Below are 72,089 nucleotides of genomic sequence, written 5' to 3'. Positions count from 1 at the left end.
GTATAGGTCTCAAGTTATTATGACATCAACAAGCAGAAGTAGATGCAGCAGTAGTTGTAGTACCTTGGTTTGGTTGTATATATAGGCCTGGAATTAACTGTATATATATTTTCGCTATGTCGTGGAGGCTATGAAGTAATAACTGTGCACCAAAGGTCCTAAAATACACTCATTGATAAATAAATGGTGTTGGTCCTGGATCCTGATGGGTATTTCCAATCTTACACATCTGGAAATATTATTGCGAAGTAACAAGGCTCGATCCCGCTCGCTGTGAAGCATGCCACCATAGGGTCCCTTCATTTGAGGAAAGTAGGATGGTTTGGGTAAATTTGGCTCCTGGTTGAACTGGGCATGTAACATGTTTCTAAAGCTCACCTTGTTGCACTAGTAGATAAAATTATTTGCGTGACTAAAGTTTATACGACACATGTAATTTTGTTGCACAATTAACCATTGCGCAACAAAATAAGTGAATCGTCGTGCAAAACGGTTTGACAAAAAAAATTAATAAAAACCTTATGCGACGAAGAGTATCGTCAAGCAAGAGGCATTTGCACAATGAAATCATATGTTTGTTGCGCAAAGACTAAGAAAAAACATGAGCAAGAGGGAATTTTGGCGCCAACATCTTGTGCAACGAACATTTTCCTGTGAAAACCTTGCACGATGAGTGTTCATTGTGCAAAGTGATCTAAAATGGTCGGTAAGAAATTTAAGGCGAAAGTAATTACTACGAGCTTTGAGTGACGAAGGCTTCGTCGTGCAAATGGGTTCTATAAAATCACAGATTCACTCTCTCTTTTCCTCACGTACGTTTCCCAAAAACCCTCAAGTTACGTCGTTTTCTTCCCCAAACTCCTCATATCCCAATTCTTGTTTTATTTTTTTGTACGATGGCCAATTCCGTTGGTGCTCCAAATAAGGGATGTGAGGGAGAAGAATCTCGAAAAGGTAATACCAAATTTTGTGTGGATTTAGTATAATTTTTTTAAAATTTACTAGATGAATTACTTAGTTTGATTATGAAGTTTTTAATTTTTCCACAAAGAAAAAAAACAAGAGAATGTCTGAACGGGCTAGAAGGGGAAATAATGACGGGTCCAATCGAATTAACTATAATGATTTTCAAGGGATATGATAGGGAGTCACACACGATGCTTATGCACGATGTTGGGGTAGTGTTGTGGAACAAAGTCCTCCGGAGTGGGCATCTTGGTAAAAGGTGATGGAGGACATGAAGAAGTCTATGTGGGATGACTTATCAGTAAGTGCGAATTAGTAAATTAATAATTATTTTTGTTATATAGTATATTATAAGGTTTAATATTTTATTATATTTTCCATAACAGGCTAATTATTTTATTGATGAAACGGACTTGAACTTGATGAAGTTCATCGATGATATATTCAAGTGGCGTTATTGGGAGTGGATGATATTAATTTGAAATTCTAATAAATATTAATTTCTATTTGGTTTAATAAAACTTTTCTTAAATAAAATCACATAATAGTACGCATACCTGTGCATCTCGTAGGATTTAGCATAATTTCATAAATTTCGTCATTTCACTAATTCTTAGAAAAGTTAGTCTAATTTAGGCATACGCAGAAAAATCCCTTATTAAATATATAAATGGAAACCAAATAATTATATAATATTTAAAAGCAAAGACCCACTCACAGATTGTCACATCCAGGCCCGGGCCCCCACCAAATCCCAGGCTCAACTCCGCCGTAACACGATATTATCTGCTTTGGGCCCCAACCATGCCTTCACGGTTTTGTTTTTGGGAACTCACATGAGAACTTCCCAGTGGGTCACCCATCTTGGGAATTCTCTCGCGCGAACTCGCTTAACTTCGGAGTTCCGATGGAACCCGAAGCCAGTGAGCTCCCAAAAAACCTCGTGCTAGGTAGAGATGGGAATATAGATATAAGGCTTACATGATCGACTCCCTTGGGCGATGTGGGATGTTACAATCCACCCTTCTTAGGGGCCAGATGTCCTTATCGGCACACTTCTAGCCAGGGATTGGCTTTGATACCAAATTGTCACATCTCGGCTAGGGCCCCCACCATATCCTAGGCTCGACTTCGTCGTAGCACAATATTGTCCGCTTTGGGCCCCAACCAAGCCCTCATGGTTTCGTTTCTGGGAACTCACATGAGAACTTCCCAGTGGGTTACCCATTATGGGAATGCTCTCTTGCGAACTCGTTTAACTTCGGAGTTTCGATGGAACCCGAAGCCAGTGAGCTCTCAAAAGGCCTCGTGCTAGGTAGAGATGGGAATATACATATAAAGCTTACAGGATCCACTCCCCTAGGCGATGTGGGATGTTACACAGATACTTGCGAGATCGCAACTGCTCGAACTAGGAAAGCCGGAGTCTCTGATGGTAATCGCACCTAAGCATAATATTGGAACCCGTTAGAAAAACTCAACTTAAACGATCAAATTTGGGAAAATGGAGTGCAGATTTGGAATCAGGGCGTCGAAATACGCTAAGAAGGGTCTTGAGCAATTTTTGTAAAAAGTCAACAAAAAGTCAACGATCAAACCTAAAAGTCAACTGAGACGCCAAGCCGGTCAACTATATTAAAATTGCAGAATTTCACTAAATGGATGTAAAAAACGGACTCAGGATGTCGAAACCTAAGTCCGAAAAATTTCAAAAATGTCAACACAAGGAATATTCCAGGTCAATTTTGGAAATGGGCTAGTTATTGGATCAGGTTATTGGGCCTTTTTTTTGCTTTTTCTTTTTCTTTTCACTCTGGTCGAGTCGACCCAATTCCAATCACTAGCTAAAGGGAATGCCGGAAGAATTTCCAACTCCGATTAATCCCAAATCTTTACTAAACCTAGCCATCCAATATACCAAATCAAAATTAGGGATATACCATTGGGTTCATCAGTTGTGGCCGCATGTGGCCAGAAAATGGCTCGATGCCACGGATCTCTTGTCGGAAAACTGGGTTAATTTCCAGGGTTGTTTTCTGCATCCAAATCATCACCAACACACAAATCTAACCTAATAATCAGGCTTAGGATAGTGAGATGGAAAAAATCAAGGGAGTTCTAAGATTCACCTTATCAGAAATTGACGATAAATTTGTGACAACCCGTCCCTAATTATACGATTTTATTAATTTTAAATAAGTGAATTGACGAAAATGCCCTTAGTGGCGAGAATGTTGACCTCTGTTGACCAACATATTGTGAGACGTATGAAACATTCTTTTAGCATGTCCTCGTAGTGGTCATCATTACAAATGCGTAGACGCAAACGGAATCGAATTTGGAGTTATGATAGAGATTTTACGGACTTACGAGCGTGAAAGGTGATTTGGTAATTTCATATTGGGAAGATATTTTGTGTCTTGTTTGGTGAGCCAGTGGGACCCACACCCCATTTCCCACTCTCTTCTGTGTCTCCAACCTTCTCGGGTCACTTCCCATTTGTCACTCACTATCTCTACCATTACACACACACACACACACACACACACACACACACACACACACACACGTACGCACGCGCACACACACACACACACACACTCTCTCTCTCTCTCTCTCTCTCTCTCTCTCTCTCTCTCTTTCTTTCTTAGCTCATTCTCATATCTTTCTTTCTGAAAATGTAGAGACCACACCACACATCCCTAGTCGGAATGGCGAGCACCACCACTATAAACTTAGACTAATCACAAACCATTGCCTACTGCCATGATTTTCCTCTCCTTCACTTCTTTCTTTCTTTGGTGCAGACTCCCTCTTTCACTCTACACCTTTTCTTCCCCCAACAATCTCTCAAACTCTCTCTACGAACTTTGCACAATGCATCGAGCCACCATTACCAGCCACATACGATGATATCTACTTAGACGAGTCCTCAGGCTTCACCCTAGACCATTTGCCTTAGTTCCTCGCGTTCTGCATTGCACAGACGTAGGTATGGTGGCACCATCGCCATCTTTCATGGCTACTTTCCACCATGCATAACCAAGGTAATTTTGGGACCCCTAACCTCAAGCTCTACCTGTTTTGAATTGCTAGTGATGTTCTCCAACCTTAAATATGAGATTTGGGAGTGATATAATACATGAAACCTATGTAGGAACCTCTTCAGATTTTATGGAAAACTCAAATCCGTGACCACTTGACCACCTTCAAGCCATTTTTTCGGTCAACACTGACCTTAACTCGGCCCCACTTTGGTATGATTTTGTTCCCTATACTTCTAACTTCAAAATGGCTTTTGAATCATTGATTTTGGTGGAGAATCGAGCTCGATAGGAGCTGTAGAAGTTAGACCAAAAACCTGCAAAGTGCAGGCCTTTGCGAGGAAGATGAGGACTGTTGTACTCGTAGGCGATTGGGCGTGCGTGAGGGAACCACCGCGAGTGGCGCGTGGCGGCGGCGCGTGTGGCGGCGCGTGAAGGAGCTCGAGGTCCCTCCTTAGGTTTCTTGACATGTCGAATCTGAATCCGTCGTTCATTTTCCGAAATTTGACCGTTTGTTCATTTATTAGCCGTACTTTGTGCGAAAAACGCTTTTATACGTTAGTACATTATATATTTACGTTAATGGTTTCATTTCTAGGTGAAACGCATTGCATGGAAATGACGTAACAAAGAGAATTAGGAAATCATTATAAATCTTACGGGATGCCTTAATTAAATTTACGGCTATGAATAATATTACGTTGACTAGAATTATCGAATCTTTGTGGCATGACTATATTTATGTTGTCTGCTCATCGTTTGTTGCACCAGTGTTAATACTCACCCGGGACAGGGACAGTCTTTCACGTGTATATGCACATCACATCGTATGCTCACTTTGGATCCATTGTAGGTGCCAATCCTATCCTAGATTGCTATAGGCAATTAGGACTCATATGTGTTGTGCATAGCGCCAGTCTTCACGTGATTGTAGTACTAGATTATATATCATTGTTACACCAAGTCCTATTCATGTCAGAATATCTCTGCATGAACTCGTGTGTCAGCATGTGTCAATGAGCACTTGATATGATATGTTTGCTTATGCGAGATTGTGTGATTAGGGGTGTTAGATTGTGTGATTACTGGCGTCGTGTCTTTATTTACGAAATATTGTGCCGTATTGAATTCTTGAGATATTGCAAGCTACGGTAAGTATTTTCCTTACTATTTGTAGTATGTATATTTTGGAAACTATACTTGTTTTACTGCAAGGGGTTATAATGTCTTCAAAAAGGTTTTTATGAAACTTTATTTTTAGGCTCACTTACCCTTGTTTTTTGCCCCTCCAGGTTTTAGTAGCTGATGTTTCATATTGACGAGGATTCTTAGCAAATCTTGGAATTGTAGATTACATTCGATGGTATAATTCTCATCCTACTTTACTGTACTTTACTTATGCTTTAACATCATGTGTGAAATGGGTTCATTCCTGCTCATAAGCGCACTCTTATATTTAGGCACTTTTAGGTTTAAATTTATTCACTTTTTCCACATCACTACACTTTATAGCTTCGTTACCTTCATGGTGTCGGCCAGAATAACTCGATTCGGAGTCCAGGTGAACATTCCGGGTTGGGGTGTGTCAAAATGGTGTCGACGGTGGTTCAATTCCACACATGTTTCTAGGTTTAGTGATATCTTCTAGGTAGTGGCTCGTTGAGAAAATTGGTAGGTTGTGTTGGTGTCGGCGGAGCTCACCGGAGTGGGAGTGTGCCGGTGGTTGGGTATCTCTGCACTTGCAGAGAGACAGAGACAGAGCTGAGGGAGAGATGAGGAGAGTTAGAGAGAGTGTGATAAGGTGGCGACCAAAGAGAGGGGATTTGGGAGAGTAGGGGGACACATGATAGGTGAAGTGGAGAGTTGAGGTGTGGGCCCTATGACCATAAATATTATAAAAATAATAAATATCTCACAAAAATTATTAAAATAATAATATAATAATTATGAAAAATATATAAACTATAAAATAGTAATTTTTACAAAAGTATTTTTCGAATTCGTAGTTTTGTAAAACCTTCATCGTAATTCTGATTTCGATTCTACTTTCGCCTACACATTCGTACCGACGAGTACTTTGAGAAAACGGTAAAATAATAGCTCATACGTGTCACGACGGTCAATGAAAGTCAACAATCTTGTCTCTAGAGGCATTTCCGTCAATTCACTCTTTTAAAATTAATAAAATCGTAAAAATTAGGGACGGGTTGTTACACTTTTTATGTAGATTTTTTATTCTGGATATTTTAAAATTTTTGGACTTGTACATACATTTGCATATTTAATATAAATAAATAAAAATTTTCTTTAATAATTATTGTTTATAATGTAATTAAAAATATTTCAAAAAAATAATTAAATTATGTAATTTAATAAAAATTGAAAACCTAAAGGGAAAAGAAAAATGTTTGCACGACAAAGACCTTCGTCGTATAAGATTAAAAGCAAGAAAGGTTTTCATCGCGCATATTCGTAAACGACAAAAAATTCATTATTAAATAATAATAGATTACTGGAATTTGGTTGAACATAGATTTACTTGACGAAAGGTTTCGTTGCACGTGGTCTAACCTAAAGACTTTATGTTGTCGCGATGCTTAATGGGACGATATGTTTTCAGACTCTTGATACCTATGCGGCGATAGGCTTCATTGCCCTATATTTTATGCAACGAAGCTTTTCTTCGTTGCGCAAGGACCATTGCGCGACGAACTATACTTTGTTCGTTGTTGGAAATTTTGAGTAGAAATATCATTCTACATTGTCCCACATTGGTCACCACCAAAAGACTCCCTCACTTTATATGGATTTGTCCTTATTAGAAAGTGATTGGAGTGATGGACCTTGGAGAGTAAACTTGGGCTTAACCTTGGGTTTGGGCTTTGGGGTGTGATAACTAATTAATAATTAATATATATAATTAATTATCCAAAGATGAGACTTGGGCTCTAATAATTAAATTCAAACAGACTCATCTTTTCAGATGAAGTTTGAGAGCGTATGAAAACGTCTGAGAAAAAGATGGAGCAACACACCCTTTGTGTTGAACAGTTGCCTCCCAAAAACGTGTCTGTTATGAACAGATATATGATCACTATAAATACATGCATTTGCATGTCATTCAACTAATTGAAAATCATCAATCCATACATATAAGCATACTGAGAGTACCGCAAAGAAATTCACCAGAAGTCTAGTTTTTCGGTGCTGGAATCTCGACTTAGATTGTTGAATCCTGGTGAAACAGACGTTTATCGAACTACAAGCACAAAGTAGGGACGAAATTCTGTTTCAAGGACATTGCGGTACGCAAGCCTCGATCTTCTGTTTTTCTGCTTAAATATTATTTCGTTTTGTTTATACTCTATAAAATATTTATTCGCACTTATTATCAGCATATATAAATTTATCACAGATTGTTGATATATCTCCAACAATTGCGCAAACACTTTTTTCATGACCTTTGCACAACGATGACTTTGGGACGAAGCTTTCGTCGTGTTAATATTTAAGCTACGAAATACGCCTTTACGCGATGCACTTTGCTTCTTTGCGAGAAATGTTAAATGTAGTAGTGTACATACAATGATCTATCCACACTATTCATTGTTTCTCCCGCCACAGTATCAACGTTGTGTCAAGTAAGCATTATATAAGCTTTATCATCTGTTTTCATCAAGAAGATTAATGTGAATTTTTTTTTAAATGACCACAGGACACCAATTAATCTCCCATCCATGTAAACAGTACAAGACTGTTGCTGATCACTAGTTCATGTTGTGGTGTAAAAAATCCGATATGGTGTTCCAATTTTGTTTTGTTGGAATAAGTGTTGTTGCGGTTTGTAGACATGTAAATTTGTTGTATGGAAATGATGCATCACAAAGCTCCACGTGGCATATGACTCATCACAAATGGACAAGTCATCAATGACATGTGGCACAAATCAAGCAAAGGAAGAATAAAACTTCCCCAAAACTAGGCAAAAGGGGGAAGAAATTGCTTTAAAATCGGCACGGGGCCCAAATTGCTCCCAAAACCGGAAAGAACGCTAAAGCATCTTCACAAAACATGCAAGAATTGAAGATTGCTCACAAAATAGGCAAGAAATCCCTATAATTTGGCCAAACAAGAGAAGGTGGTTGAAAATAAGACACAAAACATGCCTAAATTCCCCAAGGAAGAATCAAAACACAAATCAAAGCCAAATCCATCTAAAGGCAAGCTTTGAGAAATCTATAGATACAAGGTCCTAAGACAAGCATAAGGTCGACAATTTCTACATTGAAAGACTGAAATTCTCACAAAAGGAGAACCTCTACCAAATCTTTGAAGACTAATATGTTGCCAAAGCTCTATTTGAAGAATGTACAACCAAAGCCAAAGCTTTCTTTCGACAACAGCCGAAGCACTCCCTTGAAGAATCAACAAGTAGTCGTGCTGATTCCTTCAAGACTTTGTTGCAAGTTCAAAACTTGTAAACACGTTCGTTTCAAGATCAAGTCGCAAGACCTTTGAATCAACGAAATCCTACATCAACACTACCTTTGTTGCATCCCTAAACCTGAGGTAAAGATCATCCACGCATTGTTTGAAGCTCAAAAACTTGAAGCAATTGTTCAATCGTTCGTCTGAGATCAAGTCATCGCAACCCTTGAATCAACAACCTATGCATCTACATCAAATTTGAAGACTGAATCAGAGGAAAATTGTAAACAGAGATTGTAACCCTACAAATTCATCAATAGAAATCTACTTTGTACACGTGTTCTCGTTTTATTTGTTATAAAATTTTCTTGTTTACAAATTTGGCATGCCCGGTGGGATCTCTCTGCCTATCATCTTTATCTTCAAATCCACAAGAAACACACATGGCATCAAGAAATGATCAAGGAGTTCCCGCAACCAAAGTGAAGAATAAGAACATCCTTGCCGCAAATGGTGGCACTTTGGGCGTCACAACTTTTAAGCAAGGCAAGAGTTTTCTCTGCTGTGCTTTCCACCCCTACATCAACTCTGCCAAAGGAGCAAGAGCAAACCCGTGATCACCCTGGCCTTGCTAAGATCGCCAAGGGAAAATACCCGATGAGGTACTCTGAGTTATTGACTTCTGATGTCGACTTAAGCAGCAGCTCGTATCCTATAGCCATGCAAGTTATGACTATTGGTGTGACATCCATCAAGGAGTAGCTGGCACAAATGAGTGAAGCAATTGCAAGGCTAACAATGATGGAGGAAGAAAATGACTTACTGATTACTACACTTGTCAATTGTCTGGAAGCGTAACACGATGAGAAAGCTGACCCAAAGGTTGATCCACCAAAGAAAAAAGCCGACAAAAAGGAAAGCTTCTGGTGAAGAAAGTCGAAGAGAATCTGAAGGTGGACCGAGCTACGACACTCATGGGATCTCTCTCTATCCAACAGCTACAAGAGATAATTAAAAGCACGATCAAGGCGCAATATAAAGGAAGCTTGCATGATTCCGTGATATACTCAAAGCCATACTCTAAAAAGATTGATGCATTGAGGATGCCAAGGGGTTATTAGCCACCCAAATTCATGCAATTTGATGGAAAGGGCAATCCTAAACAACATATTGCCCATTTCATTGAAACCTGCAACAATGTTGGGACAGAGGGAGACTACCTCGTCAAGCAGTTTGTGTGCTCGCTAAAAGGTAATGCCCAAGACAGGTACAAAAACACCTTGAGGGAACTAGAGCAGAAGACGTACCATTTTCCTAACTTTGACGTGGTTGCAATGCCAAATGACTTGCTGGAAAAGAAGGTGATTGAGTTACCTGAATGCAAGAGCCCTAAAGAAATGAATCGTGTTAACGATCCTAGATACTGCAAATACCATCGTATTGTAAGTCATCCTGTCGGTAAGTGCTTTGTCTCCAATGAGCTCATCATGAAGCTAGCACAACAAGGGCAGATCGAGCTTGACCTTGAAGACATGGCCGTAACATATACTACTATGATTGCGTTTGGATCATTCGATCACGTGCCTCTCCAAGTCACGCCTGACCATTCCCGTCCATTCTCAAGCTACACGGCACCTTCTGCACAACCATCATTGGGGGCAAGTAGCCAAAATAACAAGGAAGCCAAGACCACAAGCTACATGGCCAAAGGTGGAACAATGGAGAAAGCACCACCGTTGCAACAGTAGGAATCCCAAAAGAAACGTAAGAGCTGCTAAGCCAAGGTACGCTAGGGAACCTATGAAGCAAGAGCCACGCATTCCCGTCTCCTTACATGAGTACTTCTCGAAGGACTTCCTCCAACAGTGCACTACTGTTGCCTGTCACATGGTTGAAGTAAAGATATAAGAGTATTCAAAAGGCAAAGATATCGCCATCGAGGAAGAGAAGACCCTCATGCCCAAAGAAGGCTTGCCAACATACTTTAGCATCGAGGAAGCACTATTATTGTCCAAGGAGACGCGAAAACCATTAGTAGCGGTCTTGGCGAGTCCCGACGGCCATGAAGTGCAAGAAAGCAAGGACGAATGCTTGAAACTTCAGCCACATGAGTATGCCACGTGTTGTGCCACCAATGATGTAATCAACTTCACTGACGAATACTTGTTGTTGGGATCAAAGCCTCACAATCATCCTTTCTTCGTCTCTGGGTACGTAAGAGAGCCCAAAGTCAACTGCATGCTTGTGGATGATGGATCGGCCATAAACATCATGCCAAAGTCAACAATGACCACAATCGGTATCAAGGTGGATGCACTATCTTGAAGCCGCCTTCTAATCCAAGGTTTTAACTAAAAAGGACAAAGAGCGATGGTCATGATCCAAGTAGAGACGACCATTGACGAACTTAAATCAAACATGCTAGTCTACATGATTGATGCAAGAACTTCCTACAGCTTGCTCTTAGGAAGACCTTGGATCTAAAAGAATGGAGTAGTACCATCCACCCTTCATCAATGCTTAAAGTTCTACGGAGAATGAGTAAAGGTGATACAAGGGGACACCAAGCCATTCACCAAAGCCAAATCACACTTCGTGGACGCAAGTTCTACATGGATGAAGACATGGTGCCCGAAGTTTTTCTAAAAGAAATCAAATCCACATACAAGGTTGCACCTAAGAAACAAGAGTGGCAAGTCGGGCCCAAGAAACAAGAAGGGGAAGCCATGCCATCTTCAAGCAAAAACGACAATGAGCCTATTAAGCCAACAACAATAAAAGGGAGTGTGACACCCTCAAAAGGAATAAACACATATGTATTTTGATACATCCCAAATGTCGAGAAGAAAGAATGGGCAATCCCCATTCGAAACTGGAACAAGCAAAGCCAACACATAACTGCACAAGGACAATGTAAAGTTGCTCAAGACAAATGCAGTTTTACCTTTGACACAACTAGGCAATGCTAAAGTTTCAAAACCACCACAAGGTTTTGTAAAACCCCTGCCATAGGGGGTAGAACCAAGCTTTCTTCTAACCAAGAGGACTGAAGAAGGTTTCGACCCAAACGCCTACAAACTCATGTCATAGGTTGGGTATGATTTCACCTTTTCTTCAAATCTTGGAAAGAAGAATGCAAGCATCGTCAACGGTAAAGAACGTGACCTCACCGAGACTCAAAAGAAGTTGAAGGAGCATGGTTACAGAGTTGAAAACAACAAAACTGGACTTGGCTTCACACCAAATACACTTGTAAAGATCTTAAGAAAAGCGAAAAATACTAGCACTTAACACATCAACATAAGCGTTGAACAAGATCAGGAGAAGCCTAGACCCGTCCCTCGAACGTTAGTCTTCGATAAGATGAATCGTTCAAAGCCCAGAATCTCTGCACTTGATTGCATTGGTGGTCAAGACCGAACTTTTGTCTTCAAATAGCTTAACATGTCAATACCTCAACGTTTTGTGTTCAAAAGGTTATCAGAACCTAAAAACCAAAACAACAAGGCTAGTTCTCCTCCACGACGGTCGGCCTTGGAAAGACTTGACAAAACTAATAAGCCTTCTAGGAAGAGGAAGACAACACCCAAGGAAAATAAGCTTGATGGTCTAGTAGAAAAAGATGACGTTTGAAGCTCAATTCCTTCAAGGATGAACTATCAAGTAACCTTGGAAGTTAACACAAAAGGACAACTAAAGGTAAAGAGGCACACCATCATCCACACTGGCCAATCTTCATACTAACAAGCCTAAGGGGACGACACTGAAGATGAGGTCTAAGACGTCTTCCACATCACAATCCAAGAAGATAAAAAAGACGAAGTCCTCGAGGGAGATGTCATTGTTGCGCCACCATGACTTGAAGATGGAGGGTAAGCCACGATTGACGATCTCAAGGAGCTCAACTTAGGCACAAAAGGGGAGCCGAGGCCTATCTTCGTAAGTGCGCTGCTAAGTGTGGATGAGATGGAGGAGTACTACCAACTACTATTAGAGTACAAAGACATCTTTGCTTGAACTTCCAAAGAAATAACCTGCCTTGACCCTACCATCTTCGTGCATTGTTTTGCAGTCAAGCCTGAAACGCGACCGATAAAGCAAACTTAAAGATGCTATCAATCCGAGCTCATCTTACAAATTGAGGTCGAGATTAACAAGCTAATCAAAGCAAGCTTCATTCGAGAGATGCAATACCCTAAGTGGATCTCCAACATCGTCATTATCCGTAAAAAATCTGGACAAATATGTTTTTGCATAGACTTTCGAGACCTCAATGATGCTTGCCCGAATGATGACTTTCCCTTGCTAATCATTGAAATCAAGGTGGAGACAACCATGAAGCATTGTCATTCATGGATGGCTCATCTGGATACAACCAAATTCGCATGGCTCCCGAAGACGAGGAACTAACAGCATTCCGCACTCTAAAAGGTATCTACTGCTACAAGGTAATGCCATTTGGTTTGAAGAATGCTGGACGTACATACCAGCGTGCAATGCAGAGAATCTTCAATGACATGCTACACAAATATGTAGAATGTTACGTAGATAATATAGTTGTCAAGATGAAGAAGATATCCAATCATTTGAAGGATTTACGAATAATGTTCGACGAACTAGGACACTACAACCTCAAACTCGTTGAAGTGTGCATTTGGCGTCACTTCTGGGAATTCCTCAGCTTTATTGTCAATCACCGTGGCATTGAAGTGGACCAATCAAAGATCAAAGCCATTCAAAACGTGTTTGAGCTAAAGAACCTACAAAAGTTGAAAAGTCTATAAGGACGGCTTGCCTTCATCAAACGCTTCATCTCCTACCTTGTTGGACGTTGTCAACCCTTCAGTCGACTCATGAAAAAAGACGCTACGTTTATATGGGATGGCGCCTACAACAATGCTTTCGAGAACATAAAACGATACCTGGCAAGCCCACCTGTCTTAAGAGCACCCGTGCTTGGAAAGCCGCTCATCCTATACATTGCTGCACAAGAAGGTTCCATTGGAGCACCATTGGCACAAGAAAATGAAAAGGAAAAAGCACTCTGCTGCCTAAGTAGAACCCTCACTGGTACCGAGCTCAACTACTCACCAATTGAGAAGATGTGCCTTGCCTTAGTCTTTGCCGTCCAAAAGCTTAGACACTACATGCATGCTTACACCATCCATTTGGTTGCTAAAGCTGACCTGGTCAAGTACATTATGTCCAAGCCTATTCTGACAGGGTGACTAGCTAAATAGGTGTTGTTTCTCAACCAACACAAAATCATCTACGTTTCAGCTAAAGCCATCAAAGGATAAGCCATAGCGGACTTCCTTGCCGATCATCCAATCCCATACGATTGGAAAATCTTAAATGACTTGCCTAACGATGAGGTGGTCTACGTTGACATCTTCCTGATGTGGACAATGTTCAGCATGAGCAAACAGAGCGAGGGCATGAGTAGTATTCATGTCACAACAAAGACAAGTACTACCCTATTCCTTTTGATTAAACGAGCTGTGCTCTAACAACGTCATTGAGTACTAAGAACTAATTATTGGACTCCAAATGGCGATCGACATGGAAATCACAACGCTAGAAGTGTATGGTGACTCTAAGCTCATAATCAATCAACTTTTAACTGAATATGAAGTGAGGAAAGATGATCTTATCCCACACTTTCGGCTAGCAACCCAACTACTACAAAAGTTCAAGGTTGACGCTAGAACATATGCCAAGAAAAGAAAATCAAATGGCAAACTCTCTTGCTAATTTAGCCTCAAGTATGGCACTAGGACAATAAGAAGTTGCAGACGTGCTAGTTTGCCAAAGATGGGTGATCCCACTCATCATTGAAATGCTACTAGATGACACAAACGTCATCTCAGTACTTCAAGTCAACAGTGAAGAGTGGAGACAGTCGTTGATCGGCTATTTAGAGCATGTAAAGCTTCCAGACGATCATAGATACCGCTTTGAAATACATTGACAAGCACCTCGCTTCTTCTACTACAAAGGAACACTCTACTGACGCTCTTTTGAATGAGTACTTCTAAGATTCCTAGGTGAGGAAAAAACTAATCAAGCCATGGAAGAAACATACTCAGGCGTATGCAGAGCACATCAATGTTGACCAAAGCTACACTTCTAGCTCAAAGGAATGGGCTACTACTAGCCAAGCATGGTGAAGGATTGCTTGGAATACGCCAAAAGGTGTCAAGCCTACCAATTCCATGCCAACTTCATACATCAACTGCCTAAGCCATTACACCATACGGTTGCTTCATGGCTATTTGATGCATAGGGATTGGACATCGTAGGACTAATCACACCAAAATCATATGCAGGAGAAGCCTACATCCTAGTTGTAACATATTACTTCTCCAAGTGGGCTGAAGTTGTACCTCTAAGGGAAGTCAAGAAGGAAATTGTCGTCCGTTTCATCAATGAGCATATCATCCACCAATATGGTGTGCCTCGCTACATCATCATCGACAATGGAAAACAGTTCTCCAACCGACTCATGGACAAGCTCTATGAGAAATACAAGTTCAAGCAGCACAAGTCTTCCATGTAACATGCTCCGACCAACGGTCTTGCGGAAGCATTCAACAAAAAGCTGTGCAACCTCCTGAGGAAGGTAATCGGCGGAACAAAGAGAGACTGGCACGAAAGAATAAGCGAAACACTTTGGGCATATAGGACGGCACATGGACTCTTACCCAAGCTACTCCTTATTCTTTCGTATATGGCGTGGAATCTGTTCTGCCGCTCGAAAGTCAAATCCCCTCACTAAAGATAACTATACAAGAAGGCTTGACTGAAGAGGAAAAAGCAATGACTTTAAGAGTTGGAAGCAATCGACAAAATGAGGCTCGAAGCTGAAAAACACTTGGAATGCTACCAAGCATGGCTATCCAAGACGTTCAACAAGAAGGTCTGCCCAAGGTTTTTTCAAACTGGAGATCTTGTCTTGGCATTACGAAGGCCCATCATCATAACTCACAAAACAAAAAACAAGTTCACATCAAAGTGGGATAGACTTTACGTAATACAAGAGGTCTACATCGCCTACCTAATCATGGCAGAAGACGGCTTAAAGATCGGCCCCATCAATGGCAGATTTTTGAAGCGCTACTACCCCTAAACCAAACATACAAAGCTCCTCGCCTACACTAGCCTAAACTGCAACTGCACACGACACAATGCTCTTTGTTCGCACAAGTTTAAAAGGCGACATACAATGCTCTTTGTTCACACGAGCTTAAAAGACGACACTCAATGGTTCTGGCCCTCAAGCATAAACTGTGTACGGAAAAACAAAATCAAAATCATCATCAAAATCACCACCAAAACTGCCAAAACCATAAAAAACAATCCATCATCCCTTTCAACTACGTCATGACTTGATCTCTCCCCAACCGAGGGACGTAAGCAACTTGAAACATCAAAACTTCAAGTATAGTCACATCATCAACAAAAAATGCAAACACTTTGAAGAATAGAGAGCAAAATTCAAAATATGTATACTTTATTTCTTCAAAGGAAGAATTCAGCTACAAAGCCTTATTACAAAGTGAAAAAAAAAACAAAGATGGCTTCTCCAATAGTCGACAAGGTGCTATTCCAACTCATAGCTCCGTTGCAGATGCGATAACCAAGAAGCTCAAACGAAGCCGTTGGAATGTCATGAACATGGTACGAGGGATTCAAAATAAGAATCCTTGACGTGCACTTCTTCATATTCAGATGACCAAAATCTCTCATCTCCCAAGATACGTCAAAAGACCATGACTTGATATGCATCGAGTTGTCTTTTGCAGGAAGAACAAGCGCCTTAGGGCCAGTCAATGGCGCATAAAGTTTCAATGTCGTTCCCTTATCTTGTGGATCACCTTCCTTCACAAGAATAATGATGGTGTTGCTCTTAAAGCACTTGAAAAATACCATGGCTACAAAAAAAAAAAAAAAAAAAAAAAAAGACAACATAAGCACAAGGTGGGACGGCAAGAAAAGAAAAAGAAAAAAAAAAGATTGTTTCACTAAAGCAAAAGACATACGAAACAAACCTCATGAGCATTGAATGATGACGATGACAAAGTCACAACGATGAAAAGAAATCTGCCACGAAGCTTAAGCAGGACAACGAAGAGAGCAGCTACAAGACAGTCCTTCAAAGCACGCTACAATAGCAAAGAAAACCAAAATACTACACAATTGCACTATGCAACCTCGTAGCAATTACGCAAGTAGTTTCTTGCACTGCACGACAACGTCACCATTGAGGGAAAACTGTGACTGAAAGGCACTACATAGCGAAACCCCGCTGCAGTCTTTTGCACAACACCACCCGGTAAAAAGTGACGCACTGCAACAAGCACCAAGTAGCAAAAGGCACGGCTCTAACCAGCTACAAGCCATGACACCAAGCAGCAAGCAAACCCACGGCAGCTCCAAGCAGCTACAAGGCACAACAAGCATAGAAGCAGTGCACGACAAGGAAGTTTTGTGACAAAAACACACACCTAATTGTCCTATAAATAAGGGTCAATTGCTTCCTAATGCTGTAGGGAGAATACATACCAAATAGCAAAAGGAAAATCAAAAGAAGAAGTACATTCCAACCAAAAGAAGGAAGCAAATTCCAAGCAAAAAAGGGCAACATAATTTTGGCAACAACGAAGGAAACACGTTGTTTTTCTTGCAACCAAAAAAAAAAAAAGGAAAGGGCTTCAAAATTTCCAAAACATCAAAGGAAAGTACCTCTCCTTGCCAAAATACAAAAGGTAGTCCCTCCAAAGCAAGGACAAGCCTTCAAGTTTCCCAAACCAAAGGGGAAAACACTCCCTTGGCTGAAAAAAAAAAAAAAAAAAAAGAAAGGAAAAAAAAATGCACATCCTACTTACCCAAGGACAATCATTAAATCTTTCCAAAACCTTGAAGGAAATCACCAAAGCTTTCCAACACCTTGAAGGAAATCACCAAAGCTTTCCAATACTTTGAAGAAATCATCGTCATTGCCGAAATTGAAGGAGGTTCCTACCTAAGGAAGGACAAACATTTTTTCCCACAATCACAAGAAAAAAAAAACCAAGCCTCAAAATACACCAAATGTATTTTGTTAAAATTTATGGAAAATCAATACGCATAATAAGTATGTGCCGATTTATCCATTTTCAAAATTTTCATTCTAGATTAAGTACGGCCCTTGAAGAAAATTCCCATTTCATTCAAGATTAAGCCTGTACGGCCTTTGAAGAAAATTTTCATTTCATTCAAGACCAAGCCTCAATGGCCCTTGAAGAAATGTTTCGTCCAAGAAATACGCCTCAACGGCCCTTGAAGAAGCAAACTAATTCAAGATCAAGTCTCAACGACCCTTGAGTTAGAACATTCACATTGCAGGACTTGAAAACACGTTTCCTATATGTGACAAGCACATGCCTACAACGCACCTTGAAGTGGGGGCATTTGTAGACGTGTAAATTCCGTTGCATGTAAATAATGCATCACAAAGTACCACGTGGCACATGACTCATCACAAATGGACAAGTCATCAATGACATGTGGCACAAATCAAGCAAAGGAAGAATAAAACTTCCCCAAAACTCGACAAAAGGGGGAAGAAATCCTTTAAAATTGGCAAGGGGCCCAAATTGCTCTCAAAATCGGAAAGAAAGCTAAAGCATTTTCACAAAACAAGCAAGAATTGAATATTGCTCTCAAAATAGGCAAGAAAGCCCTATAATTCGGCCAAGCAAGGGAAAGTGGCTGAAAATAAGACACAAAACATGCCTAAATTCTCCCACGGACAAATCAAGACGCAAATCAAAGCCAAATCCATCTAAAGGCAAGGTTTGAGAAGTCTATAAACACAAGGTCCCAAGACAAGCATAAGGTCGACAATTTCTACATTCAAATGCCGAAATTCTCACAAAAGGAAAACCTCTGCCAAAGTTTTGAAGACTAATACGCTACCAAAACTCTATTTGAAGAACACACAACCAAAGCCGAAGCACTCCCTTGAAGAATCAACAAACAGTCGTGCCGATTCCTTCAAGACTTTGTTGCAAGCTCAAAACTTGTAACGACATTTGTTTCAAGATCAGGTTGCTAAGACCCTTGAATCAACGAAATCCTACATCAACACTACCTTTGCCACAGCCCGAAACCTAAGGTAAAGATCATCCACACATTGTTTCAAGCTCAAAAACTTGAAGCAATCATTCAATCGTTCGTCTGAGATCAAGTCATCGCGACCCTTGGATCAACAACCTACATATCTACATCAAATTTGAAGACTGAATCAGAGGAAAATTGTAAACAGAGATTGTAACCCTACAAATTTATCAATACAAATCTACTTTGTACACGTGTTTTTGTTTCATTCATTACAAAATTTTCTTGTTTACACGGTTGTAACCAAAGTTCTAAAAGATGCTAGGTGCTAGTCGGGAGGTGGGCTGGGGCCTAACGCCTAGGTGGCTTGGCGGGCGCCTAGGCAGACTAGGCGGATTTAATTAAATCTATTTTCTATCTAAATAAGTCGCAGCCTAGGCGGGTCTAGGTGGGTTAGGCGGGTGCCTAGGCGCCGTTTAGAACAGTGGTTGTAACAAGCGACCAAGTTATTCAAGTTAGTTTGTGCAAGCGATGACGATGATCTTTTTCCTTTTGGGAAGCTGGCTTTGAATGTTGGCGCCAACAACAATTAAACTAAGCTCAACCAAGAGAGTTTGACAACCATCCTTTCCATCTCAATTATCTTTGCTAGTGGTTGAACAGAAAAATGGGGTTGTGATTTTAACTCGTAACTACTTTGACTTTTTTGGTTCAATCTCTCTCTCAAGTCTCAGCTTCCTAGTTTTTATTTTGTCACTCAGAAGTTAGAATGTACTGTTAAATTTGAGTTTTTCTCCAACCATTCGTCCTTCAAAAATGAAAGAATGACCTTTAAGAAAGAACGAGAGTCCTGCAAAGAAAATCTCTAATCAATTGGGTCTTTCATGTTTGGTATTCTAGCTTTTGTTAGAGTAAAACTAGACATGAAACCTTTGGTGCACTACTACGAAATTACCCATTAGTGTCCTTTTAAAAAATGACTAGAAAAGCTAATTTCATAAAAACCCCTACCTTACCTCTTCTAATAATCTAAATTTATTCTCAACATTTTTTCAAATGGCCACATCTTCAACCAAATGATAGGAAATCCAAAGGCTTATTCATTTAGTGACAAGTGGCACTCAAAATATGTTTGGATAACTTTATTTTAATAAGGTAGTTTAATTTAATTAACCAATAAATTAAAGAACAAAATTAAAAATAATAAACATTGAGGGGCTAAAACATAGCTCATTTCGATTGGAGATGATATATAAATAAAGCCTAGCACTGTTCGTTTAAAAATATTTTTTTGCTGGGCTATAATTCTAGACGGGGCTATATTGAGTCTTTTCGGTTGGTGATGACCTGAGATAAAAGGATTAATTGGAAAGGCTAAGGACTCATCTAGGCTTAGGAGTGATAGAACATAAAAGGAATAAGGGCCCTAGCCAACATGCAGTAGACATAATTATCTCCAATCACGCAAACTTGTCTTGCCTTCTTGAAACATGCCACTACGCACCAATAATTACGGTGAAACCATGGGTAATATTAAACCATGGGTAATATAAGAGGACGAAGAAATTTGGGTTTCTGGTTTTTTTTATTTATTTTTTTTTTAAGAACAAATCTGGGCATCTAGGTGGGGCAAGGCGGGGGGGGTGGTTGCGGGGAAGGAGAAGGGATCGGCTGGGGGAGGTGAAGAGAGTGGAGGAGAGGGGTGGGTTGAGGGGGTGGGGGTGGGGGTGGGTTGAGGGGTTGCGGTGAAGGGGAAGGGATGGGTGGAGAAGACGATTTCCAATATTTTTTTTCTTTTTAGAACAAATCTGGGTATCTAGGTGGGGTGGGGGTTGCAGGGAAGGAGAAGAGATCGGCTGGGGGAGGTGAAGAGAGTGGAGGAGAGGGATGGGTTGGGGGTGGGGGGGGGTTGCGAGGAAGGGGAAGGGATGGGTGGGGAAGACAACTTCAAGTTTTTTTTTTTTTTTAATATAACTTTTTTTAGTTAATTATTTTAATATTTTAAATATTTTATTAATTGTTTAGCCACGTGGCACACATGTGGCAGCCACATCACTTAATGGTTAAATTAACAGATTTTTTAACGGTTGTATGAAATTAAAATAAAATGATAAGTAAATGTATGAAAGTGAAATGTTTTAAAGATGTTGTATGGGGTTGTAATAAACCTCAAACTTGAGGGGGTACTATGTAATTTACCCTTTTTTTAAATATGAAAATGGGGATTAGTACTGAGACCCACATCATATCGAACTTTAACGATCCGAACTGTCTATTTTTTAAGTTGCACCTCATAGATCATCATTGCAAAATATTAGCCAAATCGGAAATATTTGAGGCGTCTAATTGAGTTCAAAGAAATTGACGAACATTTTGTTATCTTAGAAATGTTGAAATTTAATCGTGATAATTAAATAGGCAAATGGTTTCAAGTTAAATTGAATTTTTGTAAGAATGAACTATGAATCGAGACTTACAAAATAGATAGTTTGGATCGTTGAAATTCAATGTGGAGTGGGGCCCACAACTAATTCCCACCTTTTAAAAAAATAGGAATCCCTTCCCTTAATCTCTCTCTATCTCTCTCTCTCTCTCTTATTAGTAATCGAGCTCCCTCTCAAGACATTGTGCTACTTCTTTTACAATCAAGTGTCAAATATAAATTATTTTCATTGTAATTAGCTAAATTTAATGTAGAATATTGTTTAAATAAAAAAAAAACTGTGCTTCTCAGATAAAATGTTCCGAGTTCAGATGCAAACGGACTTTAATTTAGGGTTAGGCCATCTCCAACCGATGGTTGGCCAGAGGGCTCGTTTTAGCCCTCTGGCCCTCCAAGATTCTCCAAGATATTAATATTTTAATGAACAGTACAGGGCCATATTTGCCTCTGTCTCCAACCGAGGGCTACAGGGCCAGAGGGCTCGTTTTAGCCCTTTCACAAAAAACCGTCTCCAACCGAGGGCCAAAGGGCCATAGGGTCAAACATAATTTATTATTTAAAAACTACAACTTAAATTCAAATCCAACGGCTAAGTGACGTCAGCTAGCCGTTGGTAGCTGACATCATGCTGACGTCAGCTAGCTGTTGGATCCCAAAATGACATTACAGTTCGTGGGCGTTCACCCCTCTTCAATAACTTGGCGGAAGGTAAAGCACTTCAACTTGACTACTACATCAACAGCCGTCAATACAATATGGGGTATTACTTGGCAGATGGCATCTACCCAAAGTGGGCGACACTTGTCCAAGCAATTCCAAACCCTAGGAATGACGCGGAAAAGTTGTTTACCTTACACCAAGAGGCATATCAGAAAGATGTTGAGAGAGCTTTTGGTATTCTACAAGCACGGTGGAAGATCATCAGCGAACCAGCAAGAGGGTGGAGTCGAGAAAATTTGGACTCCATCATGGTGTCTTGCATCATATTACACAATATGATAGTGGAGGATGAGCGAGATGGGTATATTGATGGAGAGTCCGATGACGACCAAGAAGATCCAAATAGGTCAAAAAAGGGCTCGTGCAAAAATATATGATGAGCTTAATTTGCCTTTCAATCCAAAAACTGGTAGTATCTCTATAGATGAGTATATGAGGCGCTATAGAATGATACGTTCTCGTGCCACAAACAAGTACCTACAACAAGATCTTGTTGCACATCTTTGGGCCCAAAGAAGCACGGAGTTGGCATTTACGTTTTATGTTTTTAAATGTTTTTAAAAATGTTGTTTAAGTTTCATGTTGCATAATTTTTATGTTGGTTAATGTTATTTAATGTTGTTTCATATTGTTTAATGTTGTTTCATGTTACTTAATTTAATTTAATGTTGTATAATGTCTTAGGAAGTTATAGGAAAAAAATAGAATTTAAAAAAAAATATGAAACAAATTTTGTGAAATAGAAGTTATAGAAAAAAAATGGAATTAAAAAAAAATATGAAACAAATTTTGTGAAATAGAAAAAAAAAATCAAACAAATCAAATCAAACAAATTTTAAATGAAACGAATAATAATAATAATGTCAAAAAAAAAAATCAAATCAAATGCAACGGCTAGTAGCTGTTTCATTTGAATTTTTTCTTAATAAATCCTGTCGGTAACAAAACTATAAAAAAAAAATAGCTAGCCCGGGGCTGGCTGGCTGGCCGAAAGCAGCCAGCCCTTTGGCCCTTTGAAATTCCGTGGGGCCCTCCCAGATTCCCGAGCCATCTAGCCTAGCCCTCGGTTGGAGACGGTTTTAGGGCTATTTTCGGCCCTCTGGCCCTCTGGACCTTTCGGTTGGAGATGGCCTTAAAAACCATTTTGATCATTGAATTATAGGTCAAAATCTATTTTGGTTACCATGTTTTCAATTTAACTAATTTGGTCACTGTGTTGTTAAAAAATTACCAATTTTGGGGGCTTCTACTAGTTTTCAATTAAAAATAAAATAAAATATTCACTATTGATTAATAATTGTTGAAAAATAATTTTTTTGAACAAGAACAAGAAAAAGAATGAAGAGATGGGTATGGGAAAGATAGGTCAGACCGTCTCCCTTTTCTTAATCTTTTCTTAATGTTAATTAGTGTATAATATTGCTTGTAACAAATAAATAAAAAATTGTCATGTTGAAATATATCAAATGTCAGTGTTTTGATACATTGAAGTTTTGGTAGTGTGAAGCTAAGAATTTCAAGGAGAATTCAAGGAGAATAATAAAGACTTTTAAATCACATTTAAAGGGAAAGGCTAAAATGACTCTGTAAATCTTTCCAGCCCCCGGAAATTTGGACTGTCATGGTGAAACCACAACTGGTCCCCTTTTATTACATTTTTTGAAAAAATAATATTATCTACACTAAGGGGGAGGAGAGTGGGCTTAGCCTCACAATAAACTAATAATAATGTAATTCAAATTTGACTTTGACAAGAATCAAACCTAAGACCTCTCATTTAAAAGTAAAAAGAAACACCACAAAACCGAAATACTAAATGGTGGCTAATCTCTTTTGATTAAAAGAAATAAAAAATCACATTTAAGTGGTCAAAAGAATTGGCTGCCACTTTTTAAAGTTAATACCAAATTGCAGTATCCTGACATGGTAACTAACATTTCATGCGCCAAATTATTTTTTCTAACCTACTATTTATGACTCTTTCTTGCTGTATAATGGGAAAGTGCTACAGAAAGTCGTTACATCCGGAGCATTTTCTGGGACTTAGAACTAGAGGGCTTTTTTTACTTGAAAGAAGTCGTTTCGCTCCTTTTGTGCTGCATTGACGTCATCTGGAGATGCCACTGCAACCACGACCCCTTTGTCTTTGACTACGTCGATCGCATTTGCAAATTCCTTGAAGTCCTTCAAGCTGTGTGACAAATGGATAACAAGTTAAATCTTGAACTAGGTAATACATTCGCAGGCATGGCCGTAACCGATGTTATGTTCTCATACAAGAATCTAAATATGATATACAATAATACCTGATTAGGTATGATAAAGCTAACAGCTTATTGGCGAACAATGAAAACGATGGAGTAACAACAATGGTTCTCATGCCTTACAACTCGAATAACAAGTTAAATCATCAACCAATGAACAGAATCTTTACCTTGTTGACAGTATCTCTGCTCGTCTTACTTGCCTTTCTTCTTCTGTGATTCCCAATAAATATCGCAACAAACTGCAGGAGAAGAAAAAATGGAAACAGGTGAGGTGAAATATTTCAATCTTTTGGAAACAAAAAGCAAATTCAGAACCAATGTGAGACCGCCAGGCAACAAACTATTATGGCACATTGTGTGCGTAAAATTAGATACGGAGGCATACACATGACTGTTTCTAGCAACAATCATTAAAAGGTAAAAACAATCCTGTTCCCTTCTGGTTCCACAGCGGTCCTCACATATATCTCCACTTTCCGACAAAAATAAAACTGATGATGTCACCATACCTACTATAACCTTTGGCATCAGGAAGCTGGTACGAATCAACATCTCCGATTGTCCCAATGATGGACTTGGAAAGAGTCTCGTCATCCATTTCTAATTGTCAAAGAAAATCCCCAGTCCCATCATATACACCAAGTGTCTTTAACAAGTTGGGGTCCCGATAAGATAAGGAGAATACTCCTATTAAATTTCACAAAGTTAGCTTGTAACATAAGCAATTAAAACTCGGAGAACATTTAACACAGAAGATTTTACCTGAGTGACTATCAAAGTCACAAAATCCTCCATATGCTCCACCACTAACTCTTACACGATCCCACAACCATGTATTACTAATGTATTTGGAGATAACATGTGCACTCCCACTAAGCCGATAACCAGCGTCATAAATGTTACCAGCCTTTCCAACATAATTAACCTGCAGAAGGTAAGAGCTCAGAATAATTAATTCATAGAACACTCAAAAAGGAACCACGACAAAAAAGTATTTTTCTAACCTGAGTAGGGATTACAATGGCTTCATTTGCTGAAGGTAATTGAGCATTCCAAGAAGCAGTCGCAACAGGAGAGCTGTTAGGCAGCAAATCAAGAAATTTGCTCCTCATGAACTTCTCAGAGTTGGTGAGATTCTTCCCTTCAGCAGTGATATTTACTATGGAACCTTGCCTAGAAAGCAAGGACTTGCGGATCTCCTCAAGAGATGAAGAAATTCCATCCCAATCTTGATCAACTTTCTCTTCAAGAGCTTGAAGAAACTCCAAGTAACTTAGTAGAAAGAAGAAATTAATTGTATCAGAAAGTATGTTGGTTGCACTAAGTTTTACTATTCGATGTTGTATTATCCATAAGTACAAGCAAATAGTTCTCACACATGCCAAAAGCTTTCCAAATTATTCATATCAAAGATATGGTAAGATTTAAAAAAAGAACGATCATGCATAACAAGCTCAAATCTGCAGGGTCCTGGAAATGAACCTAAATCTGTAATCATTCTACAAGATGTACATTAACAGCACAAAGAATTGTATTTAATTTCAATGCAACCTTGAAATCATAACTTCTTAAAGTGCACTTTACAAACAGAAAATGTAATATATGCAAGATTGGCAGAAAAGATCACTGGTAAATTTCCAGTCCAACCTGACACCACCCATTTGTTCTGAAATCCACCCCGCAGTGTTTAGCTTTGCATCCATCCTTGCAGCAGCAATTCCATGACCACCACCTCTCAATCGGTTCTGAAAAAGACATAACAGAAATATTACAGCTTTCAATATCAAGGATCAGTTATGTTGAACCTTTTCAAATAGAGTTTATGATATACCTCCATTCTCGCTTTGCTTTGGGAGACAAACTGCTTAAACCGCTGCTGGTCTGTAAACTGGACTTCTTGAAGAACACAATTGAACTGCAATAACATGAAATAGATCCATGAAAACCTTGATTAAGTATCTGCAGTAAAAATTTAAGCACCAGACTACCATACTAATCTAGAGGTAAAATAGCAATTATACAGTCGGTGACTTGGTATGGCAATGGCACTGCAATTACAGACCTCCCGCCATTCAAAAAGAAAAAAAGAAGGGAATGATCATATAGTATGTTCACAATGAAGCCAATCCTCTTAAGGAAAGGATAACTAAATTGCAACTATTATATCTTCGAAATTAAGACAAAACAAACCTGAATTTTTTTTCATTTGATTAAGCGGACAATGGAAATTTTGCACAGGAAACATTTCAAATGAAAATATGTATATTTAGAATGGAAACAAGAGAATTTTACATCCACTAAGATAAAACTTAAGTGCATAAGCATTTCCCATATTTGACAAATAATTGTCAGCTCAAGGTAAACTTCATGAGAAGTTAGGAGCAATAAGTACATGAAGCCAATTAATACAAATTCTTCTTAAGTAATGAACTAGAAATTCTTATTGACCAACTCTCAAATGAAAAAAAAAAGGAACTAAAAATACCAGGTGAAATAGATCATCAGCACGTCCTGCCATAGCTTTTCCACGAACAATTATATGGCTGCAGGGATCTGCCTTGCCACGTACAGATGATGTCATTGGATAAACTGATATTCCTCCAGTTTTCCTTCCGATCAACTGATTCAGTTGCACAAAACTCAAATCTTTTGTACCCATCTCTAGCAACGATTGGCCGTCAAAAGAACATCATGATACAATCAAGAATACACAATCTAACTTTCCTAACTTACCCAGAAAAATAACATTCTTTAACGATGCAACTTGTTAAGCTCAAATGATAATAAGAGCATCGTTCTTATGGTTACACTGTTGATGTAAATAAAGAAGCAGTTCAATGGGGTGTGCAAATTCTCATACCAATGTTGCTGCTGCAACAACCCCTAACCCTATTGGTGCTTTGCCATTAAACAGATCTACATTACTGTCCTTCCTTTCATAAATACAATTCAACGCCAGGATTAGGTGACATGTGTTAGGTTTTTTGGCTCGTCAATTAGGGTCCTTTTCCGTTTAGGATTGTTATAGGGAAATAAGGGGTGCACTGAATCTTCTCCTAAAAGGACTAGGAAAGAATCTTAGTTTCCTTGTTCAATTAGATAAGGAATCCCAGAAGTCTATTTGGAATTGGAAAGGAAATGTAATTTCCTATTCCATTTAGAATAGGAAATATAATTTGAAAAGGGACATGTGAGCCACACCGTATACTTATACATAGGGAGCAGCAAGGCTGGAATAATGAGTGAAAAAGCCAGAGACAGCCAAGAGAGTTTAGAGGTGATTAGTTCTAGGGTTTTGCAAAGTACTGTAACACTATTATTAATCAAAGAAGCCGTGATTTCTCTACCTAGGGAATCACAACTGGACGTAGGCAAAAGTTCTGCTGAACCAATATAAATCTTGTGCGTTTCTAGTTTTCTCTATTTTGCTAAGTTTTAGTCTATTGCTGGATACATTAAAGAGCAAGACCTAGGGCGAGTCAGAAATATAACAACATGAGCATGAGTGTCTGATTCAAAAGTCACAGGGTATTCACACGAATATGTAGTCTTGTGTGTTTATAATATCAATAAATATATATTTCTTCATAGGAATATGCTAGCATGCATGATAACCAGAGTAAGTGAAAGAAAGTACTCAATCTATAATTTTGCATATCTCTATGTAATTGAAGGTGAAACCTTCGTGTGTCTCCTAAAGAGTCTCAGGAAGAACATGCTGTGTGTTCCTAACTATCCAACATGCAAGTTATCGTGCTCTACAAAGTTCAGTGTGGCCCCTAAGACTGATATGAGTCTGAGAGTTGAGTAGATTTTCTTCACTGAAAGACTAATAGAAAAACGAGATTCAATGAAAGAGGGCATGGGAATCAGTCTGGCTTAATGAGTTTAAAGGAAGTCGTCAAGAATGGGGATCAAGCTCAGCCTTCTTCTTTTTTTTAATCAGTTACAGACAATTAAACCTTAAAAAATGGTTCTGACCAAGAGGAAAGAGACGCCAGATTGGTCAGTCATTGTGTGTTTTGCCTTTGATAATACAGATTAGAGAGGCTAAAGTATGAGGCTTCATTTCGCTTCAAGAGAGAAGAGTTTCACAAATTAATTTGCGCAGTTACTTCTGAATAAAATTGTTAAATCTCCAAAATTAAATATTGGCAGGACCAGTTAGCGCATGTTTGGAAGCCCATGGAAAATTAATCAAACTCTACTTTTGAGGTTCTTCAGAAGTAGCCTTTGTTTTAAGAAGAGTTAGCATCATGTTATTTGACGATGAAACCAAAGTAATGTAGGCATAAGAAAAATCAGTGGAAACATCTTACCAAAAAAGAGGTACCAAAGGAAGTAGCTCTTGCTTTAGTGAACTCATATTGAACACAACTTCAATGTACAGGACAGCATTTGTGAAGAGGTCATGCCACAGAACTTTCACGCCATTGATATCCCCAACCTACATTTAACATATATTTTTTTCAATAGGAACTACCCCGAAAGGAAATTCACAGAAACTTAAACACAAGAAACTTAATGTTCTGGTAACCACTGTAGGAATACGAGTAGGTTCCCTTGAAATGTCTTGCAAAGAGAGACTTGGAACACTTGTCAAAGCTTCCGGAAGGTCAGGAGTTTCCTGCCGCAGTTGCAGCTCCTGTGTAGCACGTGCTAGCTCAGCAAGATCTTCTTCTGTCATACAGGATTTAACTTTCTGCAATACTTCTTTCTCAGCCTCTTCATCACGGGAAGCTTTCTCTGGATCAGGCTGACAATCAAGTTACATGTTAGGAACTTAGGAGTAATAAACAGGGAAGAAAGGTCATGGGAGAAAATGTATAATTGATTACCTGCATTTCTACCACAACTCGATGGGGATTGTCCAGAATGAATTTCTTGATTAAGGGAGAGAAAACAGCCTTAGAGCCTTCAGCTTCTATTCTGGCTTTCAGTGCCAGCAAAGGTTTCTCATACTTTAATGGCTCAAACGGATCCAAATCATATATCCATCTACCCTTTAAAAAGAAAAACTTACATTAAACTCTGATCAAGAATAAATGGCCAAAAAAGATGCCTGACACTTTATTGAGAAAAGGATAGGGAAGAAAACTAAACTAAAGAGTGATATATCTTACTATGGATCGGAGCATTAGTGACAAGCCACGAGGAAATGATCCCATGTTGTTTTCCCTCAGGGAAAACTCAATCGTATTCATGGATGCTTCTACAGCTTCCGTATAAAAACCTTCCTCTGCTAACTTTTTAAGTGTACTCATGACAACTTCTTCAACCTTTTGAATATCATCTTCTGAAACACCCTTCAAACCAATACTAAATAGAGGTTGAAGGAGATCATCATCAACTCCACCACCAACGATGGCCTCACCCAACCCACTCTCAAGCAATATTTTCCTCAATGGAGAAGCCGGCGTTCCCAACATAAGATGATCCAGAAACCCAAGCGTAAGCTTAGTCTCCAAATCTAGGGGATTATCAGCAAGCAACCAATCAGCACACCATGTTTTTCTTCCTCAAGTCACCATCTTTACCAGCAGGATATTTCTCAGAAATCCTAATTGGTTCTGAAAATAGTTTCTGCGGTTGAATTCTTGATTCATTTGGAGATGAACTTGCATTGAACATATCTAGGTACTCTGAGAGAGAGAGAGAGAGAGAGAGAGAGAGAGAGAGAGAGAGGTGAGATGCTAGAGATTCAAAATATTTTCGATTATTACACTTATAAATCATTTATAAAAAATTCTATGTCATCAAAATAATAGCGCAATAAAAAGATGAACATCTAAGCGATCGCTGGCTTCTCTACGACAGATATCCATTCCGTTTCTTAAATTACTAACCTAAATTTTAGTACTTTGCAACAATTTGGATAAAAAACCAAAAATGGGGAACATTAGTTGATGTTAAGGTTTGGATTTGGAAACCTTGTTACAGAATGAAAAATCGTAAAATGCACACCACTAGAAGAAGTGATAACATAGTAAAAGAGCCACTAGCATAACTAGCATATGGCTTTATGGTTTCAGTGGCTAGATTAATATCCTCAACAGTTTCTTTCCGGAGCTAGCTTCTCATCAATCTTAATTTGGGAAAACTCACCCAATCTTTTATGGGAAAAGGTCGAAATAGTCATACATTATAATCTAGTCTGCAAGCAAACCAAAGTAATTCAAATGTATAAGTAGATCCGATTTAATACCACTCAAAATGCGCAGGCGTTCAGTTGGATCATCATCTCCATAAAACCATATCCGGGCATTGCTGGGATGGTAATACTTACGGTGGAACTCCTGTAATATGTTTGTCAGAAAGAAAAGCAGTTGCATTAAAATATTAGTTAAGAAACAACTCAAAAATAATCGACAGATGTAACTCGTACACGAGAATCAGATAACTTGCCAGGTAGGTGGTCACACTCAGACGAATAATGCATATGAGACAGAACACCGAGAAAAGAAGGGAGAGGGGGTAACAGTGAGTCATTCTACCAGAAATCAAATTCAAAACTGTTTTGCAATAGAATTCTAATTACTGTCATTCTACATCCAAATGACATTGGAATGCATCCTTTACATGGTTCAAAACTTCTTACAATTGGTCATCTGACTACATCACTACACTGAAGGCAACACGCTGAAATTTTCCAGAACAATATTTTAAAGGTTGCACAGAATGTGCTGCTGTAACAGGAATGCTGTGTGAAATTGTAATGCTACAAAAAAAAAAAAAAAAAAAAAAAAAAAAAAAAATCAAAGTCTACAATAAAGTTTCGATATATACTACGACCACAACACATTAACAGTTACAATTAAGTTTATAATAGTACTCTAAAGAACTATACAGATATTTTTCCTCGGTCAACACAACAAACCTTGAATTCTTCAAATGTCAGTTTAGGAATAACTGTTGGATCACCCCCACTGTCAACAGCATAGGTGTTGTCCGGAAAAAGAGCCTGTAGCAATTGCACATGGAAACAAGAGGTATCAATATCAAAGTATTTTGAAGAAAAAAAAAACGAAGAGGAGATACTTGGTAAACATAATACCAAGTACTCTAGACAAAAGCTAGTGCCATTAAATGTTCAAGTACTATAATCATCCATGATAACATATGACTCTCCTGTCAATAACACAGATAGGTGTGTATACCAAGAATAAATGGCCTTTATGAACTCCAGCATTCATGCTCAATTAGTATCATTATGCTAAGTGCAATGGGAAATAAATTTGGATACAGAAAATAAATAATATAATATTAAGCAGATAACCATATAGAAATGTATATTAATAATGTTTAATGATTTACATATACATCTGATTTTATAAAACATTTAGCTCAAACTGATGTGTTCAAACTAAAGCCCACCATGATTATTTCCACCATCTATTACCACGGTTGCCCACAATTAAACCCTCTACAGTATGTGGTTTGGACAACATACCTAGATCAAACAAATTCAAGTAATTGCGCATATTGTTATAGTACCATTAAACACTCTACAGTATGATTTGTAACATTGGTCTGTCCATATGATTCAGACACGTGGAAAAGAACTGAAACAAAGATGGTTAAGACTATAAATGTGCCAAACTGCTAAAATATAGACAATAAACAGTTGGGAACAAAAAGAAAAGAAAACTTGCCTGTTGAGCAGTCCGCCAGAGTATATTATCAGGCTGGGAATAGACCCCTTTCATCTCATTAAAAACAACTCCTGAAATTAAGAACAGAAATCATTTAAGAAGAAATATAGTAGCTTAATACTAGGAAATAATTTTTTTTTATAACCATGACACATAAATTTTAGAAGGATCATGTGAGCAACCTTTATACGATATATCGTCAGAAGGATCATTGAGCTCGTAATGCCAACCCTCCTGCTGGAAAGTCCTGAAGTCCTCCACACAATTAGGAAAGAAGACAGCATCCAGATATACATCGACAAGGTTATAGAAATCCTGATAAAATGACACGTTTTAGTAACGAATACAGTGTCAATACAACATATATCAATGGATTTCGTTCCAATTTTCTACTCGTTTTACCTTTGTATTTGTGGAAGCTACCGGGTAGCAAGTTCTATCCGGATAAGTAAATGCATTCAGAAACGTATTCAAGCTCCCTTTCAACAACTCAACAAATGGTTCTTTCAAGGGGTACTTTCTTGACCCACACAATACACTGTGTTCAAGGATGTGTGGGATCCCAGTGGAATCGTTCCTGCATCAACAAATAGATAAACAAGATTGAACATTGTGATTGACAACAAAAGAAAAAAGGACATTTGTAATTCACTTAAAACAACTTGATTTACACAATAATTCTTCACTGTTCGGTAGCTAAACCAATCAAACACATAATGCGCAGAAAATAAAGTATCCTAATTTGTAAAAGCTAAGCTCCATTACATAAAGAAGAATTTTTTAGTAGGAGTACTCACGGCGGGGTCCGAAAAACAATGCCGAAAACCTTATTCTCGTCATCATTGGACACCGAAATTACTTGGGCACCCGGCCTTCTTGTGCCTGAAGAGCAGAGCTTTGGATTTACACTCTCCAATGAACTCCTCAGAGACTTTCTCGGACCCGAGCTTTTCCACGACCTCATCCTGCACCCCAGAATACTTTAAACCACAAAAAACCCAAATTAAATCACAAATTACAAATTGGGTAGCTAAGGTTTCAGAAGGAAATGTACCTGAAGGGGACTGAGTGAATGGGATGGCGACTGCGCGCGGGGAGAGGGAGGAGAAACTTCTAGCGACGTTGGGGGCAGAGGAGGGGAGTAATCTGCTGGCGGGGCGGAGCAGAGAGCGTCTGCTGGGGTTGGGAATCGGACAGCGGCAGTGGTTTCTTACAGCAGAAGCTGAAGAAGAAGATGAAGAGCGAGACGAGGGGAGGGAAAAACAGGAGAGGCGGCGGGAAGAGCGGAAGGAAAAGAAGAGGCGATTGCTGGAGGCGAGAGAAGAGCGAAGCAGAGTTGCTCCCTCCATAACTTTTGTGGTTTGGATTGCGAGGGAAATAATGAAATCAGAAAGTTAAGTGGAGTTGGGGATTGGATGGGTGGTTCTTTCCTTCTTTTATTTTGGGATGTGATATCCACCCACCTCATTTTAATTCTCACACATTTTTTTTAATTTTCGGCCGTCAGATCGAATAAATTGAAGAAGATCAACAGACATAAATGATCAAGGATGTGTGAGAACTAAAATGGGGTGTGTGGATAGCACACTTCTTTATTTTCCTTTTTCTTGCTTAGAAAGTTGAAACTATTTTCCATCTTTTTATTTTTTTATTTTTTTTATTTTTTTAATAATACTAAATTTACCACTTATTTGTATCATCATTTATATTATCTTTCTAAAAGAGGTAGGGCTCACCAATTTACCACTTATTTGTACCATCATTTATATTGTCTTTCTAAAAGAAGTAGGGCCCACCAACAAATATGGATCATATTTTTATTAGAAAGATAATACAAATAATCTTTAATATTAGAAAGCCAGAAGTCCAATTTGGTGTCTCAAGGCTTCACCAAAAATAATTGGACTATAAAGCCCCTCAAACAAAAAAAATCATAACTACCTGAAAATAATACAAACAAAATAGCAGGGATAATTTTGTCATCTTTAATATTAGAAAGCCAGAAGTCCAATTTGGTGTCTCAAGGCTTCACCAAAAATAATTGGACTATAAAGCCCCTCAAACAAAAAAAATCATAACTACCTGAAAATAATCTTTAATATTAGAAAGCCAGAAGTCCAATTTGGTGTCTCAAGGCTTCACCAAAAATAATTGGACTATAAAGCCCCTCAAACAAAAAAAATCATAACTACCTGAAAATAATACAAACAAAATAGCAGGGATAATTTTGTCATCTTCAATATTAGAAAGCCAGAAGTCCAATTTGGTGTCTCAAGGCTTCACCAAAAATAATTGAACTATAAAGCCCCTCAAACAAAAAAAATCATAACTACCTGAAAATAATACAAACAAAATAGCAGGTATAATTTTGTCATAAAAATAAAACAAAAAATAAATAAATTAACAAAATAGTAGAAACAATTTTCTTCCCACTACCTTGCTAGAAGAACACGCGTAATGGAAGGAAACCGCAGTCTTACTCAGGTCCAACCGCACCAGCAGAAATACAAAGCAGTTTTCTTCCCACTAATTCACTCAGATCCAACCGCACCAGCAACTTTCATGTAAGCTTCGATCTTCCTCTCACTCTATCTCAGTTACCCATTTGTTGTTCGTCTGCATCTTGACATGATTAACCTATTTGTGACTGAAACCGTTGCCTTCATTGCCATCTTCTCCAGGTGCCAAACTTCCCAATTTAAAAAACTAGGGTTCATTTTTGGGTTTTTTTTTGTCGTTAATTTAGGAATGGTGACTATCTTACGCAATGGATTGTGTGTGTAAAAAGAGATTAGGCTTCTACAAAGCCCCGGAAAATCCCCAACTCCAGTTCTGATTTTTCACTCTTTTCATCTTCTTTGTTTCTTGCAAATTCGTGAAAAGGATTGGGACTACATAGTCGAAGCTCTGAAAATTTCCGTGGATCACAAAAAGGGAGCAGCAGAGTAATTGATCATGGTCTTTTTCCTTCTTCATGTACATGGTTGCACTGCTCGAAAATTTTCTCATTTATTGCTTGGACTTTTGATCAGCATATATTTTTTGTACATATTTTGTAATGGGTAGTTGGTGGAGGGACGTTGGTCTCTCTTTTGTTTATCTGAGTATTACATTGGATTGGATTGTATTGCACTTGGTTTGATGTTGTTTAGGCCGGCAATGCAGGGATAGAAGAAACAAAGAGGTCTAGATACACGGAAGGAAGAAACCACCATTCTTCTTCAAATTTGGATCACAAGAAGTGAGCAGCATAGTAATTGATCATGGTCCTTTATCTTCTTAATTTACATGGTTGTTATTCAATTTTCCCATTTCATTTTTAATATTTTTCAATTCTCACTCTTCCTGGAGCTTACATCTACTTCAAGTCCCAGGTCCCTCTTCACAAGATCCCAGTACGTTTCTTTTCACCTCCGCTTCTCCAGTACCCTTTCGAATTCTCCATTTTATTTTATTTTTTTGTGATTTTGTTCCTGGGTTTGATTTTACCGCTGGATTTTTTGTTCTTTGGGGTTTAGTTTCACCTTTTTATAAAACTCAATTATAAGATAGTTCCTATGTTTGTGCATAGTTTTGTATTTTCAACTGTATTATGACTGGATTTTACTGCTGGATTTTTTGTTCTTTTGGGTTTAGTCTTACCTTTTTATAAAACCCAATTGTAAGATAGTTCCTATGTTTGTGCATAGTTTTGTAATTTCAACTGTATTATGACATGGGTTTGTATCAAGTTTGTGAATTTTGATGTGGGGTTTTTTTCTAATTTGCTCAATTGTGAGTTGAGGTTCTGCATGTGGAGCTTCTTATGTATGTACCCTTTTTGAGCTGTAAAGCTACATGATTAATCAATTTTAGGTGTGTTCATAAGCAGGTTTACTTTTGAAATACTGTGTATGTTTACATTGAAATTCTGTGTATGCAGATTGGCACAAAGCAGTGGTGATACTATGATTTTGGGTTTAGTCTGTACCTCCTCTGATTTGTCTTCCTAGAACAGCAGGGATAGCTGATGACTGCTACAAGCAGATCATGTCATTGTCCATGAAGGTAGTTGGCCGGCCTTCATGTAATCTTCATTGTATGTATCACATAAGTCTTTGCATTACTAATAGCAATTCCCTGTCTACATTCTCCTCATTACTTTAAATTACTGCATGTATTATTAGAGATGATAATCATCTTTATTTTATGTTTCTATACATTGAACCAATCATCGCATATAAATACATCTAAAATGTGTAAGTCGCACGTAGTGCGCCGTGATTAAAAAAATGCCTTTCGCATGCGCTTAAGCGCGTGCAGGAAGGCTAGTGATACAAATAAATTGTAAGAGTAACATTTTTGTTTCATTTTTGTTTACTGGGTGGACAAGTTTGTTTACTTGGTGGACAAGTGAAAAAGAGAGTCAAAAATAAAATGTACAAAGTTCGATGAGTTCTTCCACTCATGTAAAAAGGCAGGTATTGAACTCACATTACGAGAGTTAAATATGAGTTCTTCTACTTACAAGTGAAAAGATAAGTATTAAACTCAATTCATGAGAGTTTAATTTGGTTCTTTCTCCACATATATAAGTGAAAAGGCATAAACATAATGTCAGTGGTTAATTTGATTTTCCTTTTAATAAAAGAAAGAAATTTCATTAGGAAAACTTCATTCATTTCCATAATAAGTGGTATCAAGCTCATCATCTATGGGCGTTGTACTTAAATTCACAATTGAAGATGAATATTTCTAAATTGTAGAACTAAATAACGAATTTCATTTTAGAATAGGAAGAGTTGAGAAGCCGAAAGAGTTCCACTATGGATTCAGCTCCTTTGCTTCTAGGATGCTTGGGTTTTGAGGTGGCTGAACCTATCTCCTTTTTCTTTCACACAAGAGAAATTGTTGCCCCGGTTGATAGTTTTTTTTTTCGTCAACCCATTTCGTCGTGTTCAAACACTATCCTACTCTGTAATGTAGTGTAATAATATTATTTGTAATAAAAAATCATAATTTAAAACCCATTGTATCTCAATTGAATACACATAACCAAATAAAAGAAAATTAATATGATTTTCAATGAATTCGTTTGCTCACAATCTCTTGACAACTTAAGCAGAGCTAGCTACTTACTAGAGGCATACAAAATCAACAGTTGAAGGCACTATATTTTAAGTTATTGAATAGCATGGTCTCTTTCTTTTGCTTCCCGTTTCGGTTCAACTTCCCCTTCCCTTCCTTTAGGTCTACACCAACGTCTGACAGGATCGATAACAATTTTCTCCAATCCAACGACACTATCTATTAGGAACTTGATATGCTGGAGGTTAGTTCGAATTCTATTATGAGTTTCTTTTCATTTTGAACTCAGTAAGTTGATACATATATAATTGCTTCATGATTTAAGATTAGCCGCAACATCTTAAGTCTATAAAGTGTTTGATATAATCACGTAAGGAGTTCAGTTAAAAAAAAATGAAATAAGGAATGAGGCATCTACAAATTACAGTAATCTAAATAGCTACTAACACAACCTAACCTGGAATGTCCACGTAGACACCCGAATCGCGATGATGGCGGACACCTAGAAGGTGGCAAAGTCATAAAGTGTAGTGATGTGAAAAATGTGAATAAATTAAAACCTAAAAGTGACTAATTAGAGTGCGCATGTGAGCGGGATTGAACCCATATCACACAAGTGATGTAAGAGCATAGATAAAATGTAGTAAAAGAAGAGTAAAGACATTTATACTGAAAAGAGAAGTCTCCTACATAACAACGTTTACCAGCACCCCTCGTCGTCACGAAATCTCTGCCACTAAAATCCTGGGGGGGTGGGCGAAAAAAATAAGGGTGAGTGGGCCTAAAAAATAAAGTTTTGTAAACCATTTTCGAAAATGTGTAACCCCTCGTTGTAAAACAAGTATAAAGTTTCCCGAAAATATTATAATACTAGTATGTAATATAGTACCCTGCAACAGAAGTGGTCAAAAAATGTAGGGTACAACAATAAGGTATCTCAACATTAAATCTCAAATCATTATTACAAGAAATCAATGCTCATTAATTTATGTAGGTACACAAGTCCATTGCAAAGATATTCAGACAATGGAACATGCTGGGTGTAGGTTTTACATTCTAGTACTACATCACGTGAGCTAGGTTAGTCGCATCACATACGAGTTCAAAACATCACACAAAAGGACAGACTGACACCTAACTCTAGATCCGAAGCGAATGTAAACGGTGCATGTGAACTACACCTGAAGTTGGTCCTTGACCTAAGACAGTACAAATAACTAAGGGACACCGTGCAAACATGCAATAATAGCAGACAAAACACAAGTATATCGTGCCACAAATTTATGCTCACAAATAATATTAAAAACATAAAGTATACGAAAAGTCTATTTGTAAAGCTAAACATGACATGCCACATCTTAGTAATAAAGGCAATTGTCGGGAAAAATCACACACACACACACACACATATACGTAACAATGATAAGACCCACTCACAGGTACATGCATGTCGTAACCATCCAACTATTCTTCTTGCGGTACACCTTCGGATGTTCCTCTCCTAAATGGAAAATTACTACACTAATCATTAAAGTAATAATAATTAATGCAATAAACCTATTCCCCTTAGTTTGCACAAGAACAGGATTTTTGTTGGAAATATGGGAAGAAATTCAAACGCCTTGTTCGGAGCCGTTACATAACCAAATTTGATCCACAATATATCAAAACGAAGCTTAGGGCTAGAGGAATAAAATTATTCCTATTTCAAGGTCACACGTTGGCCAGAGCTGCAAAAAAAAAGGCCTAGAATTTACTGCCCGACTTGGAACCTTTAGAACAAAGGGGATTTAAGCATGCAAGCTCAAACCTGTGGTATAGGGGTTATGGGGAAAATGTCCTATGCCTTCAACTCAACCAAACCAACACAGATTTGTCCGGGTTTTGAATGGGAATCTTACAAACTCGTCAAAAAATGGTGGATTAGATATTCGTCCCTCAAATGCACTGAAACATACATGCATGCTAGTAAAACGTGCTAAAAACTTAAGAGAGAGTTTAATGGTGGAAATCCTAAGCTTACCATGGTCGGAGGAGTGATTATTCTGTAGGCGATCGGCGTGATACACAACGAGGTTTTTGTTTTTCTCTGGGTTTTCTCACAGTCAAACAGTGGGGAATAAGTCCCATAGGCTTTAGGTGATTTTTGATTGAGTTTGGGGTGTTTTGGAGATGGTATGATGGTTGCTTGGGTAGTGTCGAAAGGAAGAAGAAAGTGCAAGGAGAGGAAGAGCTGCATGTGAGAGTTAAGAGAGGAAATGAAAGTGACCGAGTGAGGGAGTGGGGAGTGCACGGGGCAGAAGGATAGAAACATAGGGAAGAGAAAAAGTTGAAAATATAGAAATAAAAAGAAATGAATGTGGATTAATGTGAGAGAGAAAGTGTGAGGGGAAATAGGAGAGAGTAGAAAAGAAAGGGAGAGAGAGCTAGAGAGACGTGAGAACCGGCCAAAAAGAAAGAAAATGATGATGTGTACAATGAAACAAGTATGGGTTTTCAAAACCAAAATAAATATTATTTTAATTCCTACTTGTACACTAAATGAATCAAATGTCATGTATGGTCTGAACATAGCCTGTTTAAGGCTGATTTAAGCTTAAATAATGGCCTCACGCTTGTTACAAGCTGAAGGAAAGACAACTTGGAGATTAGCAGAGGTTATGGAATCTGACCCAGCCACAACTCTAGCAAGAATGGGCTTTGGAGAATGAAAAGACGTATGTATAAAGTATAAGTACTTATTTCCTATGGATGGTTGAAATCCAGTAAGAAATAGGCGCATATCGGCCTTCTTTTAGTAGCGAATTTTTAGGTCATCCAAAAACTGGAAACTCCCACACCAGTCCAAGGTGCACACCGCATGAGAAAATTGAAATTTATCTCAGGTAAATTTACACTGTTTCGAACATAACTTGTTCGTCATAGCTCCGAATTGAGTTTCGTCTGCGGCCATGTCCCGTAAAAATGAGAGTCGAAAAATGAAGGGAAAATTAAGTCCACGTGGAAGTCCTATGTGGCATCTCAGGGGTATTTTGATAATTTCACTACTACTGAGAATAAAATACCATAAATCTTGGAATGGGACGTGATAGCTACTCTACCTGCATGAAGTAATTATTTAATATTAGTAAAAAGCAAAATGGCAATCTAGTCATATAAGTGTTAGTTTTCCTATTCCCACAGGTATGGAATTTTGGTTTTGATGTCTTGATTACCTTAAAGCATATGTAAATTCTGTGTTACACAACATCTGCCCATAGGAAGGTGTGGATTTACATTTCAAAAGCATGATTTGTTTGTTTTTTCTTTGGTTTGCAATTATCTCTTTTAATTCATCTCGTGTTCCAATGTTGTGTAGTGATAATTTTTCTGATTGGAAAGACAAAGTCCTGTTAGCTTTGGGGTGCATGCATCTCGACCTTGCTCTTCATGGAGATGAACCACCCTTGCCCACGAAATCAAGCACTCAAGAAGGCAAGGCTGCGTATGAACTGTGGGAGCGATCTAATCGCTTAAATCTGATGCTCATCAAATTCAGTGTGAGCAAGAGCATTCGGGGTTTAATCCCAGAATGTGATAAGGTGACAGATTTCATGAAAGCCATTGAAGAACAATTTATGGAGTCTGACACTTGTTAGCACCCTAATGCAGAAACTTTCAGGCATGAAGCACGATAATTCCAAGAGTGTGTGTGAGCACATTATGGAAATAAAGGACATTGCAACTCAACTTAAGTCCTTAGGGATAGAGATTTCTGAGTCATTCTTGGTCAATTTCAATCTCAATTCCCTCCCTCTTGAGTGTGGACCATTCAAGATTTCCTATAACACACATAAGGAAAAGTGGTCTTCCAATGAACTTCTGACCATGTGTGTTCAAGAGGAAGAGAGATTGAAACTTGAGAAATTAGAAACTGCTCTTCTGGTAATTAATGAGCATTAAGGTGCCAAGAAAGGCAAACATTTTCCTAAGGTGAATGGAAAGAAACTGATGAAGCGTTTTTCCGACAAGGATGCATACTTCTTCTGCAATAAGAAAGGACACAAGAACAAGGAATGCGCCAGGTACAAGAAATGGCTGGAAAAGAAAGGTACTCTATTTGCTTATGTGTGTCGTGAATCTTATTTTGTTGAGGCTTCTAGTAATACATGATGGATTGACTCTTGTTCTTCAATTCACATTACCAATGTCATGCATGGGTTCCTAAACCACAAGAAGCCGAGGGCCAATGAGGAACATATCTACTCAGGAAATCAAATGTGCTCTAGTGTTGAAGCAGTGGGGACTTTTAGAATAAAATTAGCATATGGTTTTAATTTAGATTTGGAAAATGTCTTTTATGTTCTGTCTTTTTCTAGAAATTTAATTTCAGTTTCAAAGTTGGTACTTTGTATTTTTAAGGTTTGCTTTGACAATCCAATAATAAGTTTATTTAAGAATGGTTTGAGTATTGGTGATGGCGTTTTATCATATGGTTTATTTAAAATGAATTTAGACCTCTTGCATGAGTGTAATCTTTCAACAATGTCTGACAATGTTGGTACTAAATGATGTATTATTAGTGAAAACTCCCCAAAGCTTTGGCATAAAAGATTAGGTCATATCTCCATGGAGAGAATTAAGACATTAGTAAATGATGGAGTCTTGATGACTTTAGAATTTACTGATTATGGGAATTGTAGAGATTGCATTAGGGGAAAGCAAACCAACAAGTCTTTAAAAGGTGCCAAAAGGAGTTCGGAGTTACTTGAGATCATACATACTGATCTTTGTGGACCTTTTCCCACTCTATGTCTAAATGGTCAAAGATATTTCATCTCATTTGTAGATGATCATTCTTGCTTTATCTATCTTTACCTTTAAATGATAAGGTTGAAGCACTAAATGCTTTTAAAACATATAAAGTGGAGGTAGAGAAACAAAAAGAGAGGAAAATAAAAATCGTAAGGTCTGATAGGGGAGGAGAATTTTATGGAAAGTACACAGAAAAGGGACAAATGCCAAGTCCATTTGCTAAGTTCCTTCAAGAAGAGGGTATTATTAATGCACAATATACAATGCTTCGTACACCACAACAAAATGGTGTAGCCGAAAGAAGGAACCGTACACTAATAGACATGGTAAAGAGCATGATTAACAATTCAAGTCTCCCTTTATCCATGTGGAGTGAAGCCTTAAAAGACCACTGTGTATGTTTTAAATAGGGTTCCATCTAAAGCCATTTATAAAACACCATTTGAAATTTGGAATGGATGGAAACCTAGCTTAAGACACTTACACGTATGTGGTTGTCCAGTTGAAGTGAGAGTTTATAGTCCACAATTAAAGAAATTTGATTCAAGGACAATAAGTGGCTTTTTCATAAGCTAGAAATGCTAAATTTCTTGAAGATCATGAGCATAGTGAGAGTGAATTTCCTTGTAATATAGAAATTGAGGAAATTAGTGAGGCTAATGAGTCTTCTTCGAAAGAAAGAAGAATGGTTGTTTTTCAAGATAATCATTCAATCGATACTCCTAAAACACAACATATTCAAGTGGAACCACTCCATGAAGAACAAGCTCACGAAGAACTTACTCCTCAAAATGAACAAGTTGAAGTTCATGGAGTAGTTATAAGGAAATCTACAAGAATAAAGAAACTTGCCATTTCTAGCGATTATGTTGTATTCCTACAAGAGTCTGACTATGATGTTGGACCACTAAATGATCCCTACTCGTTTTCCCAAGCCATGAATGAACCAAAGTCTAATCTTTGGTATAATGCCATGCAAGATGAAATGGAATCTATGGCTAAAAATCAAGTATGGGAGGTCGTTGAACTACCTAATGGGCATTCAACTATTGGATGCAAATGGGTTTATAAGACCAAAAGAAATGCATCAGGTAGTATTGAGAGATATAAGGAGAGACTTGTAGCTAAGCATTTCACTCAAAAGGAAGGCATTGATTACCATGAGATTCAAAGAAGGATTCATTTAGAATAGTCATGGCTTTAATAGCTCGTCTTGATTTGGAGTTACATCAAATGGATGTGAAAACGGCATTCCTGAATAGAGACCTTGAAGAAGAGGTATACGTGAAACATCCATAAGGTTTCTTTGATGAAAAGAAAAGTCATTTAGTTTGCAAATTAAGAAAATCCATATACGGACTGAAATAGACCTCCAACCAATGGTATTTAAAGTTTGACAATGTAATTACCTCTTATGGTTTTGAGGCTAATATTGTCGATGAATGTGTGTACCTTAAAATCAGTGGGAGAATTTATAATTTTAGTTTTGTATGTAGATGATATTTTACTTGCAAGCAGTGATTTGGGTTTAATGCATCAGACAAAAAAATTTCTTCCACAAAATTTTGATATGAAGGATATGGGTGAAGCCTCCTCTGTCATTAGCATAGAGATTCACAAAGATAGATCTCTATGAACATTAAGCCTAGCTATCTCAAAAGTCCTACGTTGAAAAGGTTTTGGAAAGATTCAAGATGAAAGATTGTTCACCTGGTATTGCACCCATTATCAAAGGAGACAAGTTCAGTCTTAATCAATGTCCACAAAATGACTTAGAGAGAGAATAAATGAGGAATATACCTTATGCTTCATTTGTTGGCAGTCTAATGTACGCACAAATATGTACAAGACCTAATATAAGATTCGTAGTTGGAATGTTGGGTAGATACCAAAGTAATCCAGGCTTGGAGCATTAGAAGGCTGCTAAGAAAGTCATGAGATATTTACGAGGAACCAAGGAATACAGGCTTACATACAAGCACTCTGACTTTTTGGAAGTAATTGGTTATTCAGAATCGGACTTCGCTGGCTGTGTAGACTCAAGAATGTCTACTTCAGGATACATTTATCTCCTTGCTGGAGGAGTTGTGTCTTGGAGGAGCGCCCAGCAAACTTTAGTTGCTTCGTCTACCATGGAAGCAAAATACATCGCTGTTTTTAAAGCTTTTGCTCATGCGAATTGGTTGAGGAATTTTATCATAGATTTAAAGATCATGGATAGTATTGCAAGGCCTTTGAAAATTTACTGTGATAATATGGCTACAGTTTGTTTTGCAAAGAACAATAAAAATGGAAGCCATAATAAGCATATTGACATCAAGTATTTGGTTGTCAGAAGACATGTTAGAAATGGTGAAATTTCTATTGAACATATAAGCACTCAACAAATGATAGCATACCCCATAACTAAAGGTTTGCTGGCAAATTTGTATAAGAGTCATGTGGAGAATCATTTAGTCATCTTTGTAATTAATTGTTGAGCTTTGTATTTAAGTATTTTGAATTCAATAAAGTGTTTTTTATTTTTGTGCACAATAAATTTTTTTCAATTCAATGGAATTGATAAAGAAGGACCAAGAATAACAAGTTAAAGTTGTTCATAAAGGACTCAAACAGAGAGTTTCAGATATTGTAATACATGGAAGAGAATGACTTGGTTTTGAGTCTTGACCGCCATGATTCATGTTTGAGATGTTCTATTTGGGTCATGTTTCTTGTCATTATTTGTCTGGGAAGTTTCAATTAAGCTATCTACCTATTCAAGTCTATATCATTCTTAATGTTAATACGAGGACCAAGTGGGAGAATTGTTGGAAATATGCCCTGAAAGTTAATCTTTGGAAGAAACCTTTCAGGACAAATGAATCGATGTATGGATGACTCTTATACATCAAATGGCAAAGACACGAATTAGGACTATCTCAATAAACGATATATGTCCTAAATAGTGTATCCATGGATAATGGATTGATTGAAGAAGTAATCTAATGATGTTAGACTACAGAGACCTTCTTCACATAACCATTATGTCCAAAAAGGTTCCTAGTCATTGGATTGCCAGAGGGAAATTGACAATGCTTAGGCCGGTACATACTGTGTCCGCTTCAAATGGAAGGATGGAAAGTCTCATCCCATTCGTGTTGTGACATTAAGACAAGTATGTAGGTGCTCATTAAGGGAATGAGTTCACTGAACACAATCGAACGAGAGTACTTGCATGGAGGTCTACTCACATGTCAAGCAAGTAACTCTAATGGTTGGAATAATGTAAGTAGTCCTTTGACCTGAGGCATCCTCGTTGTCTTGTGGCTAAGTACTTAATCTTTGATTATGTCAAAGTCACCCCATTCGCGGATGTCCACGGCATAATTGGGGTTAAGCCACTTAGTCATGAAGGCAAGTGAATGTGCAAAAAGGAATCTCTAATCCTCTATTAGAGAGGAAGAATACTCTAAGATATGATTCGGGAATCTTCGGCCGAAGTATCGAACGTAATAAAGGAAAGCGTTCCTATACGACTCAATAGAATCATATAAGAAGGAATAATCACATTAAGGGTTTGACATAATATATCCATACCCTAATAATGTGATTGAGAGTATTGTTTTAGAGAAGGATCGAATTGCATTGTAATTCCAACTGAATAGGTTCTCCGAACAACTTCTACATTAGCTTGGGTAGCTATGACATATGGTTAGATGTCACTCATAGCTTGTGAGTTATTCTAGATGATTAAATGTAGTCATCAAAGAAGAAAGGTGAATTAAAATGAAGTTTTAATTCACTAAGTGATTGGATTAAATATAATCAAATGAATTGATATCAATCACCTCACTGCCTTACTAATTAGAACCTAAAATGATTGTACACCGATACACTCTTGTAGTGAGTAATTAATGGATGAAGGAAATAATTAATTGGATTAATTAAGTGTTGTGATTAATTTAGAAAGTCTAAAGAAATCATGAAAGCGATAAAAGATCGTTTTGGGCTTAAAGAAACGTTCGGGTTTAATTGGGCCCATTGGGCCTAAACCCATTGGGCTTTTATTCAAGCATAGGATGACTTGAAATAATAAAAGCCCAAAGCCCAAACCAAACACTAAAGGGCCGGCCACTTAAAGGGTTTGGGAGAGATATTTAGTCAAGTTGTTGACTAGGTTTCTTTTTGTCTATATAAGGAACTTTATAGCACAAAGTTCATTAGGGTTTTTGTGTGTTTTTGAACAACAAAGAGGCAAAAGAAAATAGCTCTCTAAAACCACAAAGGCCGGCCACCTAGAGGGTGAATTTACTAACAATCTTTCACCCTTTTGGTTATTCCTCCATCCATCTCACTACACTAGTGGGTGTGGATCTTTAGAGGTCTTCTCCTTTGGAGACTTAAGGAGAACCTTGGAGCACTCTTACTAACAAAATGGAGGAGGCAAGGAGGGAGGCTAGGCTCAAGGACTTCAAGGAACAAAGGGCTTGGAGGTGGTCCATCCTTGGTCTCAAGTCTAGATCAAGAGGTATAAGACTAAACTTTCACTTTGTTCTTTACTAAAATGTTTTGATGCATTATATATAAACCTATGAACCTTGAAGGGGATTTGCATGACTATATCTTTGATTTTATTTGATAAATTGCTTCCGTTGCTCATGTATATAAATTTTGAATTGTATGTGCATGCTAGTCATTTAGAAATCCCACATGTTAAGCTCATAATTTTCCCTTCAAGTGGTATCAGAGCCAAAGGTTTATGTATAATGTGTCCTTTTAGATTTTATGCATATGGGTATTAATATTATGTATGACATAATTATTGCTTTATTCAAAATATGTTTATCTTTTGTTTTTCAATAGTTGAAAAATGTTAGTCAATAGTTGAGAAAGATATGTATGCAAAAGATGTTTTGTATGCATGAATGAAAATTGAGTTTTGAACTAGATTGAGATATTATTTCTTCATTTAAAGTATGTTTATCTTTTGTTTTTTCAATGGTTGAAAAATATAAATCAAGAGTTGAAAAGATATGCATGTAAAAGTTGTTTTGTATGCATGAATGAAGAATAAGTCATGAACAAAATTTTGGGGTTTTGTTCTTTGTGGTTGGCACGGTTTTGGGGGTTTTTGGGCATGTGTTTGTGTTTTATTATAAGACACTCACACATCATTTTAAAGCTAGAAAGTAGAAACCTTGTCACTTTAGTTTTTGGGTTTGAAAAATCACCAAGAATACACAAATCTTGAAAAAGTGTTCATGGTTTTGTTCTTGGTGTTCATAGTTTGGTTTTGGGTGAAAATGGTTTTATTTGGTTTTCATGCATAGTTTTATGGTTTTGGATGATGTTCTTACCATCCATAACCATATTAAAACTTATAAAATCCTAGACTTGTCTAGGAGATTTCCATCACCTTTTTCATTAAAGTCATTTAAACCAAAACCAAGTGACATGCAAATTTTGATTTTTCTACCTTGCATTGAATTAAAGCAAGATGGGTGAGACTTCTCATCTCCCCTTAATGTGGCCGGCCACCCTAGTGGATTTATCCACTTGGGGGGTCTTTTGTAATTTGGAAAAAGATATTTTATACTTTTGAGTATTTACGGTTTGACCCCTAACTTTTTCTTATTTGCATTTAGACCTCTACTAACTAGAAAGTTAAAATATTTGATTTTAATTTTGTTAGTTGTTTAAACTCATAATTCTATTATGCCCATATGCACTAAATCTAAATGTTCATGTTGCATTCCATTTTGATTATTTAATGTGATTAAGTAGTTAGAAAAATGGTGACTATGGACTTATGCCTTAAACGATAATTGAGCTATGAGATAAGGCGCTAAAATCAAATTGTTTGAACCTTGGGAATGTGTTTTAATTACTGTTTTTAATGGACCTTGTCACATTTGACATTAATCTATCTCTCCCTCTTAGTATGTGTAATTTGTACAAATCGGTTTGTAATTCTTATTATTTCTTAATCTCTTTTAGTTAGTTGATTCCCTCTAGTGCTAGACTAGAGTTTCTTTAACTATTGGTACGGAGACATAACTAAAAGAGGGTTTTGACATGAGATTAAAGATTAAATGGGTCCAATGCCCTAATTAGCAATGAATGATTGTCTTTTATTTCTAATGGCTCAATGAAAATGTTTTAATTGGATTGAAAAGCACGTAATTAAATTGACACAACCTCCCCGAGTTTATATTCAACAATGTTGGCTCGTTGTTGCAATAATCTAATAAGTCCATGGTCATCCAAGAGCCTAAGATAACTATAAAGTCCAATTTAAAAAGGAATGCAAAAACCTTAGTAGTAGTAGTTACTTCCTATATTTTGAAATTTTTTTTTTTGATATTGATTTGTTTTTCTTAAAACAAATAGTGGGAGTATCATACGCTACTAAACTATAATGAATACAATTAGTAGTTATATATATCTCCAATATTTTGAAAAATGTTTTGATATTGATTTGTTTTATGAAAACGAATAGTGGGGATATCATATGCTACTAATTTCATTAACTTTGGACTAGTAATTGTAATAGGACATTATTTATTTGAATATGATTAAATAAATAAAATTGATGAGACCTTAAAATCCCTCAACCAACATACAATATTAAGTTGAAAGCGTAAGAGTGCTTTAAACACTTTTTCGTGGCCTTCCACCGTGGTAGGCTCCAATCGTTTATGACTTGTACATCGCCTTCACCCTATCATGGGGGAGTGCAAAGTGCATGCTTATACTCAGGAGGAGTTTATTTAAAACATTTGATGAGGTTAAGGTAGGCAACGAGTGTGGCCAACATCGTATCATCGTGAGGTCATGCTTGAACCCCTATCTAAACCGGCATGGTGGGAAAGAACTTAACTAAGAGAAATAATGCCAACATCGTATCATCGTGAGGCATTACTCTCTAAAGGCCAAAAAGATGGGTAATCACAAGAAGTTGTTGTGAATGGGTAATTGTACCCTCTCATTATTATTTTTGCTAGCCAACATCGTATCATCGTGAGGTGGGCTTGGTAATAGTGAGCCTCCCATAACCCGCTAGGAGCTTTCTTTGAAAACTCCCGGATTCCATTTTGAGGGATATGGAATTTGCCAAAATTGGTGGGTGGTGTCATTCGGTTTAAAGACCCGAATCGTTTGACTTAATCAACAATCAAACTAATTATTTTATTGTTTATGTATTTAGATATGGTTGGAAGCACACTCGCGAAAATACTCAACAAACATTGCCTAGAGGGGCACAATTTCCCATCATGGTATCGTAATGTCAAGATTCTCTTAACATTGGAGAAGATTGTTTACGTACTAGACAAGGCTCCACCTCACATACCTTTCGGCCCTAGGGCTACTGAGGATGAACGTGCTAAGTTTGACAAGCACGTTGAGGATGACACACAAGCCAAGTGCTATCTGTTGGCTTCCATGAATGAGGAGCTACAGAGACAACACGAGGGCATGGACAGTGCATCTTCCATAATACTCCATCTTACGGAGTTATATGGTGAAGGGACGCGCAACCGTTGCTTTAGCACTGTTTGTGAACTTATGAAGACCAAGATGGTCAAGGGGGCTCCAGTGCATCAACATCTACTGAAGATGATAGGATTCATTGAACAATTGGAGAACCTTGGTACTCCACTTGACGAGGAATTGGCCCAGGACTTCATATTGGCTTCTCTTTCTGATTCATTCGCGCATTTCGTAATGAACTACAATATGAATAAGATAGATAGTACTCTCTATGAGTTACTAAATATGTTAGTAACTGCCGAGAAGACTATGAAGAAAGAGAACGTTGTAGGGACTTCTGCAGTAGTCTACAACAAGCCATCATCTTCCAAGGCCAAGCCGCAAGGCAAAGGCAAAGGGAAGGAGAAGAAGCCACCCACTCCTAAGCCGAAAGGAGGAGTGAGGAAAAAGGCAAAGGAGCCCAAAGGGACTTGCCACCACTGTGGAAATGAGGGGCATTGGAGGAGGAATTGCAGGTTATACCTTGCAAGTCTTAAGGACAAGCCACAAGGTATGGTTTATGTTCTTATCTTCAATTCTAAATGTTAGATCTTCTAAATATTTATATTTGATATAAAGAGCTAATCACTTGTATAATTGTATATAGGTGGAGAAGCCAAGTAGAAGATGAACAGCAAGGAAAATGTGGTGAAGGGTTCGGCCACTATATTTTTTGCTTACTACTTAGGAAGTTTGTTAGGCATTAAAGATTGTCTTTAAACTTTCTTATTTTGTTAAGAACTTATTATGTGGCTTCATATGATGGAAGACCAGTATTAGTGCCTAAATGTATAAAGGTATTTATATTAGTCTCTAAATGTATAGAGCTAATATTTTTTGTATTAAACATTATGAATGTTTGAAATATCATATTAATGTAATGTGAAGAATGCCCTTTTAATATACTATTTCCTTAAAGTAGTGTTATGAATTGAAAATTGTCTTGTTGTATCCTAGATGAGATACAAGAGTTATATCACTTATTGTAATGTGATAACCAAACTTTAGATTTATCAATTATGGATAGATCTCACATGTAGGACATAAAAGGATACAATGAATCTTTAGATTTGGTTCCATTTGTCTACTTATGAGTTCTATATGAATTGACAAAAGTCTAGAGTATCCTTTCTTCAAGAAAAGGAAGATCACATTATAATGATATAAGTAATAAGAAAAACGTTTCTTATATGGTTATCCCTTGAAACACAATGATCAAGATCACTCTTGATTCAATTAGTAGTTTTGAACAACTAATTGGGCATTCTTTAAAAGGTTTTAAAATGTCAATTGTGTTAGTGATTAAACCAAGAAAGAAGTGTCTAAATCTATAAAATGTTTAAAGACTTTAGTCACTTAATAAAAAGACATTAACTTAGTGAAGATTGAAACAAATAAAGCTTGAAATGTTTTAAAGCTACTACACAATGTCTTCTTCCAATATACACCACTTTCATACATTTTGAATATATGAAATGATTTCTCATTAAAGTCATGAGAAATAGTGGGAGGTGTGAAAATGGATATAAACTTGAATATGATTGGTTTATAGTTGTCTAAAGAATAATAGTATTTGACTATTATTAAGAGTTTGCAATTTTAATTGTTAAAAGGACTCAAGCTCTTCAAACGTTAAAATTCTATGTTGTGTGACATTCTAAAGAATAGTCTTTGAATGTTGCTTTCGTCAACCTAGCATAAAATGGTTATATGTTGGGAGTTGTCCATAATTCTCTTTTATGAGAACAAGCTAAATAACCAAGCATATGGACAAGTTGATGAAACAAAAGGGAATAAGTTTCAAAATGAGTCACAACATATGGTTTAACAACAAGACAAACCAAATTCAACATCTCATGTAACAATATTGCTCTATGTAGTTTTGATAAAGAATTATATCAACCACCTAGAAGGAATGGTTGAGTTTCTATATCCTTAGTAGGAGCCATGCTTCCACTAAAGACTTGGATAATTCTTATATGACTACATTAAAGGTCTTAGTATGACTAAAACTTGAAATATGGTGTATGACACCATATAATTTAAATGAATAGACTTAATGGAACAAGTCACACATTTCAAATGGAATTACTTGAGAAGGAATTCTTTTGTGTGATTCATTTAAGTTAGTGGGAGCAATATGCATTCAAATCAAGAAAATATAATTGTTATTTTTGAATGAATTCTAAGTTACAACAAGGCCAGTGGGAGTGATTTCATAATTTGAGCAACAAGATGTGAATAAAGTCTATTCGATAGACTTGATAAAACATAGAGGTTACTCGAAAAATGACAAAACATGACACGGTCAATTTTGAAGTATGGACTTGAAATTGGACTTATTGATATAGCAAGGCTATCTCAATAATGTTATATGGGAATTAAATCTCAAATGTTGTAGATTTAAGAAAGCATTTTCCTATGTGATAGGAAATCACTTTCATAATCCTTATAATGAATGTGTCATAAAATCACAAAAGGGACACATGTATTGACTTGTGAATTAGATATCCACAGGGGTTGTCACTTTATGATATTACTATATCCCAGGATCAGAACCAAAGCAACTGAAAGAGTATTATTGCCTTTAAGAAAGAAACATCAGAGTGGGACTCTGGAAGCGTGCATTCACTTAGGTTGTTAACCAAAGTGAAAATAAGCCATTTTAACAAATGGAACTTCATAATGGATGAAGTACTAATCATATGAATGATTGTTAGTATTGTACTACAATGGTCTCAAGGTTGGAGCAAAGTTTGTATAAAGTATACAAACGAAATATATGTCGATATATAGTTTTAGAAACTGCTTCAAAATGTGTTTTGAATGGAAGGGGTTCTTTTAGAACCAATGATTGAATCCAAACCATAAGGTCGTCAGTAAGGTACTACGACGTAATGGGGCGATAGCTCAAGCCATGGAATCAAGGTCTCATCAAAGTATTCGAACACAATAAAGAGACATCATCAAATGTTTTGGAAACATTTGATAAGAAAATCCCTTTTAAATAATAAAAGGGATTAATGCATAACCAAGTTAACCTACGAGCATAAGCTCTCTCAACAAGATGTATAAGATACACTAGTGATTGACTTTAGTGCAAGTGGGAGATTGTTGGAAATATGCCCTGAAAGTCAATCTTTGGAAGAAACCTTTCAGGACAAATGAATCGATGTATGGATGACTCTTATACATCAAATGGCAAAGACACGAATTAGGACTATCTCAATAAACGATATATGTCCTAAATAGTGTATCCATGGAAAATGGATTGATTGAAGAAGTAATCTAATGATGTTAGACTACAGAGACCTTCTTCACATAACCATTATGTCCAAAAAGGTTCCTAGTCATTGGATTGTCAGAGGGAAACTGACAATGCTTAGACCGGTACATACTATGTCCGTTTCAAATGGAAGGATGGAAAGTCTCATCCCATTCGTGTTGTGACACTAAGACAAGTATGTAGGTGCTCATTAAGGGAATGAGTTCACTGAACACAATCGAACGAGAGTACTTGCATGAAGGTCTACTCACATGTCAAGCAAGTAACTCTAATGGTTGGAATAATGTAAGTAGTCCTTTGACCTGAGGCATCGTCGTTGTCTTGTGGCTAAGTACTTAATCTTTGATTATGTCAAAGTCACCCCATTCGCGGATGTCCACGGCATAATTGGGGTTAAGCCACTTAGTCATGAAGGCAAGTGAATGCGCAACAAGGAATCTCTAATTCTCGATTAGAGAGGAAGAATACTCTAAGATATGATTCGGGAATCTTCGGCCGAAGTATCGAGCGTAATAAAGGAAAGCGTTCCTATACGACTCAATAGAATCATATAAGAAGGAATAATCACATTAGGGGTTTGACATAATATATCCATACCCTAATAATGTGATTGAGAGTATTGTTTTAGAGAAGGATCGAATTGCATTGTAATTCCAACTGAATAGGTTCTCCGAACAACTTTTACATTAGCTTGGGTAGCTATGACATATGGTTAGATGTCACTCATAGCTTATGAGTTCTTCTAGATGATTAAATGTAGTCATCAAAGAAGAAAGGTGAATTAAAATGAAGTTTTAATTCACTAAGTGATTGGATTAAATATAATCAAATGAATTGATGTCAATCACCTCACTGCCTTGCTAATTAGAACCTAAAATGATTGTACACCGATACACTCTTGTAGTGAGTAATTAATGGATGAAGGAAATAATTAATTGGATTAATTAAGTGTTGTGATTAATTTAGAAAGTCTAAAGAAATCATGAAAGCGATAAAAGATCGTTTTGGGCTTAAAGAAACGTTCGGGTTTAATTGGGCCCATTGGGCCTAAACCCATTGGGCTTTTATTCAAGCATATGATGACTTGAAATAATAAAAGCCCAAAGCCCAAACCAAACACTAAAGGGCCGGCCACTTAAAGGGTTTGGGAGAGATATTTAGTCAAGTTGTTGACTAGGTTTCTTTTTGTCTATATAAGGAACTTTATAGCACAAAGTTCATTAGGGTTTTTGTGTGTTTTTGAACAACAAAGAGGCAAAAGAAAATAGCTCTCTAAAACCACAAAGGCCGGCCACCTAGAGGGTGAATTTACTAACAATCTTTCACCCTTTTGGTTATTCCTCCATCCATCTCACTACACTAGTGGGTGTGGATCTTTAGAGGTCTTCTCCTTTGGAGACTTAAGGAGAACCTTGGAGCACTCTTACTAACTAAATGGAGGAGGCAAAGAGGGGGGCTAGGCTCAAGGACTTCAAGGAACAAAGGGCTTGGAGGTGGTCCATCCTTGGTCTCAAGTCTAGATCAAGAGGTATAAGACTAAACTTTCACTTTGTTCTTTACTAAAATGTTTTGATGCATTATATATAAACCTATGAACCTTGAATGGGATTTGCATGACTATAGCTTTGATTTTATTTGATAAATTGCTTCCATTGCTCATGTATATAAATTTTGAATTGTATGTGCATGCTAGTCATTTAGAAATCCCACATGTTAAGCTCATAATTTTCCCTTCAAGAATGTTAGCAACGTTTAAGTATTTTCACTTAAGGTGTCCAACATTTAGTCATTAATGTTTAGTTACTGATATTGGTAATTAGTTAAGATATGAATTAGTCAAACAACCCACTCTAAGCATGACTCTAGTTGATTACAATCCATTAAGAGCATGACTTTTAGTGGCAGATAAGAGGAAAGATTTTGACTTAGTGAATCCCTTGATGGTAGGGATTAATGGAGTCAATTTGTTTTCACATGAGGTTAAGGGGTCCCTAGCCTAGCCTATATGAAACCTTGCATTCCATCTGAGAAAGGTACTCAAGTGGCAATAGGCTAGAAGATCACTTAAACTAGAGTTACATGAGCTTTCGATTTTGCTGGGCCGTAGAAAACCCGTTGTTGGACAATCATGGCTAGAGGTTAGTTCGAATTCTATTTTACATGTTGTTACGCTGAATGTGATCAGCAAAATTGATAACATTTGCAAGTAAGGACATGCATTCATGAAACAAGTTATTTAATGAAGATCTATATTGTATTCTACATCAACATTAACCTTAAATGCTTGAGATTTGCTAGTGTAGGAAAAACATGATTGAGATTGTAGACAGCTTTATAGATATCGAACTTGACAATCTTTAGTTGAGAAATACAGCAAAATAGTTGAGTAAAAGGAAGCTCTATGGATCTACGGTAAACATTATAATTCTCATCCATAATGTATCCTTGAGAATGCACCCTTTTATGTTTAACGGTATGGATATCTCAGCAAGAAACGATACCATCAGTTAGAGAAAAATGAATGAATGAATCTTGTAAGATTCCTAAGAAATTCTTTGGTTTCTTCAGGAAAATATGCTTATTCATATGCTTCTCACGTTCTATGAATAGCATGACTCTAGTTGATTACAATCCATTAAGAGCATGACTTTAAGTGGCAGATAAGAGGAAAGATTTTGACTTAGCGAATACCTTGATGGTAGGGATTAATGGAGTCAATTTGTTTTCACATGAGGTTAAGGGATCCCTAGCCTAGCCTATATGAAACCTTGCATTCCATCTGAGAAAGGAACTTAAGTGGCAATAGGCTAGAAGATCACTTAAACTAGAGTTACATGAGCTTTCGATTTTGCTGGGCCGTAGAAAACCAGTTGTTGGACAATCATGGCTAGAGGTTAGTTGGAATTCTATTTTACATGTTGTTACGCTGAATGTGATTAGCAAAATTGATAACATTTGCAAGTAAGGACATGCATTCATGAAACAAGTTATTTTAGAGAAAAACGAACGAATGAATCTTGTAAGATTCCTAAGAAATTCTTTGGTATCTTCAGAAAAATATGCTTATTCATATGCTTCTCACGTTCTATGAATAGCTAGGACATTAAGGGATATCCAAAAAGACATTTAAGGAATTGGTCTGATTCTATTCTTCATTCCGTTTGAATAAAAAAAGGATGAGACATTGCTTTTGCTAATTCGCATGAAAGGGTGATATAAAATCGATCAATTTTCGGCATCATATCCATAGTTAAGACATTCATCATTATCAGAAGTGCCAGCTTTCTATCAAAGTCACAGTCATCAATATCATCAATATCGTCGTTATCATCAATATGGTCACTATCATCAACAAGAAAATCCTTAGGCTTGTTAGCATGAACTTGTTCAAAATACTGTAATGAAAGGAAAATAGTGTTGTGGCCTATATTTAACTAAGAGGTGAGGCAAAGGGAACAAAGAAAGATGGAGAATAAGCTTGAGGAATTGTGTGTTAATTCCCCAGTCCTTGTGCCTTTTTCTTATAGTAATAAGGAGGAGATAAACTTGCTCTCAAAGTAATAAAAAGTTTATCAGGAAAGATCTTATAGATCCTAAAGGACCTATTCTATCTCTACTTAGGATTTACACAATCACAATATGTATTAGAACATATGTCACAACACTCCCCCTTGAGTGTGCAAATACTCAAGTAGATGTCACATCAGATCTTCAGGCAAATGTAGAAACAGTTGATGAAGTCGTCTCATCTAGTCAGCACAAGTAACTAATGCGAGTCTAAAAAACAAATAGAAGAATGCATGGGTGGTAAAACTCACAAAACCTTGCTATGGCAAAACCTAAGGTACGACAAAAGCCCATAGTCTAAAGAGAAAAGTGAGATGTTGCATTAAGTTAAAACTACACGTCTTCGGGATGCAAATAGAATGTAAACAAGGGTATGACCAACCTAGGATGGGTGCTTCATTAAAACCTAGTCAGGTAGCAAAAATTCGATGGGAAAAATGCTCCTAAATGTAGGGAAAAAAGTACATTAAGGTCAAGTGAGTATACTTCTGGATACTCCCTCTAAGTTTGATAAAACTTCCAAATGAAACTACAAGCATCGCAAATGAGAAAGTTATGCATACAAATTCCTTAGACAAGTTTCTGGAAGGTAGACTTCGACAGTGACATTGTAGAGATTAGCAAGGTTGTCTAGGATCGGACTGTTTGACTTCAATCTTCTGATGCTCATGCTGATGTAGACACAATATGCTTGGCATTGACTTATTGGTTGTATCATGATCTGGTCAATTCATACAGCGTTGTCTTCATGGATCGTTGTTGGGACTTAATGATGGATGAAAATTGCAGGGACTTTGAATATGCTCAACAAGAGTTCTCGACCATATCTCTCAAGTAATGAGATACAGTGAGTCTTGGAACGATTCAAAGGTTTTCACAAATAAAGGTTTATATCACAGATCTCCAAGATATTGCGGTGTTCCTTAATGGTAAAGACTTAACCATTCGAGAATGTACCTTGTGCGGTCAGATAGGTAATCTGATTCAGCGAATCCCAAAATGTAGGCATCATTCTGAAGATCAAAGGGGTGTGATCTATTCTGAGATGCATAGGGATAGATAAGCCCAAATCTGTAGTAACGAAAAAACATCTTTAACACCAAATTTGGTAGTGGCATGTAGACGTAGTGTTGCTTTATGCCAAAAGATTATTAGCACATAAGATGTCTGATTCTAGTGCATTATGCTAAGTACAACAAATGCCAATTGTACTTAGATATGGTTGCCTTACGTTCCAATATGGAACCTTATGCTCTATATCCTTCGTAAAAGTCTCATTTGCATCTAGTGTACAGACGATCAGGGTATACTTGGACATAACACCTTCTAGGTCTAGTTCAAGTGGTGGACCAGAATACCATTAGAACTAGCTTGAAACTTCAGGTTGAGGTAATGTTGAGTTTTCCTAAGATCATTCATCTTAAAGTCTGACCTTAGGTACGAGTTAATTTTCTCAACTCTAGCAATTTCGCGTTTGGTATACGCAGGGGCATATATCCCTAATTGATCAAATATTCACTTAAACAGGTATACCACATTCACCCGGATAGTTCTGCATCCGCAAAGTAAAGGCCTCTTGAGAATCGAGAGGGTGTTCTTGTGGTCTAGAACTATTTGAATCAGTACATGTAAGTCCTTTCGAAACTCTATGTAGGTTTCATATCACGATCCCAGAGATACTATAACCATGTTTGTAATGATGCAATCAATCACATGGCTTATGAGAGAAGCCTTGTGCCACAAGGCGTCAATCGCACTATTTCATTCATCTCGTTCGTCATAGATTGATTCTTCTAGTTGACCAATCAGTTCTATGTTGATATTAATCAATGGAATGCAGTTTGTTATCGTCGCTTTTCATTTATGTCGGTAGTAACCATATAGATGAAACATCATCTTTGATAATCTCATTCCAATTCCATATCTCATCCAAACTAGTATACTGGACCAAGAACTTCAAGTCTCGGGAGTAATCTAGATTTAATCTCATGAGATGAAAAGGATTGAGATAGCTATTAAGGGAGTGGATTCGTTAATGCCAGGATCCTTTAATTTTAGGAAAGTGAATCCTTGAATCGAGTGATCTGCCACACTTTTGGCATAGGATAGATTGATTGGCTAGTCACCAATGTACGAGGGTCGACCGCAGTAATGGCGTTCCTACTTTCGGGATAAAGGTTCATCATTCATGTGGTACATTCATCTTTGCAGGCACATTTGCAGCTGGTATTTATGGTCTTGTCACTTTTGCTAGATAGGAAGTGTCTAGTTATACTCTAACGATCTAGATTGGGATCGAGATCAGACATAGTGGGGATGTCCATGATAATTCCTGTCGTTCTTTTAGGAACGTTGACGTTCTTATCTCCTTCTAACGACGGGAAGATTGTCTCATAAAAGTGATAATTCGCAAAATGAGCAGTAAAGAGATCGCCCGTCAAAAGGTTCTAAGTAACGAATATTAGAAGAAGAATCATAACCAACATAGATTGCCATCCTTCCCTAAGGACTCATCTTATTTGTACGTAAGGGTAGCGTAAATGGCATATAAACCATACAACCAAAGACGCTCAGATGCGATATGTCAGGTTCGTATATGCTAACCAATTAACACACGTTTTATAAGGTTGGGTCATGATTGGCCTCAAGCGAACCAACATGGTTGCTTGCAATATTGCATGGCCTTAAGCAAAGATCAGGAACTTGGTATGTATGACCAATTGATCACGCAATCATTTGAAGGCGTGTAATGAATGCTTCTGCTGAGTCATTCTGGGTATAAACATGGGGTACTTGATGTTCAACTTCAAAACCCAACCGACATGTAATATCCATTGAAAGTTTTTTATGTTAATTCTTCAACTTATCTAATCAAATAGATTTGATCAAATAATCAGAGTGGTGAGCCTGAGCTTGTTAATCTGAGCCACCAGTGTGGAGAATACAGCTTGTGGACAACAGCCACATGTGTGACCAACATGTAAAAGCATCAACCAGTACCATAAAGTATATAAATGGTCCGCATGGTGGTTGAATTAGTCCACAAATGTCCCATTTGAATCCTTTATAGAAAAGATGGAGGGTGCTAAGGTATAGTACTCGTCCAGGTATGATTTCATTACTTCTTGTAAGAGGATGCTTAAAGCGGCGCATCACGGATCATCCTAGATATCCCAAACATACACCCATAGCGAAAATTCCTTTGGAATCGCGGGCTTCTGGCCGGCCACATAAGGGCTTGAATGGGTGTAATCCACTCATTAAGCGTTCCATCTTTTCTAAATATGGCTATATTCGTAGGAAGTGCAATATGGTAATATGCCAAGGAATTTTACTCTATTTTCTACATTGGTTTCAATATGGTATAATGTTCTTGAATATCCTTAAAGCACAAAAGGCATTCTTCTGTAACGAGCAAGGTTCTAAAAAACGCTAGGCGCTAGGCTGGCACCTAGCGCCTAGGCGGTTAGGCAGGGTTTAGGCAGGCACCTAGGTGGCCTAGGCGGATTTAAGTAAATTTTTTGTATATCTTGTAAATAAGTGCATATTTACACTTACAAAAAATTAAACTTGTATGAAATTCATTGATAAGATAATAAAAGGATAATAAAATGCAAAAAGGGTATCCAAAAAGTCCAAAATTTAAAAACACATTAAGCATATATGCCATATAACCATAGTGAGGAGTATTGTAGGATGACGTACGTACAATAAGTTCATAATTTAAAAAGAAAATTATATATGTATGAAAATATGTAAAAATTTAAGCTCTTTTTGTTAGTTTTGTATCATTTTGTTTGTTAGTTTTGTATCATTTTGTAAGTATATAAATAAAATGCAAGTTGGGCCATGTATTCCTTGTACATTTGAGTAGAAATGTCGTCCATTTATAGATGAGCTTAATGGACCCTTACAAAAAAACCCAAAGTCATCCAACCCATTTATTAGCCTATTAGAATTAAAAAAAAAACAAAGACAATAGTTTTTAGGCATCCCGGTTCCAATCACTGAGTCACTTTAAAAAAAAAAACCCTAAGCTGCTCATCAAAAACCATTGCCGCCATCTGCTTATCACCATATCTGCAATTGCAGACTCTCTCTCTCTCTCTCTCTCTCTCTCTCTATCTCTCTCTCTCTTTCTCTCTCTCTATCTCAGACCATCGTCACACCTAGAGGAGATAGCGAGACGCACATCGCCCATATTTCCCAGTGTCTGCCTACTTCTGGGTAGGCTATCGTATTTTCCCAGGCCGCCCAAATCTTCCAGCTTCCGTCTATCCCGCCCAACGACCGTTTAGCCCACTTAGGCGTCTGACTTACGCCGTCTAATAGCTTTGCTGATTTAGTAAACGATTTCGAGATAATCGTGGCGGAGCACCGCCTTCTAGTGCCTAGGCGCCGTCTAGGCCACGTTTTAGAACACTGGGAACGAGTGAGTATAAGGTTTCCCTTTATGGTAAAATTAGTACCATTGTACAATATAGGGTAGTGCCATGCCCCACAATCAGGTTGGATAAGCCTGAACGGTAGTCAGGGGATGATTAGGTATGAAGTTAGCATAGAACCAAGCTGCTAACTTCTCCACAAAACATACCTAAGCATGAGTTAATTGTCACATGTGGTAATTTTCGTTAAATAACTCTTATTCGAGAATAATAGTGACATTCAAACACCAATCTTAAATTTGAGAATAAAATAAATTATTCATAAAGTAAACCAAATATACAAGGGGGTTCGGCCAATAGGTCTTCCATGTCAAATTTTGCTCTTCAAATGTGTTAGTTAGAGTAAAATTAGTCTCATAGATTAACTACGGGAATGGTACTCCTAAAAAACATTGGCAGAGGCATATACAAGTCCATAACCAATGATATATTATGTCAAAACTAGTTTAGATTCTGCAGGGTTGAGGTTCAGGAATACTATCCCTTATTCTTGAAGTTTTAGGTGCCAAAGATCAGGCTTTGAGCGCGATACCACCTTTTGGCAAGCCTGATTCTACCATATGTTGTAAAACAAACTCAAAAATAGGATTGTGAGAGAAAGACAGACCCAGACTTTAGGTTCAGTAGTCTTCAGCCAAAGCTAAAGGGGTCTGTTCAGTAGCCGAGTAATATCGTCTAGTGCACCTCTACCGAAGCAGAGCATGCCCTTCAGTGCATCCCTGCCGAAGAAAGACCCACCATTCAGTAGACTCCAGCCGAAACGTGGTCTATACTGTTAAGTAGCTCCCAGCCGAATTGCTAAGGTACCTTTCTCTCACCAATGTGGTAGTAATTAGATCTGAGAATTAGGTAAACTTCTGATTTTTATACTTCTACTTCATAACCAATTTAGATATAGAAGGATAAGAAAGATTTCCTTCTAATCAAAATTTGATCGGATATAAACTTCAGAATTGTACTTATTCATGGACGTAAAGGTTTCAATCATGTTTTGCTTCAGGCAAGAATTTAGCTTTGCATGATATAAAAGGGTATATAGTGAGTCAAAGAGCCATGGAGTCCTCAGCAGTGAGATACTTCTATTTGATATGCTTCAGGCATAAGTCTTCGAATGATGATCATGGCAAAATCTTATTCAGCTCTTCCACACCATAACTGGCTATATTGATTTCACAACTAGTCATAGTCAAGCGGGGGGGGGGGTCACGTCTTGTATCTACATAAACTAGTTTCTTGTTCGAAACTTCCAAATCAGTGAAATCGAACTTGTTACGGTTCGATAATACGCTGAGTGGCGGAAACAAGAATGTGATTGGTGTTTTAGGAAATAAAATATCCATAAACATCAACATTAGAACATTCAGGTTCCAGGACATGGTTTGGTTTAAATAGATTTAAGCATGGAGAACTTCGGGTCTCAACATGAGTGTTGCGTGTTAAGAAACTTCAGGTTTCTATGGCACTTTTCCGAAACTTCAGGTTCGGAAGTATGAACTTCAATTTCATAATACCTGCAAACAAGCACCAAATATACAAAAATATGTAACAAGAAAGTATGCAAATATGTATAGAATTTTATAATATAATTATTTGATCTTCGGGCCAAAATTACAAGTCACGGAAAAAAAATTAAAACCCATACAGCCTAAAAAAAATAGGCAATATAATTGGTGGCCCAAGGTATTGGACCAAAGCCCGAATAGGCTTTAAAAAAAACGTGAATAAGATCCAAGCCCAAAAAATTGGGTTGGAAAGGCTTGGCCATGTGCATAGATATGGGCTGCAAACGTAGGCCCAGATGGCAATGCCTAAATAGGGTGTGATCCTGTGTATCACGGACATGGATACACTAGCACAGAGGTTGGGATCTAGTGTGCTGCTATGCAAGGAGTCCTCAATAGCCACGCGGGCTGGGTTTTCCTGCGCTGTGTTTATGGGAACACTAGAGCCCAATTGGGTTGATGTCGTGTGGGCTGAGCGAGGGGTAAGAGCTGTAAGCCCAGATGGTTATAGATGCGGGCCGAAGGAAAAACAAAGCCCAATTTGGGCTCGTACTGGACCAAAGAACACCCTAACGTTGCTGGGAAAGTCTAGTTCCAACGGAGGGCCACACATAAGTGACGGAGAGGGTTACTCTCAACGCCCAAGAGCCAAAAAAAACATGAGTTCGAAATCAAGATATCAAAATCTAGTGAGATTCCAAAGAATCTCGACAAATAACCCGTCGGAGATGATATTCAGGTCATCGGGGATGTTGACCCATGGTGGTAGGGTGGTTGTAGGCCAAACTTGGTTGTGGTTTTAGTGATGGCGACACCATTCATGGTGTCAGGTCTGGATTCAGGCCTGGAACATTCGTTTCATGGCTTGGCTCACTGGTTGGGTTAGCTTCAGTGGCTCAGGCTGTTGGCCTGGCATCCTGGGCTCGGCAGCTTGACGGTTGTGGCTCGCTCAATAGGAAAGGTTTCAAACCCTAATTTATATTTTTCTTTTTTCTTTCCTCAAAATTCAATCATGCATATATAATTTCATGCAATATCAATTCACATAATTTAATAGGATTATGATTATAATGTATACACAATTTACGTAGAGTCTAAAATTCGAAAAACATAAAGTTGGGTCATGCATTATGGTGAATGTTCATGCTATTAGGGCTGCAAAAATATCGAGATAAAAACCGTTGTTTGGGAAAAACCTGATTGTGTGATGATATTGTTGAATTGGTTTGATGCAAAAAATTCTTTCTTCAATTTTGGGTTTCATCTTCAAGCTCGTATCACGTTCAACATAAGAAAAAAAGTGAATTGAATCAATAAAAGTATGAATTCAAGAAAATCAAAATTTAATCAATTAAAAATAATTGAAACGTAATACTCCCCTGATTGAATACGAATAAATTCTCTTGAGCACAGCGTGAAGTATGTGGTGATAACGTGTTGGGGCCTATATTTAACCGAGGGGTGCGGCAAAGAGAAGAGAGATAAAGATGGAGAATAGACTTGAGGAATTGTGTGTTAATTCCCCAGTTTTTGTGCCTTTATTTATAGAAATAAGGAGGAGAGAAACTTACTCTCCAAGTAATACAAAGTCTATTAGGAAAGATTTTCTAGATCCCAAAGGATTCCTATTCTATCTCTACTTAGGATTTACACATCACAATATGTATTAGAACATATGTCACAACAAATAGGAGTTTGTTGCTAGGTATTTGACCAAATAGGATTGTCCGGATCCATCACAAATCTCAATGGTTTTGAGGCCAAAACAAAATTCTATAGATAGATACTTCAAAGCAATTGAGGGGCCGACAATTCTTAAACTACTCAACTTTTTGATTGCGTAACCCACTGCCAGTCCTTCAAGAGCGGGACAAATATAACACAATTCTGAGCACACGAGACAACATAGTAACAAGAACATCATCTAACAACTTACTGATTCGATCGACTGAGTTGTAATCACCTTTACATTTGTTTCTGTGGGAACTTTGTTTATTTTAAAGACCTAGTTATTGTTTTTAATCATAAACGTATCTCTCCTATTTTCGTGGAAGACCACTGCTTTTCAACTAAACAGATTTTGTTTTGATGATAAAAGAAAAGACTTAGTCTTTCTCAACTAGGTGATCAGTTCCTTATTTTTTGGCCTGATTCTTTGGCCACTCTTTCCTTAGCCTCTTCAACGTTAACGTTTAGTTTTTCTATTATAAATATTATGGTCTTTCATTAGTCTAAAAAGCAAAAAGTGAAACCTGATGTTATAAACACTTGAGTATTATGAGCAACTAAAGGGCGATGGTATTCGGATCTTCCTCAATGCAGGAAGGGTCTAGACATAAGGATTCTGGGCTGTTTTATACTGGGATGACGTGTTGTTTGTTGCACACATTGGGCAGAGCCATGGAATGTCTTAAAGAAAGCGGCCTTGTCCATGATTCAACCCAAGACAGTTCTCTATTCACTGGTAATTTTGTTTTTGTTTTATAGTGCATCAACAATTTATTTTCCAACCTTGTGGATTACGATATCACGGAGTGGGGTTTCTCTCTCATATATGTGAAGGGAAAATTATGAGTTTTCACATAAAGGGATTTCATAATGACTATCATGCATATACAAATCAAATTTAATATACGAAAGCAGCGGAAGCATTTACAACAAATTATCAAAGCTATAGTCATGCAAATCCCCTTCAAGGTTCATAGGTTTATATATAATGCATCAAATAAAAATTTAGAGAAAAGAACAAAGTGAAGGTTTAGTCTTATACCTCTTGATCTAGACTTGAGACCAAGGATGGACCACCTCCAAGCCCTTTGTTCCTTGAACTCCTTGAGCCTAGCTTCCCTCCTTGCCTCCTCCACTTTGATAGAATGAGTGCTCCTAGGTTCTCTTCAAGTTTCCAAAGTAGGAAACCTCTAAAGATCCTCACCCACTAGTATAGTGAGAAGGATGAAGGAATAACCAAAGGGTGAAAGATATGTTAGTAAAATCACCCCAAGGTGGCCGACCTTTGTGTAGTTCTTAGAGAGATATTCTTTTGCCTCTTTGTTGTTTTTAACCACACAAAAACCCTAATCAACAATATCTCTATAAAGTTCCTTATATAGACATAAGAAACCTAGCCAACAACTTAACTAAATATCTCACCCTTTCCACACCTAAAATGGCCGGCCCTTTAGTGTTTGGTTTGGGCTTTGGGCTTTTATTATTTCAAGTCATCCAATGCTTGAATAAAAGCCCAATGGGTTTAGGCCCAATGGGCCCAATTAAACCCGAACGTTTCTTTAAGCCCAAAACGATCTTTATCGCTTTTATGATTTCTTTAGACTTTCTAAATTAATCACAACACTTAATTAATCCAATTAATTATTTCCATCATCCATTAGTTACTCACTACAATAGTGTATTGGTGAACAATCTTTTAGGTTCTAATTAGCAAGGCAGTGAGGTGATTGGCATCAATCCAATTGATTATATTTAATTCAATCACTTAGTGAATTAAAACTTCATTTTAATTCACCTTTCTTCTTTGACGACTACATTTAATCATCTAGAAGAACTCACAAGCTATGAGTGACATCTAACCATATGTCATAGCTACCCAAGCTAATGTAGAAGTTTATTCGGAGAACCTATTCAGTTGGAATTACAATGTAATTCGATCCTTCTCTAAAACAATACTCACAATCACATCATTAGGGTATGGATATATTATGTCAAACCCCTAATGTGATTATTCCTTCTTATATGATTCAATTGAGTCGTATAGGAACGCTTTCCTTTATTACGCTCGATACTTCGGCCGAAGATTCCCGAATCATATCTTAGAGTATTCTTCCTCTCTTATCGAGGATTAGAGATTTATTGTTGCGCATACACTTGCCTTCATGACTAAGTGGCTTAACCCCAACTATGCCATTGACATTCTGATAGAGTGACTTTTGACATAATCTAAGATCAAGTACTTAACCACAAGACAACGACGATGCCTCAGGTCAAAGGACTACTTACATTATTCCAACCATTAGAGTTACTTGCTTGACATGTGAGTAGACCTCCATCCAAGTACTCTCGTTCGATTGTGTTTAGTGAACTCATTCTCTTAACGAGCACCTACATACTTGTCTTAGTGACACAACACGAATGGGATGAGACTTTCCATCCTTCCATTTGAAGCCGACACAGTATGTACCGGTCTAAGCATTGTCAGTTTCCCTCCGACAATCCAATGACTAGGAACCTTTTTGGACATTTGGTTATGTGAAGATGGTCTCTGTAGTCTAACATCATTAGATTACTTCTTCAATCGATCCATTGTCCATGGATACACTATTTAGGACATATATCATTTATTGAGATAGTCCTAATTAGTATCTTTGCCATTTGATGTATAAGAGTCATCCATACATCGATTCATTTGTCCTGAAAGGTTTCTTCCAAAGATTGACTTTCAGGGCATATTTCCAACAATCTCCCACTTGCACTAAAGTCAATCACTAGTGTATCTTATACATCTTGTTGAGAGAGTTTATGCTCGTAGGTTAACTTGCTTATGTATTAATCTCTTTTATTATTTAAAAGGGATTTTCTTATCAAATGTTTCCAAAACATTTGATGATGTCTCTTTATTGTGTTCGAATACTTTGATGAGACCTTGATTCCATGGCTTGAGCTATCGCCCCATTACGTCGTAGTACCTTACTGACGACCTTATGGTTTGGATTCAATCATTGGTTCTAAAAGAACCCCTTCCATTCAAAACACCTTTTTGAAGCAGTTTCTAAAACTATATATCGACATATATTTCGTTTGTATACTTTATACAAACTTTGCTCCATTCTTGAGACCATTGTAGTACAATACTAACAATTCATTTATATGATTAGTACTTCATCCATTATGAAGTTCCATTTGTTAAAATGGTTTATTTTCACTTTGGTTAACAACCTAAGTGAATGCACGCTTCCAGAGTCCCACTCTGATGTTTCTTTCTTTAAAGGCAATAATACTCTTTCAGTTGCTTTGGTTCTGATCCTGGGATATAGTAATATCTTATAGTGACAACCCTTGTGGTTTTTCACTTTCGGATATCTACTTCACAAGTCAATACATGTGTCCCTTTTGTGATTTTATGACACATTCATTATAAGGGCTATGAAAGTGATTTCCTATCACATAGGAAAATGCTTTCTTAAATCTACAACATTTGAGATTTAATACCCATATAACATTATTGAGATAGCCTTGCTATATCAATAAGTCCAATTTCAAGTCTATATTTCAAAATTGACCATGTCATGTTTTGTCATTTCTCGAGCAACATCTATGTTTTATCAAGTCTATCTAATAGACTTTATTTACATCTTGTTGCTCAAATTATGACATCATTCCCACTGCCCTTGTTGTAACTTAGCATTCAAAAAATAACAATTATATTTTCTTGATTTGAATGCACATTGCTCCCACTAACTTAAATGAATCACACACAAAAGAATTCCTTCACAAGTAATTCCATGAAATGTGTGACTTACTTCATTAAGTCTATTCATTTAAATTATATGGTGTCATACACCATACTTCAAGTTTTAGTCATACTAAGACCTTTAATGTAGTCATATAAGAATTATCCAAGTCTTTAGTGGAAGCATGGCTCCTACTAAGGATATAGAAACTCAACCATTCCTTCTAGGTGGTTGATATAATTCTTTATCAAAACTTCATAGAGCAATATTGTTACATGAGATGTTGAATTTGGTTTGTCTTGTTTAAACCATATGTTGTGACTCATTTTGAAACTTATTCCCTTTTGTTTCATCAACTTGTCCACATGCTTGGTTATTTAGCTTGTTCTCATAAAAGAGAATTATGGACAACTCTCAACATATAACCATTTTATGCTAGGTTGACGAAACCAACATTAAAAGACTATTCTTTAGAATGTCACACAACATAGAATTTTAACGTTTGAAGAGCTTGAGTCTTTTAACAATTAAAATTGCAAACTCTTAATAATAGTCAAATACTATTATTCTTTAGACAACTATAAACCAATCATATTCAAGTTTATATCCATTTTCACACCTCCCACTATTTCTCATGACTTTAATGAGAAATCACTTCATACATTCAAAATGTATAAAAGTGGAGTATATTGGAAGAAGACATTGTGTAGTAGCTTTAAAGCATTTAAAGCTTATTTGTTTCAATCTTCACTAAGTTAATGTTTTGTTATTAAGTGACTAAAGTCTTTAAACATTTTATAGATTTAGACACTTCTTTCTTGGTTTAATCACTAACACAATTAACATTTTAGAACCTTTTAAAGAATGCCCAATTAGTTGTTCAAAACTACTAATTGAATCAAGAGTGATCTTGATCATTGTGTTTCAAGTGATGACCATATAAGAAACGTTTTTTCTTATTACTTATATCATTATAATGTAATCTTCCTTTTCTTCAAGAAAGGATACTCTAGACTTTTGTCAATTCATATAGAACTCATAGGTAGACAAATGGAACCAAATCTAAAGATTCATTGTATCCTTTTATGTCCTACATGTGAGATCTATCCATAATTGATAAATCTAAAGTTTGGTTATCACATTACAATAAGTGATATAACTCTTGTATCTCATCTAGGATACAACAAGACAATTTTCAATTCATAATACTACTTTAAGGAAATAGTATATTAAAAAGGCATTCTTCACATTACATTAATATGATATTTCAAACATTCATAATGTTTAATACAAAAAATATTAGCTCTATACATTTAGAGACTAATATAAATACCTTTATACATTTAGGCACTAATAGTGGTCTTCCATCATATGAAGCCACATAATAAGTTCTTATCAAAATAAGAAAGTTTAAAGACAATCTTTAATGCCTAACAAACTTCCTAAGTAGTAAGCAAAAAACATAGTGGCCGAACCCTTCACCACATTTTCCTTGCTTGTTCATCTTCTACTTGGCTTCTCCACCTATATACAATTATACAAGTGATTAGCTCTTTATATCAAATATAAATATTTAGAAGATCTAACATTTAGAATTGAAGATAAGAACATAAACCATACCTTGTGGCTTGTCCTTAAGACTTGCAAGGTATAACCTGCAATTCCTCCTCCAATGCCCTTCCTTTCCACAGTGGTGGCAAGTACCTTTGGGCTCATTTGCCTTCTTTTTCCTCACTCCTCCTTTTGGCTTAGGAGTGGGTGACTTCTTCTCCTTCCCTTTGCCTTTGCCTTGCGGCATGGCCTTGGAAGAGGATGGCTTGTTGTAGGCTACTGCAGCAGTTCCTACAACGTTCTCTTTCTTCATAGTCTTCTCGGCAGTTACTAACATATTTAGTAACTCAGAGAGAGAACTATCCATCTTATTCATATTGTAGTTCATTACGAACTGTGCAAATGAATCAGAAAGAGAAGCCAATACGAAGTCTTGGGCCAATTCCCCGTCAAGTGGAGTACCAAGGTTCTCCAATTGTTTAATGAATCCTATCATCTTCAGTACATGTTGGTGTACTGGAGCCCCTTTGACCATCTTGGTCTTTACAAGCTCACAGACAGTGCTAAAGCGACGGTTGCGCGTCCCTTCACCATATAACTCCGTAAGATGGAGTATTATGGAAAATGCACTGTCCATGCCCTCGTCCTGTCTCTGTAGCTCCTCATTCATGGAAGCCAACAAATAGCACTTGGCTTGTATATCATCCTCAACGTGCTTGTCATACTTAGCACGTTCATACTCAGTAGCCTCAGGGCTAAGAGGTATGTGAGGTGGAGCCTTGTCTAGTACGTAAACAATCTTCTCCAATGTTAGGAGAATCTTGACATTACGGTACCATGATGGGAAATTGTGCCCCTCTAGGCAATGTTTGTCGAGTATTTTCGCGAGTGTGCTTCCAACCATATCTAAATACATAAACAAATAAAATAATTAGATTGATTGTTGATTTAAGTCAAACGATTCGGGTCTTTAAACCGAATGACACCACCCACCATTTTTGGCAAATTCCATATCCCTCATGATGGAATTCGGGAGATTTCAAAGAAAGCTCCTAGCGGGTTATGGGAGACTCACTATTACCAAGCCCACCTCACGATTATACGATGTTGGCTAGCAAAAATAATAATGAGAGGGTACACTTACCCATTCACAACAACGTCTTGTGATTACCCATCTTTTTGGCCTCTAGAGAACAATGCCTCACGATTATACGATGTTGGCATCATTTCTCTTAGTTAAGTTCTTTCCCACCATGCCGGTTTAGATAGGGGTTCAAGCATGACCTCACGATTATACGATGTTGGCCACACTCGTTGCCTACCTTCACCTCATCAAATGTTTTAAATAAACTCCTCCTGAATATAAGCATGCACTTTGTCACTTCCCCATTATAGGGTGAAGACGGTGTACAAGTCATAAACGCTTGGAGCCTACCACGGTGGAAGGCCACGAAAAAGTGTTCAAAGCACTCTTACGCTTACAACTTAATATTGTTTGGTAGAGGGATTTTAAGGTCTCATCAATTTTATTTATTTAATCACAATCAAATAAATAATGTCCTATTATAACTACTAGTCCAAAGTTAATGAAATTAGTAGCATAAGATATCCCCACTATTTGTTTTCATAAAACAAATCAATATCAAAACATTTTTCAAAATATTGGAGATATGTATAACTACTAATTGTTTTCATTATAGTTTAGTAGTGTATGATACTCCCACTATTTGTTTTGAGAAAAACAAATCAATATCAAAAACGAATTTTTCAAATATTGGAAGTAACTACTACTACTAAGGTTTTTGCATTCCTTTGAAATTGGACTTTATAGTTATCTTAGGCTCTTGGATGACCATGGACTTATTAGGTTATTGCAACAACGAGCCAACATTGTTGAATATAAACTCGGGGAGGTTGTGTCAATTTAATTACGTGCTTATCAATCCAATTAAAACATTTTTCATTGAGCCATTAGAAATGAAAGACAATCATTCATTGCTAATTAGGGCATTGGACCCATTTAATCTTTAATCTCATGTCAAAACCCTCTTTTAGTTATGTCTCCTTACCAATAGTTAAAGAAACTCTAGTCTAGCACTCGAGGGAATCAACTAACGAATAGAGATTAAGAAGTAATAAGAATTACAAACCGATTTGTACAAATTCCTATAAATTACATATACTAAAAGGGGAGAGATAGATTAATGTCAAACGTGACAAGGTCCAATTAAACAGTAATTAAAACACATTCCCAAGGTTCAAACAATTTGATTTTAGCACCTTATCTCATAGCTCAATTATCGTTTAAGGCATAAGTCCATAGTCACCCATTTTATAACTACTTAAACACATTTAAATAATCATAATGGAATGCAACATAAACATTTAGATTTAGTGCATATGGGCATAATAGTATTATGAGTTTAAACAACTAACAAAATTAAAATCAAATATTTTAACTTTCTAGTTAGTAGGGGCCTAAATGCAAATATGAAAAGTTAGGGGTAAAACCGTAAATATTTCAAAGTAAATATCAACTTTTCAAAGATTACAAAATAGCCCCACAAGTGGATAAATCCACTAGAGAGGCCGGCCACATTAAGGGGATGGGAGGTTTCTTACACACTCTTACACAACATGCATCAAAAGCCACATTATGTAGAAAAAATTAAATTTTGCTTGTCACTTGGTTTTGCCATTAAAACTTAGGTGAGATGGGTGATGGAAAAACCAATTAAAACCATTTTCACCCAAAACCAAAATATAAACACCAAGAACAAAACCATGAACACATTTTCAGGATTTGTATATTCTTGGTGATTTTTCAAACCCAAAAACAAAAGTGACAAGAACCTTTTTTTCAAGCTTTAAAAGGATGTGTGAGTGGTTTACAATAAAACACAAACACAACCCAAAACCACCCCCAAAACCGTGCCAACCATAAAGAACAAAAAAAACCCAAATTTTGTTCATGACTTATTCTTCATTCATACATACAAAACAACTTTTACATGCACATCTTTTCAACTGATTTACATTTTTCAACCATTGAAAAACAAAAGACAAACATACTTTTAAATGAAGAAATAATATGTCAAACTAGTTCTAAACTCATTTTTCATTCATGCATACAAAACACTTTTGCATACATATCTTTCTCAACTTTTGACTAACATTTTTCAACTATTGAAAAACAAAAGATAAACATACTTTGAATGAAACAATAATATGTCATACATAACATTAATACCCATATGCATAAAATCCAAAAGGACACAT

At 37.2% G+C, this 72,089-nt stretch overlaps 1 long non-coding RNA gene and 1 pseudogene across 1 annotated transcript; one reads left to right on the top strand and one right to left on the bottom strand.

Moving 5' to 3' along the window:
* Positions 1–23,512: 23,512 nt before the first annotated feature.
* Positions 23,513–32,970, bottom strand: LOC126584255 (presequence protease 1, chloroplastic/mitochondrial-like; annotated as a pseudogene).
* Positions 32,971–34,031: 1,061 nt separating this feature from the next.
* On the top strand, positions 34,032–35,788 carry LOC126584669 (uncharacterized). The gene is made up of 3 exons (XR_007610062.1): positions 34,032–34,185; positions 34,787–35,016; positions 35,544–35,788. It is a non-coding gene; the product is annotated as an uncharacterized LOC126584669 (long non-coding RNA).
* Positions 35,789–72,089: the final 36,301 nt, after the last annotated feature.

The sequence above is a fragment of the Malus sylvestris genome, chromosome 10 (assembly GCF_916048215.2).
Source record: "Malus sylvestris chromosome 10, drMalSylv7.2, whole genome shotgun sequence".
NCBI lineage: Eukaryota > Viridiplantae > Streptophyta > Magnoliopsida > Rosales > Rosaceae > Malus > Malus sylvestris.
This window is presented reverse-complemented; position numbering and strand designations above follow the sequence as displayed.